The following is a 72,089-nucleotide window of genomic DNA, read 5'->3' as shown; positions in this document are numbered from 1 at the left end:
GGCCAGTATGACTTCTCACCAGCTGGGGACGATGAAGATGTGGGAAAACTTCACCAAGTGCCAAGTCAGGGACCCAGCAGGACAGCAGAGGTGACGTTTGTAGAGTATCAGTGAGTGCCAAGCCAGGGATCTAGCGTGTCAGTGGGGGTGAAGCTTGAAGAGTATCTGTGAGTACCAAGCCAGGAACCCAGTAGGGAAGCAGGGGTGACGCTTGAGGAAGATACTGCTGAGTGCTAACAGTGGAAGAGCTCAGGGGATCCAGTGGCTATTGGATCTGAAGTCTAGTGAGAGAGACTGGGAGCTCATTGAGTAAAGACCAACAGTGAGTGATTGTGGGGTAAGCTGAGGACCGTTCGTGTTGCAAATAGTTGTATACAATTACAGTTAGTAACTTTTACAAGACTGTTGCCATAGAAGACAGCGTCCTACCTATACAGAAGTGGTGTCCGGCTGGAGGACTTCTCCTGTATAGCTGTCTGCCTAGAGAAGTCTCGGAGTCTGCCAATTAACATTGCATTTACCTAAGGGTGTCCTGGCCCTAACCCTCTCTCCCACAGTTCCCAAATCTCTTTGCACACAAAAATGTCTGGTGCCCACCGTTTCATCTTGCATTACACCCACCATGCCTTGTAACCCGCTCTATACGGAAGGATGTCAGCTGTCCTTGACTTTGGAGGTCACCATTAGGCCTAAAGGGGCCTGGGACTTTGCTACATTTGGTGCCCAAGGTGGACAAAGGCATTATTCCTACAGCTGTCGCCCATAGCAACCGGCTACAGCTACATCTGGATTTCTTCTGGCTCTGTGGGAAAGGGGTAAGTAACAACTTTACTTTGTATAGACTGTGTTATTGTGCATTCTAACAATGTGGGGAACAACCAACACGTCTCATTGGTCATGGGAGAGTATCAGCCTGGTCTTTTGACACTTTACTCCAGTGCTGCAAGGGTTAAAATGGACCCCATTAAAGTTTTGGCGTGCTGCTGCGGGCGCTGAAGTTTCCAGAGAGTATCTGCACCAAACCTTAGGCAGGAGGAGGAGGAGCCCCCCGCTCTGCAGAGGAGGATAAGAAAGTTCTGCCACGTGTGCCTGGTTGTGGGAAGGAGAAGATGGCACAGTTTGGAAGTGCTATAGCAGATTGGAAGATGTATGCCAAAAAGAAAAATATTTATGGACTTTATTTTTTATGTAATAATTTTAAATCACTGTCAATAATCAATTTCAGCACTGTATTGTCAGGATTTATTAATTGTATATTATTAATTAGCACTATGCACTTTAAATTGTGTTTGTATAAGGAATGTCATAATTGAACACATATAGCGCCCCCTACCACTACACACCCCAAATTCTACAAAGACAGCACTTAAGCACTTTGAGTGGAGCCGCTTATTTTTCTAGGTTTCACTAATAAGCACAATTTGTTATTCCATAATGCAAGGTCTTTTTCATGTTTACATTAGGGATGAGCCCAATGTTCAAGTTGAACATAGGTTCGACTTGAACATCGGGTGTTCGCCCGTTCGCCAAATTTAGAGCATTATGGGGCGTTTGTGGGAAATTCAAGTGCCTGTGGAACGCCCCATAATGAACTGTGAGACCTACAACGCACTGCAAGATCGCAGTGGATTGACTTCTGCTGATTGGCCAAAGCATGCACCTGACCTGCATGCTTTGGCCAATCACAGCACACTCTGCTGTGAGAGCCATGATTGGCCAAAGGCAGGGTGCCTTTGGCCAATCATGGCTCAGGGGACTGAGTCCACGCCCCACACTATGTAAGGCTGCTTACATAGTGGCCGTACATAGTGTTATGAATGAGAGCAGCAAAATTACATTTCTAAATATGCATAAAAATCATTGAAAGAAATGGAGAGTTCCCCCCAAGTCCATTACCAGGCCCTTTACCCCATGCCAAAATTTAAAAAATAAATGGCGTGGGGATCCCCCCAATCCATACCAGGCCCTTCAGGTCCTTTTACCAGACCCTTATCAGAGCACCCAACCTGGCAGGCCACAGGAAAAGGGGGGGGCAAGAGAACGCCCCCCCCCGAATTGTTCCAGGCGACATGCCCTCAACATGGGGAGGGTGCTTTGTGGTCCCCCCCAAAACACCTTGTCCCCATGTTGATGGGGACAAGGGCCTCATCCCCACAACCCTTGCCCTGTGGGGGTCTGCGTGCGTGGGGCTTATCAAAATCTGGAAGCCCCTTTAACAAGGGGACCCCCAGATCCTGGCCCCCCCCTATGTAAATGAGTATCGGTACATTGTACCCCTACACATTCACCAAAAAAGTGTCAATAAAGTAAAAATGAGCACAGTTTGGGACAAGTCCTTTATTAAAAAAATTAATGAAAAACATGTCCTACGATGTACATTCATCTTTGATCACAGCGCCGATGGTCCAGAGAAAAAAAAAACACAGGAAACCTCAATGGGAGGTATCCCACGACTGCAGCCCTTTTGCGATTACAGCTATTATATAACTGAGGGCGAGGCCACCCGGTGCCGTAAACGACCCCGCCCCCTCTGATGTTAAGTGACGTCACATGATGTCTGAAGGGGCGGGGTCACCCACTTATGTCACCGGGTGACTCCGCCTTCAGCTATATAAGAGCTGTCAGTACAAAAAGGCTGCAGTCGCGGGACGCCTCCCATGGAGGCAGAGTTTTTACGGGTTTTGTTTTTTTCTCGGGATGTCTGCGCTGTGATCGAAGATGAATGGACATCACGGGACATTTTATTTTTTTATTTTTTAATAAAGTACTTGTCCCAAACTGTCTCCTGTCATTTTTACTTTTTTGAGTGAATGTGTAGGGGTACAATGTACCCGATACCCATTCACATAGGGGGGGCCAGGATCTGGGGGTCCCCTTGTTAAAGGGGGCTTCCAGATTCCCATAAGCCCCCGCCCACAGACCCCCACAACCACCGGGCTTGTGGGGATGAGGCCCTTGTCCCCATCAAATATTATATATTTTTTAAAGCAAAGGCCCTACAGATTAAAATGGTGGGTGTTTCATTTTTTTTTTTTTACACAGTATTTGCGCAGCGATTTTTCAAACGCATTTTTTGGGGAAAAAACACACTTTTTTAATTGTAATGCACTAAAACACACTATATTGCCCAAATGTTTGATGAAATTAAAAAAGATGATCTTAGGCCGAGTACATGGATACCAAACATGACATACTTTAAAATTGCGCACAAACGTGCACTGGCGACAAACTACATACATTTTTAAAATCCTTTAAAAGCCTTTACAGGTTACCACTTTAGATTTACAGAGGAAGTTTACTGCTAAAATTACTGCCCTCGATCTGACCTTCGCGGTGATACCTCACTTGCATGGTGCAATTGCTGTTTACATTTGACGCCAGACCAACGCTTGTGTTTGCCTTTGCACTAGAGCAGGGGGGGTCAGGGGTGTTTTTTTTTTTTTTTATTTATTTTTTTTTGCGTTTTTATCTTATTTTAAAACTGTTCCTTTCTTTTTTTTTTTTTTTTTTTTATCATTTTTACTGTTATGTCAGGGAATGTAAATATCCCCTATGATAGCAATAGATAGTGACAGGTACTCTTTTTTGAAAAAAACGGGGTCTATTAGACCCTAGATCTCTCCTCTGCCCTCAAAGCATCTGACTACACCAAGATCAGTGTGATAAAATGCTTTCCCAATTTCCCAATGGCGTTGTTTACATCCGGCGAAATCTAAGTCATGAAATGCTCGTAGCTTCCGGTTTCTTAGGCCATAGAGATGATTGGAGCCATTCTGGTCTCTGATCAGCTCTATGGTCAGCTGGCGGAATCACCACTACATTCTCAGGTTCCCTGTTGGGACAGGAGAGCCACAGAAAAACATGGAAGACAGTGGGGGGGGGGGCATTCCCTCCCACTGCTTGTCAATGCAGTCTAGAGGCTAATTAGCCGCTAGGATTGCTTTTACATGAAAGCCGACCGCTGGCTGAAAAGAATGATACCAAGATTATACCTAAACCTCCAGGCATCATTCTGGTATAACCACTCAAAGTCCACCACCCAAAGTGGTGGGTATGCCCACCATTAGAATACCTCCCTTCATCCACCCACTTCTAATGATGGGCATACATGCACCATTTATATATGCCGAAGCATGGGGGCATCCGCCCCAAAAGTTAGGAGCAAATCACTCCTCCGCCCCTGCTGCCCCCATGCTTCGGCATATATCACCTTCGCTGGAGTCACAGCTTTATATATCGTGGGAGCAAACAATGTTGCTGTCAAGATAAATAAATCCGCGCTGCAGCTGAATGGCGTACCTGAAAACAAAAAAATGGTTAACAATAAAACACAGTAAACAGTAAAGTATAAAAAATTGCATACTTGAAAAACAAACATGATAAAACATAATAACAATAAAACATTGCAGAATAGAATACAGTAAAAAAGAGCAGAACAATAGAGAGAGAGAATAGAGAGAGAGAGAACAAAAAAATGACAACTATTTTTGTTTTTTTTATTTTATATATATTTTTTTTTTTACACTTTTTTTGTAACTGTAACTTTTATAACTGTAACCGGTTCCAGATTCGAGTCTCTCAAAATGCAATGGCATCTTGGGAGACCCTGTGAAAGTGTGCCTAGTCTGTGCAATGCTGTACCCTACGCTAATACTCAACTAGTGTATGGTAGCGTTCAAAACATTCACCAATGCAAAGACCAGGATTGTCAGGACAGGAGGGACAATAATAGCGGGTGTCACGCCTATATCCACACTTGCTGCAGACACGACATCTTTTTTGGGGGGGGTTGTTGGGTAGGGGTACTCGGGAGGACATAAAGAAAATGCCTCTCATGCAGCCGACTGCATTTGGTTGGGGATGTGAATGGGGGAAGTATGGGTGCTGCAGAAGTGGTGGGTTCCCAATTAGGATTGGCGAATGCAGCAGGAAGGGCATTATGGGCACGATGGGCCTGTGTTTGTCTTCTTCTTGGTGGCAGCGGGACACTACTTGTGCTTGCCACCTCACCAGCTTGAAATGCACTTATGGGACTCGCCACGTCACCAAGTGTTACTGCAGTGCTGGTTTGACTACGACCGGGGTGTACTAGGCTGCTGGTGCTTGCCAGTTCACCAAAACGCTACCAAAAAAACTGTTAGCGATCGCAAGGATCAGGCCTGACTCTGCGAACGCTGCAGTTATGCGTTTAGTGTTTTGTAAGTGACAGTGATTGATCGATGCTGCACTTGGGTGGGCTGGGCTGGGCCAGGCGGAGGGGCAAAATGCAGGTGCTAGCAGGTATCTGGGCTGATCCCGCTAACACTGCGTTTTTGGGAACCCTAAACTGCTGGGGACGCTAGTATAAATCTGATCGGATCAGATATTGATCTGTTCAGATACTATACCACTAAGGGAGGTGTGTGGTGCGTGCGTGGGTGTTATCGCTACTGGCACTAACCTGACGCTGCCTGGGGCTGGTGCTTGCCAGTTCACCAAAACGTTACCAAAAAAAACTGTTAGCGATCGCAGGGATCAGGCCTGACTCTGCGAACGCTGCAGTTATGCGCTTAGTGTTTTGTAAGTGACAGTGATCGATTGATACTGCACTTGGGTGGGCTGGGCTGGGCTGGGCCGGGCGGAGGGGTAAAACGCAGGTGCTAGCAGGTATCTGGGCTGATCCTGCTAACACTGCGTTTTTGGGAACCCTAAACTGCTGGGGACGCTAGTATAGATCTGATCGGATCAGATATTGATCCGTTCAGATACTATACCACTAAGGGAGGTGTACGCTGCGTGCGTGGGTGTTAGCGCTACTGGCGCTAACCTGACGCTGCCTGGGGCGACGCAGACCCTATCTGACCCTAAAACCTAAGTCATATCACCGCCGGGCGATCAGGGAGCTAAACCTTTATTAGGTAATAAACGGCAGGTGCCCTGATACTATGAAAAATAAACTAACCAGCGTCACCCGTAACAGTTATATGGTGATCACTGGTGAAAGGGTTAACTAGGGGGCAATCAAGGGGTTAAAACCTTTATTAGGTAGTATATGGGGGTGCCTGACGCTATAAAAAGCTGACGGCGAACCTTTATATTTACCTCCCTAACTAGCGTCACCAGTGACACTAATACAGCGATCAGAAAAACGATCGCTTAGTGACACTGGCAACGGGGGGTGATCACGGGGTTAAAACTTTATTAGGGGGGGTTAGGAGGGTACCCTAGACCTAAAGGGGGCTACCACTAACTGCCCTACCACACTAACTGTCACAAACTGACACCAATGCAGTAATCAGAAAAAAAAAAAACTGCTTGGTGTCACTGTGACAGGGGAGGGGTGATTAGGGGGTGATCGGGGGGTGATGGGGGGTGAAATGTGTGCCTGGTGTGTTTTACTGTGTGTGTTGTGTTGGTACACTTACTCAGATGTCTTCTCTCCTCTGCGCCGGAATGGAAAATATCGAGTCGAGGAGAGATGACATCACTTCCTCTGCCGCTGTTTACTATACAGCAGCAGAGCAAGATTCTCATTCGTTGGGAGCGATCACGAGGGGGTGGCCACGAATGAGTGGTCTCCCCCTCAGCCTGGATCACTCCCCTAACGAAGCCGACTGCCTCGGGCACCCGGGGGGGGCGTGATGCGCCCCCCGCCCGCGGGAGGCAGATCACGTACCAGGTACGTGATTTTGCCTGCCCGTGCCATTCTGCCGCAGTATATCTGCGTTAGGGGGTCGGCAAGTGGTTAAAGGAATATTTAATTTTTATTTTTTCACTTTAAGCATTATTAAAATCACTGCTCCTGAAAAAACTTCAGTTGTACAAACTTTTTTTTTGCATTGATACATGTCCCCTGGGGCAGGACAAAGGTCCCCAAACACTTTTTATGGCAATAACATGCATATAAACCTTTAGAGCACCTTTTCATTATTTTTCATGTTCGTGACCCATAGACTTTAACAGTGTTCGCACTAATTTAGTTCTGGTTGAACCGAACTGGGGGGGGGGGGGGTGTTTGGCTCATTCCTAGTGGCCATTAAAGCCAGCTCTATGCGCGACTATCTCCCGGCTGAAGAATGCTCCACTATATCCAATTCGGACATCCCCTCTGACGGGATCTCTGAACTGTTTTCAGACAATTTGTCCTGGACTGGAAAGTGGAGTGACAGCGAATAGGAACAATTATGTGACTTGGAGGAGGATAAGATTCCTCCTGGGCCTACTGCAAGTGTTAAGATTGAACTGTCTGCTAAAGCTGCCCCAACTGTGTGTATTACGAAGTCTTTTGAGGAGGATCGGTGGGAAAATTGGGTCCCTAAAGTCATGCCAACCAAACCAGCCCCGTGACTAAGTTTGATTGCCAGCCCAATGTTATTGCAGGATACCCAGTCCAACGTGCAACAGATGCACGGGTCCTAACCAGGTATGGACACTTTAAGACACTCCCCAGGCTGTCAAAAATACAGCATATTATTAGTAAGAAAGTGGCTGAGGAATATGGATATCTGTACCCCTTTTTATACCGGCCCATCTAGAGGAAGAGATCCAGGACAGGGAAACACAACGGATAGATGAAGCTGTGCGGAGTTTTCTTCGGATCCCTTTGCTGGTGGACTTCCAAAAGTTGTCACCCGAAATAGCTGAAAAATATACTTCAGTATTGCAAAGCTGGGGCTATGATCGCAAAATTAACTCAGACAGTGTGATCATCCGCAGGCCTAACAAGAGAGACATTCAACATTACATTACTACTGTAAATGCCAAAGGAGAAACACTGAAGTTGCCAGATCCCAGATATTACTGGTGAATGCTTTTGAATTGTGCTCAATGACACCATGTGGATTACAAATGTGTGCTTTGTGGAATTGGGACGCTATGCTGGAAGCCACTCCAACTCTTGTACAAAAATTGTTGCTAGAGGGGAACATTCCTGGTGGCTGTATTGCTGCGACTGTGCTGGACTGTATGCTGCTGGCAGATACAGGGAGTGCCCACTTGAGTCATGCTGGGTAGTGTTCTGGGATCGCCAGGGTGCCTCCATCTGAAAAGTAACCTGTTGAAATGAGAAACTTCATTCAATTCCCAGCTGTCATGCGGACAGACTGAGATTATCACTGCAAGGGGACCTATGTCAAGATGTGTGGTCCCTTGCACCATGGCCTGGCTGCTTGTTGCTCGGTTGCAGCCATGAATTTGTTGGAAATTTTTGAAAAAAAGGGAAAGGTCTAGCCATTGGCGTGCCCACAGGGTGTGCCAGGTGTGCCCATGCACACCCTAATCATCCCTGTGCTCTGTCGGTGTTTCACACCTTTTGTTAGTGCTGACTGCCTGCAAAATGTCTGTCCTGTCCCTGTGTAACTCAGTCACCACCACTGGGGTTGGGTCCGGCCAGCAAAAACAGCTGTGCTGCGAGTGGGAGGTGATTGAGCAGGAAACTAGGACCATAGCCGCGGAGTAACCCAGCCGCATTTGCCGATGCAGCTTCTATAGTTCCGGCTGCAGGTGCCGCAGGCGCCGGTGGCGTGATCTACATCTGCACTCCGCCCCTCCTCTGGCCTCTCTCTCCCTTAGAAGCAGTGGACTAGCGGAGCCTGGAGAGCGGCAGACGGGTGGCTGCAGCCTGCTGGATCGAGGTGAGTTAGACAGCACTGAGCAGGGCACCTGGGCAGGCAATGGACAAATGATGCACCAAAAAAAAAAAAAAGAAAAAAAGCCAACCAATCCATATGAATCTTACCCTGGTAAATAGTACAAACCATATTTGCATTTATATTACTATTTTCTTTGGTATTACTTTCCTTCGTCTTGTTCCATTATGTCTATGCTGGTATTATATACCAGCATGCAGACATGAGTGATAGTAGAGACATTATATAAGTATATGTTCCAATTTCATTATTTAGGAACCACATCCGTGGTCATATAAGTGCACTCTATTAATTTATGGCTGTATTCTTGCCGTATTTATTGATTTTAACCTTGTTGTCTATTTTATGAATTATTTTTATAATTATTGTGACAGCAGGCAGGTAAAAACACCTGGTTGCATCCAGGATGGAAAATATGTATGCCCTAGATTCAGGCTTTATGCTGACTTATACCACTAGGGGGAGTGCTGGGAGTCCTGCAGGGGAAGAGTTAATGAGCCCAGCTGAAGTAAGTGGGCTCATTAAGACCTATAGAAAACACCCCAGCAGGCTTAGGGAGATGCTCCATCCTGGAACCAGTTCTGTGATTGTGTAGACTGGGGAGTGTGGTATCTGAGCTTTGCGGTGAGTTAACGCCTGTGTGGCAAAACTTCTCAAAGAGAGATAGGGTCTGGGGCAGCACAAGGCTGCACCCAGTTGTTAGTTAGGGAATCTACGTGTGTAGTAAGCGGTCAAGCTGACCAGGATTTCTTTTCATGTTTCTTTTTGTTTTTCTGTTATTTTTCAATGCATCTAGTCTGAATAAACCGCACCTTTGTTTTTGTTTCACCTACAAAGCTGTCTGCTGTGCCTGATTTTGTGTGGTGAACCCATCCAGGGGGTCACACACACCCGCTGCCGAGCTAACCCCCTCACATTATGTTTAGAAATAGTTTTAAATGTATAAGGTTCCATATTAGCATTTATATTATTCTTTTTAATGTTATCAATAGTTGCTGTACGCTGTCAGCCCTGCGGCTGTGATGACTTTTGATCTGTGTCTGTCTGCCTGCTAGTGCATTTAGTGCATGGCATGCGGGCAGACAGGGTTGGGGTCATTTTAATGGTTAACAGTCCGCGGGGCGGAGACATTGTTTTACATAAATGCCGGTGGTCACGTTATGAGATCACGCCCTAGACGAAGTCAGGAAGTGACGAAACGCGCCAGACTCATGATCTCCATGATAAACCGGAAGTAATGTGTGCATGTAACAAGTCGCCGAATATCCAGGAAGTAGATTGAATGGCTGATGTACACAGACATCTCTCCTCTACTACTACCAGGGACCGGGGATTACGCTTGCACAAGCACTTTATCTTTGCTTCAGATTATCTTGTTTTTAGTATGTATAACTTGTAAGGGGGTTTATGGGCTACATTAAAACTTATATGCAGTATTGTGGACAATTCGTTTTTTTCACATGATTATACTGGAGCCTTGCATAGTATGACTAAAGTTTGGTGGAAGTTCTGGTGGAGCGGTAGAGAATCAGTTTTGACTAAAGGCGCATTACATCCGTATATGTGGTGAGTGTACCCCCAAAGGGGAGATTCCCTCACGTGGTGAAGTGTCTGGTGGATGGTGTTTTGTTCATGATCAATCACAGCACAAGTCACAACTGACCTTTTTTGCACCATTGTCTCATATATGAACTTTATATAGAAGCTTGTCATTTCCCAAATATCTGACAACAGCACTGCTACAATATTATAAAGGACTCTTTTTAGTTCGGAGTGTTTTTAGTATTGTTTTTTACATTGCATTGATTTTCTAGCGGCTGCTTTTTATAATTTGATTTTACAATCAATGTTGTATTTTCATATACGTGTGACATCTTATATTACATAGAGACCTGAATTATTTAGATCCTGGGCGATGAGCGGTGCTTTTCTTATAGGTGGGCCGTTTCAAAGCATCTTTTTCAATATATATATATATACTTTTTTGCTGACAAGCTAGGGTTCGTATAGTTTTGAATTGCATTATATGTAATGCAATATTACATATAATACAATTCAAAACTATATGAACCCTGGTTTGTCAGCAAAAAAGTGCGTATATATATATATATATATATATATATATATATATATTACATGTCTTTGGTATAAAAAAATAAATCCCAAGTGTATATTAATCACTTCCCATATGCCCACAGCCCCAATATATGGCGGACAGGAAGCAGTGCCAAATGTGGGTTAACGTATCTGTACATCAGCCCACATTGGAGCAGTGGCGGCCGGTGCTCAAAATTCTTGGGGGGCGCAAACTAACTGAAAAAAAAACATCAATTGCAGCCACTGTGCCCATCAAACGCAGCCACTTACCCATAAATTGTCGCCACTGTGCCATCAAATGCAGCTACTGTGCCCATCAATTGCTTCCACTGTGCCCATCAATTGCTTCCACTGTGCCCATCAATTGCTGCCAGTGTGCTCATCAATTGCCGCTACTGTGCCCATCAATTGCTGCCAGTGTGCCTATCAATTGCTGACACTGTGCCCATCAATTTCTGCCAGTGTGCCCATCAATAAAAAAAATGTGCATTTCTTATTTTTTGTTGCAGAAGCCTGGAAAGCATTGCACCAGCGATCAGCAGATCACATGCAGGTCTCATGTACACTGTTGGTGTATCAGCTTACCAGTAAGGGTAAGACGATACTCCCTGACAGCCTACCATTAAAGTTCATGTGCGTGTAAAGGCAGGCGTCCCAATACTTTTAGTAATATAGTGTAAATATATATATACAAGCATGTGTGTTTGAGCTTTGGGGTGCACACCCTAATGCATAAGGCTGCGCACGCCTATGGATCTAGCTCTGTGTAAAGCAGAATGTATAGTTATTGCAGTGAACTGGTAACAAGGTCCTTTGGAACCCTGACCAGCATCATTTTGTATATTGTGTTCAAAATACAGTGTAAGTCTCTCACTAGAGGTCAGCAAGCATGGGTAAAAGATACCTTACAACATAGAAGTAAGCCAGCAAGGGATTTGAAGGGCCCTTTCCCAGTTCATTTGATTGCACAATCTTGCCTTGCAACTGGTAAAAGATTGGTATAATCTGGCCCAAACTGATCTATCACCACTGGTGTCATTGTTTTAGCTCTCAGTCCCACCCAAGGAAATCCATTGTGTCTATTGTAGCAATAGTAGATTTTATAGTGCTAGAAGGGACTTGCAGTACTGGCATTTATGTGTATGCACCTGTTAGCAGGGCCCTGACCATGCTGGCAAAGGGCCCATCTCATTGTCCTCCCATACAGGAGCGTGACAGGGTACACACACCTGTAACGCGTAGAAACTCCACTATCTTTGATCACTCACATCCTCCCGGGCCCAGGCTACGGAAATATGGAATGTCCACTCATTCAGCCTTTTAATGCTTTTTTACTGTAGCAGAGACATAGTGTACAGTCCTTGACCAAACACCCTTCACCTTCACCTCATTAATCTTAAAATAAATAACTCAGTGCACAGTGCAAGTTCAACATTAACACAGGATGGCTGCCCAACTCTTCCATTGTCCTCACCATAGGTCCCCATAGGTGGGTTCTCCAACAAAGCCTGTACTGAGTCTACTCTGAAGGATTCACTTCCTAAGACTACAAGCTTACATGGCAGTATACTCGGGGTAGCCTTTTCCCATAGCAGAATCATCCCAGAGATGTTCCTCCATCTCCTCTGTGGGAAACCATCCAAGCTGCTAACTGCAGTTCTGGGCTCCCCATAGAAATGTTAGATCCTGGGAACCACTGCGGGGGACGAAAGGGGGAGAGGTGGGTTCCCTCCCCAGCGATGTGAAATAAAAAAAAATACATTATTACAATTTACAATGTACAAAAAACTTGCCATAGCTACTGATCACAAAAGAACAGGTTTATAACGTAAAAAAGGGACAAAGCAGAACTGCAATAGTTCAGAGCAATGGCAGATTTTTACTCCCCCCCCCCCCCCCCCCCCCAGGCCAGTTATCTTGTGCCACCCCTCCAAAAACGACCTTTCCCGACATACATAAACACAAGAGGTATATAGTGTATACACCGTTCCACAGAAGTATCTGAAATCTTTACACATAATCTTTCATATAGTGGATTCAACATTTCTTAGGATGCATAGGATGCATTAAGGTGAAAAAACACGAGGGTTTACAACCCCTTTAACTTCCTGCCCCATAGAAAAACAGGAAGTGAGAGGACATCGCTGCAAATTAAGGGAATTTCTTGGGGACCCTTAGGTCACAAGAACTAGTGTCCCCTCTATTACTTTTCTTGGGACAACCTGAAATTTGGGATTTTCTTTTACTTTCACTTTCAATGATAATGTAAACAGGACAAATAGGGAGGGTGAATCTCCTACAGACAGCAATACAAATTGACAAGCATTCTAATCCCTCTCCACTCTATCCAAAACTAAAAAAAAAAGTTTTGTCTTTAGTTATACTTTGAGCTAATGAAAGCCCCTTGAACCTCCTTTAGGGAAAGGGAGCCTTTGACTTCTGGAAGCATAGCATCACTGTGGAGGTGAACCTAAAAGGGAAGTTAAGTGTCTCTCAGGAGATTCAGCTGTCAAGAGTTGCCCACCCTCCCGCCCATTGTAATATTTTGTCTCAGCTTTATGGCAGTTTTGACCTTGCCAGCCATTGATGTTTCTTTATGAGCTGTGCCCTCAAGTTAAATTCTGGGGTCAGTCTAATGCCTGTCTGGCACTGATGGTAAGGACAAGCCCCTTAGACTATGCAAATTTATGTTTTATGGGTACTCACAGTATAACTGTGACTGGCATTGTTATTTGGTACATTTGGAAAATTGTTACATTTGCAAACTTTAATAAAGCTGTGGCCTTGCCCTATTTCCAACTTAATCAGATTCCTTGTCTTTTTGGGGGGCAAGGTATTGATTTATTAGCTGGTCATAAATGAGCCTATGCTTCTCAGCATTCAAGTGTAGTGTAGCCAAGTACTGGACAATGAGAGGATCCGATGAAAGCAAAGACACTGCTCGGTATTAATTTCTCTCCTTCTTCAGAGTTTCTGGTGTTGTGCCACACAATCCTCCTCTGGTCAGCAGGGGGGGGGGGGCAAGAGAAAGCAAGCCCATAGACTTTTATGTGAGGCACCTGAATTCCTGGGAGGTGTAGTCAAAGTGACGACCATGTAATAAAAAACTGACTTTCTGAGCTACAAGTTTTGACAGACTGTAAGTGGTAGGAGGAGCCTTAGGGGGTTTTATATTCTTTTGCATGGGACAAGCCATCTCTCTTCACAGATCCACAGATCCAGACTGGTTGCTGGGAGCAGGAAATGGAGACAGCCCTGGAGAGCCAGTTCGCTGAGGATCCAGACGCCTTGTTATCCCTGATGACCCTCAGAATTCCCGCAGAGAGACCAGAGAGTTCCCCAGATTCCTTCCTCTTGCAGCTACACCAACACCGGAGCAAGCTTATCGCCACCTCTGGGAATCGATGAGAAGGCTGTCAGCCCACTTTGTTTTGTTGACAGTATTCAAGCTACTGAGAGCAGGACTTCCAGAGGACTCAGTCAGTACCCCTCTATTCTGTATCTCATTGCCGCCAGGTCTCTGACTCACTATTACCACCTCTGGGTTGCGACTATTGCATAATCACCATTTCTGGCCCGATTTTATCTCACCAGTCACTGACTGTATTGCACCTCTTGCCATCCAACTGCTTGCAGGTTTTAGGGTTTATCATAAGTGCACCAATGCTCAATTCAAAGGCCCCAATGTTAGCCAACAGAAGATCAACTTCAGAGACTGCTCCTAGCATCCATTTTAGATGTTTCCCTCATTCTCCTACATTGTTTATGCTGTTCAATTCTGACTGTGCCTACCTAAATGGTTTAGGCCTAGCATAGCCACCAATAATGCATATTGGCAGTTTAGCTTCGGCATTGTTAGATTAAGTTTGATTACTGCCCATTATTGCATTCTGGGCCACACTGCTACTATTTATGCTGGCTTGGGTGTCCTATGCCAATTATGTCTAGCCCCCACTGTTAGCCATTCTGTGTGCTGATCTGTGTCACCACAATTGTCACTTTGTTTGTACTTGCCTGGTTTTCAACTGTCCTAGTAATAATACATTAGGTGTACCCTTTGTGATTCCTTTGGTGCCTGCTTTCAAGACAACCTTAGAATGTGTTAACAGGAATTATGAATTATTTGCTGTGTTTCACTGTGTTTGCTTGTTTTCTCCCAACTTGGTGTGTCAGAGGCGCAGAGGCTTTTGAGAAGATTGAGACCAAGAACAGAGGACCCTTCTTAATTAGTGGCTCCTCCGGGGGTAACGCTACAGTAGGTATGCATATTTTTGCCTCGTTACACAGGCCCAGCTTGGACCAATGTAATTATGTATGTGCCATACCTATGGGGTCCTCATTGAAGCTGGAAATCACTATAGTAGACACTGCTATTGCAGTGATTGCTGCTAGCTTCTGTGTTCCATGCCGAGTGGCTGCCTTGCTACTTAGTGAACACAGGAAGTCTCTCGCTCTGCACAGGCATCATTCAGAGAAGTTTTGTGATGTCTCTGTGACGTATCTCCATCTCATCCAATCAGAGAATGCTTTGCATTCAAAGAGAGAATACAAAGTGCTCCCTGAATGACAAGCAACTTCCTGCGTACACTAAGCAGTAGGGCAGATGCTCAACATGAGATTTCCATGGATTTGCCAGGTATGGCACATGCATACTTACATTGGTCCAAGCTGGACCAAAGTAAATATGGAAAAATATCCATACCTAAACTTCAGCTTTAAGAAAAAAAATACTCAATATTTCAATTAAAAACGCAGTACAAAATCACTTAGAAATATGTCTGTGCAGACACAATTGGTACTATGATGACCCAACCAGGAACATGTCTATCCTGAATAGGACTGAACTGAACTGCCCTGGGTTTGGTTGAAGCAGGGTTTGGCAAACTCCAAAGAACCTCCGATGCCCAGCCCAAATCCCATTGAAACCAACGATCCAATCAAAAATGCTAATTTTCTGTCCTAATAAGCAAAGGGACCTGACACAAGGCACTTCACGCAAAACAATTTATGAAGTCACCCAGAAAATCCATACCAGACACTTAGGGTCTGGTACAAATTTTAAGGGAGCCGTCATGCAAAAAGAAAACAAAAAAAAATATGAGTTCCCCCTGAAAAGCCATACCATACCATACCATTGCAATCCAAGCATGCAGCCCAGCTAACCAGGAGAAGGGGGGGGGGGGAGACAAGTGTGTGCCTCCCCTCCTAAACCATACCAAGGCACATGCCCTCAACATGGGGGAGGGTGCCTTGCCAGAGGGAACACTCCCTTGCAGAACACCTTTCCCTATGTGGATATAGACAAGGGCCTCATTCCCACAACCCTGGCCAGGGTTTGTGGGGGTCTGAGTACCAGGGACTTTTCGGAATCTGGAAGAACCCTCCAATAAAAAGGGGGGCCCCAGATACTGCACTAACCCTACATGAATAAGTATGGGTTACCCTTATTCATTCACCAAAAAATCCCCCAAAAATGTCTCTTATTGTAAATTCATTGTCAATCATGATGCCCGCCGCCTGCCATTTTGCTGAAAAAAACAAAAACCTGACAACCCTGCACACAGGACTGATCCAGACACTAGCCAAATAACAGTTTCCCAAGCTGTCATTAGCTATATAAAAGAAGGGGCAAGGATGGTGGTGACATCATTGACCAAATATAGCCATGGTCCGAATGCCCGAACAGCCATTAGCTTGTCCCTAGGCATTAGCCTCCTCTAGTGGGTACATCCTCCGCTTGAAATTTTATCGACTAGACTTAGCCATAGGATTCAGGCCATACTCCATGACTAGAGCTGCTAGGAGTATAGCCCAACTGGGGGTAAGTAAGACCCTGGGTGGGGGAGGCTCTACCTTAGATTAGTTTACAGAGCTAGGCCACTGAAATATGTGGGGTGCAGTTGCTGAAATCTCATTTTGAAAATGCTAATGCTAACTGTAATGCCACGTACACACGATCGGATTTCCCGATAACAAATGTTAGACGTGAGCTTGTTGGTGCAAAGTCCGACCGTGTGTTTGCTCCATCGAACATTTGTTGGCGGACTTTCCACCAACAAATGTTGGCTAGCAGGTTCTCAAATTTTCTGCCAACAAATGTTTGTTGTCAGACTTTCCGATCGTGTGTACACAAGTCCGTCGGGCAAAAGTCCACACATGCTCGGAATCAAGTACCAGCCGGTCTTGTAACATTAGCGCTCGTAATGGAGATATCACGTACGTCTTGTACATCACTACATTCGTAATTGTTGGCCAACATTTGTGTGACCGAGTGTATACAAGACAAGTTGGAGCCAACATCCTTTGAACAAAAATCCACGGCTATGTTGTAGGAAATTCAGATCGTGTGTACAGGTTATAAGGCTTCATGCACACGGGACGTTTTGCAAACTCTCCTAAAAGCCTTTCCTCCTGGCAGCAGCATTTTGGCTGAAAAATGGCTGACGCTTGTAAAAGGGAGTAACACATTTAGGCGGGTTTAGGCGCGTTTACAGTCGTCATGCGCTTGTGTGTTAATTCACTTTCATTGGCCAGAATAATAATTAAATCTCAAGCGTTAGATGCACATATGTGTTTTTTCCTCCCAAAACTCTGCTGCTCCTGGATGTGCTGGAAGTGTAGATTTTTTTCATGCCTCTAAAAGCCCCTGCCACTGAACACTGCTAAAAGCCTATGTGTGCTTGGACACAAATGCTAACGTCCAGGGGAGTGGAGGGGCAGGGGAAAAAAAATGCCTAACGCCCCTAGAAGCAGCTGCAAAAATGTCCAGTGTGCATGAAGCCCAAGGATGATTCACTGACCTGAAACAAGTATGTAGGTGGAGTGCAGCTTGGTGTGGCAATAATAAATCACACAGTCAGGTGCAGTGAAGAACTTGTATTGAACTAGTACAGAAATAGTTTGTGAGGGCACCCAATTAAGCAGCCTTCCCACCGGGTTTGTTGTGGTTTCCAGTAATGTGAAAAAAGCAGGTATGAGCCAGACTGACAGCATCTGTTAAGAGAAAAGAATTCGGCCTGGCTGTCTTGTGCCCAAAGATGATCAAGTCCAAAGGAGATGTATTCCTATGCTTTCCCTCCTTGTCAGGAACCTTTTCCTTACTGCTAGTACTGTCCCTAACAGACAGGGTACCTGTCCCTGCTCTACCAACTTGCAAAAAAGCACGCCAAGCTTGAGAGCCATGGCCTTAAAAAGGCTCTGCCAGACCCAAGATGGCTGCTAGGGTCACGTGGGGTGACAGCGTCCAATAGGATAACTTCCTCAGTGACCCAGGAAACCATAGAGGAACCCTGTTCCTCTTCACTTCCTCTCCAACAACTGTTCCGTTGCGGAAGAGCGCCACCTGCAGTGGAGAAAGTAGAATGCATCTGCCTACCCCCCCCCCCCCTTTAACAGATGCTGTCTTCGGCATCACAACAGCATGTAAACAGTAATAACCCTGGTAATAGGAAAACCATTAGACTATAGTTAAGGCAGAGCAATAAACAATTTCAAACAACACTGTCAGAGTATCTTGCAAGGAGTTGCCTGTGGTTAGATCGCAAAGGGCGCTGGTTCTCTTGACTCTCGTTTGGGGTCATTTGGTAAAGATTTATCAGTAGGTGGTGATTCAGGGGCCACAGGTGGCAAGGGACCAGATATGTCTTTTACTTTCTCTTCACCTAAACCTGCGATTGAATCTTCAGACAAGTCAGTAGTCTGTGTTACTGAACAGGGTGGATGGGCCCAAAGTCGTCAAGTTCCAAGTTCTGGGAAGCTGGATACTCAAGAATGATTCAGAAGAGCGCCACCTACAGTGAAGAAAGTAGACTGCACCTGCCTACAAATATGCAGATCGGGAGTTTGGACTCCTCCTACTTCACTAAGGAAGTATTGAGGTCAGAGGCAGCCAGCCAAAAAAGCATTTTCAGAAGATCAGCCTGTGTATTTCTTTTAGCACAAGTTTCTATTAAAACCAGGTATTTTTGTAAGTCTACTGCATTGTATCCAAAGAAAATTGATGCGTTTGAAAATTCTTTGCTATCAGGATATGTAATATTCAGCTCTACATTTTCACAAATCAGTAGGGGATGTGCAGAAGTAAATGTATTTATGCAAATAATAGATGCAAAAGCCAGTTATACCAAGGGACTTACAGTATATAAAAAGCAGTGGTATCTCGCACTAGTGAAAAAAATAAAAATAAAGTATATCGAAGCTGGCAGATTGCAAAAGAATGGAAAAAAAGCTGGGAGGAGAGCCCAGTCATGTCAGGTGTTGAAGTCACATGACCCTCTCGCCTTCAATTTTTAATGACACCCTAAAGCCGGCCATAGATGAAGCTAATCTCAGGGACCAGCCTGAGATTTGATCAATCTATGGGCAGGCTGATTGTCCCCAAGTCGGTCCAACGATAAAACCAGCATGCCAGGTTTTTAGTATGCGATTATTGCCAGCAGCTATAGCCATTAGCAGGGCTGTCTTTAATATTGATTGGACCCTTGGCAAACATTTTATTGGGCCCACCCCCTAGCTAGATACAAAATGAGTTTACTGCAGATCAGGCAGCGATTGTGATTGGCTGCTAGAGGTTACAACACATCATTTCCGCTTGCTGATTGATTGCTAGAGGATACAAAACATCATTACTGCTCACTAATTGGTTTCTAGAGTTTACTGCAAATCATTATTGCTCCCTGATTGGTTGCTAGAGGTTACTGCACATCATAACCTCTGCATCAAATTGCAGGGGTGGCCAAACTGCACTAGCATTGAGGGGTGCGCTATGTACAGAGTGCAGGGTTGAGGGGTGTACTACATAAAGAGTGCATAGTTGAAAGGTGTGCTACATACAGGGTTGAAGGGTGTACTATGAACAGAATGCAGCATTCAGGGGTACGCTGGGTACAGAGTGCAGGGATGCGCTATTTACAGAGTGCAGGGTTGGGGGGGCGTGCTAGGTGCAGAATGCTGGGTTGAGGGGTGTGCTATGTGCAGAGTGCGGGGTTGAGGGGAACGCTATGTGCAGGGTTGAGGGGTGTGGTACGCACAGAGTGCAGGGTTCATAAGTGCGCTACATACAGAGTGCAGGTTTCAGGAGTGAGCTATGTACAGAGCGCAGGGTTAAGGGGTGCGCTACATGCAGGGGTACACTAGGTGCAGGGGTGCGTTAGGTGCAGGGGTGAGGTGGGTGCAGAGTGCAGGAGTGAGGTGAGTGCAGGAATGAGGTGGATGCAGAGTGCAGGAGTGAGGTGGGTGCAGAGTGCAGGAGTGAGGTGGGTGCAGAATGCAGGAGCTGAGGTGGGTGCAGAGTGCAGGGGTGAGGTGGGTGCAGAGTGCAGGAGTGAGGTGGGTGCAGGAGGTGAGGTGGGTGCAGAGTGCAGGGGGTAAGGTGGGTGCAGAGTGCAGGAGTGAGGTGAGCTCAGGGGCGAGGTGGGTGCAGAGTGCAGTAGCGAGGTGGGTGCAGAGTGCAGGAGATGAGGTGGATGCAGAGTGGAGGGGTGAGGTGGGTGCAGAGTGCAGGAGGTGAGGTGGGTGCAGAGTGGTGGGGTGAGGTGGGTGCAGAGTGCAGGAGGTGAGGTGGGTGCAGAGTGCAGGGGGTAAGGTGGGTGCAGAGTGCAGGAGTGAGGTGAGCTCAGGGGTGAGGTGGGTGCAGAGTGCAGTAGTGAGGTGGGTGCAGAGTGCAGAAGGTGAGGTGGATGCAGAGTGGAGGGGTGAGGTGGATGCAGAGTGGAGGGGTGAGGTGGGTGCATAGTGCAGGAGGTGAGGTGGGTGCAGAGTGGTGGGGTGAGGTGGGTGCAGAGTGCAGGGGGTGAGGTGGGTGCATAGTGCAGGAGTGAGATGGTTGCAGAGTGCAGGGGTGCATGGCTCTCCTCCCCCCCAGATTCCAGATATCCACACTCTACTCCCCCCAAGTACAAGGCAATAATCTACTCCCACAAAAGACAACCCCCCCCCCCCCATTCCATTACAGAGTTTTCCTCTGTCCCAAATGCTACTCACAGCATGTTGTCCTCCATAATCTGTGCAGCTTGCCAGTTCCAGAGGAAGCTTCCTCTGTGCAGATTCCCGACCCCTTCCTCCTCTGCTCCCAGAGATCGGTGTGTGTGTGTACCAGAGTGATCAGAGCGGCCGCCGGGACAGGGGCGCTGTGAGCAGCCAGCATGTGACCAGCACCAGAGGTGGCCGAATTCTGGTGGGCAGCGCGGGGCTCAAGGGACGGGCAGCACAGGGCCCCCCAATAATGACAGGGCCCTAGGCAGCTGCCCCTTTTGCCCCGCATTAAAGACGGCCCTGGCCATTAGCATTAATCACAGTGTTCTCCTGGCAGGGACAGCTCCCCCGCCCGCCGCCAGGAGTACACAATAGCTCCACAGGAGGATTCCTCCATCATCACTGACTGTTTTGATGGCAGTATTGAGTGATTTTCTTCCCTGCTAGCACTGGTTGAAAATCCTCTCTGTTTTTTCTGTTTTCCATTATCAGCAAGAAGAGTGAAAGTAAATCCCAAATTTTAGGTTGTCACCAGAACAGGAACAGAGTGGAAATCTTCCAATGGGGACACTAGTTCCGGTGACAACCAGGGATTTCCTCACAATGGAGGAATTTCCTCTCACTTCCTGGCTAGCGGACAGGAAATGAAAGGGAACCTCTCCAATGAGACATAAACAAAACATAACAGGCTAACAGGGGTTATACTCCCCCACTTTTTTTACTGTATCCAAAATGAAAACTAAAACATTTTGCCTTTATTTTAAAAGACAATTGTCTCCCCATAACAGGAAGTTCATTAATAGGGATCTTCATGGTGGGATCACCAGTTATTTTTACAGTGTTAATGTAATTTCAAACATTTTCAATCTTTTTTAATCTGCAGCCTTCATTAACCACATCCTGCCCGTCTTATAACAAAATGACAGCTGGGCGGTGGCTCTTCCGTTCAGAACAATCTGCTCGTGTGAGCCCCCGGGGGCGCACAGGGTGGCGATCGGTAGTGCGGTGTGTCGTTCTTACACACCGCATCTCCGATCACGGTAAAGAGCCTATGACGTAGGCTATTTACCATGTGATCAGCTGTGTCCAATCACAGCTGATCACATCGTAACTAGTAAGTGACAGTTATCGGCATTCCTCTATTCACACTGACAGGGTGTGAATAAAGGAGAGCCGATAAGTGGCTCTCCTGACAGGGGGGATCTGCACTCATAATCAGTGCAGTGATTATCAGTGCAGCCCCATCAGTGATGCCTGTCAGTGCCTCTTCATCAGCGCCACCTATTAGTGCCACCCATCAGTGCCGCCTAACAGTGCACATCAGTCCTGCCTATCAGTGCCCATCATTGCCGCCTATCAGTGCCCATAAAGGCTGCCCATCAGTGCCACCAAGCAATGTCCATCAGTGTCGCCTATCAGTGCTGCATATCAGTGCCACCTATCAGTGTCTATCAGTGCTGCATATTAGTGCCTTCTCATCAGTGCCGCCTTATCAGTGCATATCAGTGTAGCCTCATCAATGCACATCAGTGAAGGAGAAATCTTACTTATTTACAAAATTTGATAACAGAAATGAAGGAAAACTTTTTTTTTTCAAAATTGTACGTCTTTTTTCATTTGTTTAGCAAAAAAGAAAAATCTATCTGTCTCAAAAAAATTAAAAAAAAATAGTTTGGGTACAGCGTTTGCGCTGAAAGCTGAAAATTGGCCTGGGCAGGAAGGGGTTGAAAGTGCCCATTATTGAAGTTGTCAAAATATTACCCAATCATCCTGCCATTAAGGTCCTTATTCAGGTGCTTCGCATGACAGGAGAGTGTGACTGACTCTCAATGGAGCTGGTTCACATATCTCTGGGACGGCTGCAGTCTGCATTGGAAGAGGGTCCTGTGCTTCTTTCAGTCCGATTCAGGTGAAATTCAGCCAAATATTCAGACCTAATTCACATCTGAAATGGTGAAAGGGGGATGCACCAGGCCCCTGCTGTGCCCCACGCCGCACATAGTGTGAACCCGGCCTCAGTGTTCTTTGTAGTTGCTGCTCCCCCCCCTCCTTCAGCGCTGCCATTATGGCTCATGTGCAGAAGTGCCACAGGGCTTTACCTGGCCATTGGGTCCTGGCAGAGCCCTTCGGCACATCTTGCCACACGCAGGCGATTCTCGTGCATGCACAAAGGCGCTTGGAGCTTCCCTAACAGCCATCCTCAGGAAACCCTTTACATGTGCAGATATTTGGGGAAACCCACACGTGTGCATATATTTGTCACAGGGCTCACTCTGGACACGAGGGCCAGGAAGAGCCCTTTGGCACATCTGAGGCTGGGCAGGGGACAAAAACATAATCCTTGGCAAGAAATGCGGAAGTGCTGCTTTGCAATTATATTGCAATGTCCAATCATAAGAGAGCGAGGAGGGAGGGGGCAGGGCAACATGACCTATACCTTAGTGTGAAAGTTGACTTTAAAAGGATTGTAAACCCTTGTGTTTTTCACCTTAATGCATCCTATGCATTAAAGCTGAGTTCGTTGTACCCCCCCCCCCCCCCCCCCCCCCCCTCCAGTGCCACATTTGGTATTTGATATTTGGTATCTGTCTTTCACAGGTATCCTGTTCCCACTTCTGGGAGCCTCAGCTGCGGATATTGATGTCACCATCTGGGCTCCCTCCTCCATCCTCGGGCCAGTGGGAGAGAGGAGCGGAGCCTCGTGCATGCGCAGTAGGGTTCCCGGCGTGAAGCCGTAACAAATAGGAGCCCCGCACAGTTGCCTTAAAGGCGTCCTATGTGTGGCCTGTGGATGATGATGGTGTATACTGTGCATTGGAGAAAGATATATCGGCCCTTAGGATCCAAAACAATCCAGTCACATGAAAAGGGGAGACCTTTCCGTATTAAAATGGACACTCCCCAAGCATAATTGGAATAGGTGGAGTGGTACCCATGCATTACCCAATGTTTTTTGAGGGCGAGGACCTTGGACCCCATTAGATGCGTTTCCTGCAGGCACAGTATATGCGGTTTATGTGCCTTAAGGAAGTCAAATAGGGAGGCCCTTTTAAATTTGGAATTTAATCCCCGCACATTCCAGGAGATACACGTGACTTGAGACATGATAGAATATAAAAGTTAAACCAATTAAAAGAAAGGTACAGGTAATCAGCTCCTTGAGCTGTCTATAGCACTCTGCATGGCTGCAAACCCAGAGAGAGGAGGAGGCACGATAAAAAACAGGCACACACATACACACAACATTCATACAAACCATTATTAAAGTCATATTAAGAATATTTGTAGTAGAAACCACAACCAAAATGTAACCCCTGCCCTGCTCCAGAAATAAGGAGCGGGCTTAGACCCAGAACAGCAAGCATATGCAGGGAACATGGCCAATACAGCCCTAGTCAATGAACAAACGTTGGATCAGTCAGTGATCCAAGATTAAACTAGCAGTAGCAGCATAGTCTCCCAGATGGGGATCTTTATCCTCATGACAAGGCAAACAAATTGTAGATATCTGCCCCAGTAGTGATTCCAGAAGCTGGGATAGAAAAGGGAAAACATTATACCAGAGGGAGAGCAGGTTTCAGGTGTCCGGTCTGACAAACGACCAGGCTGTTGCAAGGATTCAAGCCAGGAGAGAGCATTTGCAGGGGTTTGGAAGAAATGCACCTGGCCTGGGTAGACAACCCTCAATGTGGCAGGAAATAACATGGAATATTGGATGGTCTTCTCCCTCAATTTTTGCTTGACATGTTGGTACTTGGCCCTCGAGGTGCAGACAGCTGGGGAGTAGTCAGGAAAGAGGGACACCATCGCGTTGTTGATCTTTAGGCTCCCCTTCAGGCAAGCAGAGCGCAGAATGGAGTCCCTGTCCGGGTAGTTGAGGAGACAAATCACTATGATGCAGAGAGGGCTACCTACGGGGAGCGGTCTGCCAGAGACTCTGTGGGCCCTTTCCAGGACAAAACAGGGAGATAGACTGTCCTTACCGAATTCCTGGGTGAACCAGCTCTCCAGAAAGGATACCGGATCAGAGCCCTCAACCCGCTCCTGCAGGTCCTGCGCAGACGGTTTTCAAAATCGTCGACCTGGTCCTCCAATGATTTGATTTTGGTGCCACAGGTTTTTATAACAGGAAGGACAGGGTTAACGGTGTCCTCCAAATCACTGAAGTCACTGAAGTGGCGTTCCGTGTCGTAAACCCGGTCCTGTATCTTATGCATGTCCTGGCGCATTATAGTTATGTCCAGCTTGAGCTCCGCCACCTTGCCCATAATATCAATGTGATTTACCTTAATGAGCTTAAGGACATTCAGCAAGATGGGCTCCGCTCCTCATCATCTTCCAGGCCGTCATTACTAGGAGAAGTTGGGGACAGCAGCGCCGGAAGAGCAGAGACCCCAGGAGAGGGATCGGGTTCCTAACAGTTCTGGTGTGGATGCCAGGAACAGGTGTGGAGCAGTGGAGCGGCGGCCATCTTGGCAGGTGCGCGTGGTAATACTCATCTTGGCCAGGGGCTGTTTCTTCTTATGATTTCCCATCCACCAAAGTCCCAGGAGATGTCCCAGGGTCTTCCCCAAGTAGCCAGGAGATAAATCAGCCAGATTGGATAGGCAGGTAAGAAGGATTACACAGGATTTTGCTGAGGGATCCCGGAGCTGCTAAGAAAGACGTCTGATCACATGCTGCGTTACAAGGAACTGCTGAACGAATATTCTTAAAGCGAACACATTTTGAACAATGTGTAGCTTACCGCTTCAGCCCCGGAAGAATTTACCCCCTTCCTGACCAGAGCACTTTTTGCGCATCGCTTTAACTGACAATTGCGCGGGCGTTCGACGTGGCTCCCAAACAAAATTGACGTCCTTTTTTTCCCACAAATAGAGCTTTCTTTTGGTGGTATTTGATCACCTCTGCGGTTTTTATTTTTTGCGCTATAAACAAAAATAGAGTGACAATTTTGAAAAAAACGCATTATTTTTTACTTTTTGCTATAATAAATATCCCCCAAAAATATATAAAAAAACAATTTTTTTTCCTCAGTTTAGGCCGATACGTATTCTTCTACATATTTTTGGTAAAAAAAAATCGCAATAAGCAATTATTGATCAGTTTGCGCAAAAGTTATAGCGTTTACAAAATCGGGGATAGTTTTATGGTATTTTTAGTAATATTTTTTTTTTTTAAATGGCGACGATCAGCGATTTTTATTGTGACTGCGACATTATAGCGGACACATCGGACATTTTTGGGACCATTGTCATTTATACAGCAATCAGTGCTATAAAAATGCACTGATTCCTGTATAAATGACACTGGCAGTGAAGGGGTTAACCCGCGACCCGACTCACGGAGCTTGCCGCGGGCGCGCCCGCTGACCGCCTCTTAAAGGGCAACGTAGAGGTACGTGGTTTTGCCTGTACGAGCCCTTCTGCCGCAGTATATCTGCATGAGGTGGTCGGCAAGCGGTTAAAGTGTTACTAAACCCACAACAGCAAAATCAGTCTGTAAATGTAGTAAAGTGTGCTTGTTATACGCACTGTGGAACCCAAAGGGTTAATCCTCTGCATTGTGTAAAAAGGCTGTTTGATCCTGTCTTCTCTGATCCTCCCCTTCTTTTACGTTCCCCAATTCATCTCTCTATAGAACACAGGCTAGGGGACAAGCTGCACATGCTCAGTTTGGGGTGTATTGCTAGAAAGTTTTATTTTTTTTGCTTGGGAGAGTGCATGTGATCAGCACAGGGCCAATCAGCACTGTCCAGACAGAGGGTCAGGGGTTCTGCAGCCTCATAGGACACTCAGAGTAGAATGAAAACTCCAAGCTTTAACCAGACACTGATAGAAGTCACAAGACTGCTATATACTACTGATGAGAAATGGTATTAAGCATTTTATATTTACTAAAATAATGGCATCTGTGTACTGTGGGAAACCAGATATAGTGAATGCAGGGTCCTAGGTTTAGTAACACTTTAGGGCCCCTTTCAGACAGGCTTTCCGTTCAGGTCCGCCTGTCCGTTTTTCAGGCAGCTTTGACCGGACCCCCTCCATCCACTCCTATAGAGCAGCGGATGTCAGCGGTGACATATCCGCTGACACCCGCTGCTATCCAATCTGATCCTGTCCATGAAATCCAGACGGATGGTGACCCTTATTTCCATCCATCTAGCGGATCAGATAGGATGGGATCGGATGAAAACGGACAGGCGATCTCCCCATAGAGGAGATCGGGGCTCTGACAGGTCCATCTCAGCACAGTGAGCAGAGACGGACCTGTCACCTTCCTGCTCAGCGGGGATCAGTGGAGCGATTCCCCACTGAGCAAAGCAGAGTCCATCGGGAGGACCACACTTGTGAAAGGACCCTAAGTGCCGGTTCACACAGGGGCGACTTGTCAGGCGACCTAGCCGCCTGACAAGTCGCCTCCCGTTCTGTACAATGGAACCGTTCTAATAGGAGCGACGCAAGTCGCTCCGACTTAGAAAAAAGGTTCCTGTACTACTTTGGGGGCGACTTGGGGTGACTTGCATAGACTTCTATACAGAAGTCGTTTTGCAAGTCGCCGTGGCAGTCGTGTGCAGGTCGCCTCGGTGAGGCGACCTGCAAGTCGCGCCGCCCCTGTGTGAACCGGGGCTAAGGCTATTGTATCCTAACAGCAGGAACCACTGTCAAAATACAGTGAACAGAACATCTGATTGGATACAGTCACTTTTTGGCCCAAGAATTTCCACCTGGCCGCTTCGATTTTTCAACTGATGGGGCCATGGGAACCAGCTAAAATGTTTACAGTGCATAGCCAGCTTAACATTGCACAAGCATGGTCCACTGTCTAGATGAGATGCTAGAATGAAGAAAGTGGCTGATAAGGGCTGGAGAAGATCAGCAGCATTGGGATGAAAATAAGAAAGAAAAAAGGGATAAAACAGTATTTTACAAATTAAAAAACATGCCAATTGCTTATGATACACAGTGCTTTAGCAAACTATGGCATCATAGCAGGGCCCAGCTAGTCTTCAGGATGTCAGGATGTACACACCTGTCATTGCACAGGTAATGAATGTGAAACCCAGGTAGACTGAGCACACAGCAGCAGGGGGAAGGAGGATATTAACACATATAAAAGGGAATTCATTATGTTAATGTGCCAGTGAAGGAGAGGGAACCAGCAGCAGATATAGCGGGAGATAACAGGCTGTCTGTCCTTTATACAATGCCTTTGCTGGGGGCTACTTGGTCAGGGTCTTTTGAAGTGTACTTTTAGAGAGAAAAATGCAAAATTTGAGCCAAGCCGCCCTTCTAAGGAACTGTCTCTTGCTTGCCTGGAATAATCTGAAAGGTCAATGTTAAATCCAGTATTTTCTGAAAAAGGGGAAAAAAAATCCCTCATTAATGAATACAGTAACCACGTATTTCTGTATGCATAGAGGAATGTTAACCCGTTTTCCTGACACCCCTGCCCAGCCTTTGGTGAAATCGGTGGGACTGAATGGGTAAACTGCTCGCAGCTCCTTATTATGCTAATAGGTGGCATGTCTTTGGCACCCAGCCAACAAGCTCTACCCTCCGCCTCCCCTAGTATTTTGGGGGATCTTTTCAGGTCCCACATTTTGTCTATGGGAAAAAACCCCAATGAATGGGCCCCTTGCTCTTCCACGGTACAGAGGGGACAGGGCTGTCACTAAGAGAAGAGGGGAGGCGGGCACTGCGCCTGCCAGGCAGAATAGAGGCCAAAGACTGCATTAGCCCAATTGTTTTCTGGGGCACAATCTCTGCCCCCTCTTTACTCTTCCTCCATCCTGTGCATGAAGATCAGTGTCTTCCCATCGCACTATTCCTACACTTCCCTCAATACAGCAAGGAAAGCAGCAATCTACCAAAAATTAGCTCTATATTACATAGTATTGCTAAGTTACATCTCCTGAGCACAACTTTCAGGCAAATAGACTGTTATCTTTGCAAGGGAAGTTGCACTTTGCAAAGGAATGTTCCACAAAAATGAGTGAATGTGGTAAAGCTCTGCAGACTTCTATCATCCAATCACGTGCAAGCAAAAATGTTTTTTTGTTTTTTTTCCCTTTTGCCTGTGATTGGACATTCTTTGCAAAATGAAATGTCACCACATTCACTAAGCTCTGAGGCATATTTCCTTGTAGAGTGAACATCCTATTTGCCTTTGGTAAATCAACCCCATCACATGTGTTTCTAATTAGAACTTATGGTGGCCATACACACTTCAATTTTTTTATCCAATCTGCAAAGAATCTGAATCTGCAAACAATCAAATAACTATAACTTCCCCTCAGATCGATTCTAAGTCAATCTTGATTGGATTTGATCAAATTGATTATATTGGCCAGGACAGAATATTATTGACCGTTTTGCAGCAACTGGCAGTACTGTGATACTTTGTTTATGAATATAATCATATTTTGATCAATCAGGTTATGAGATCACATGGTGGATCCACTTCCCTGTGCGGTATATCAATCGAATAGGTTGTCAACTATAGATCAATTATTCCTATTGAAAGAGATTGATCAGAAAGGTTCCTTCACCTTTACCAAAAAAGGGGTAAGGGGCGTCTGTAGATAAAAAGAAATTGCGCAGCTTTGACCAATATGGAATAATGCCCTTGCTATAGATGTAGGCTATTTACATACCTCATAAAGTCTTAGTGAAAAACTTCTAGGAAAGTGTTAAAATAATACTAAAGTCTCGTTTTTTTTCCCATTAAAAATAAGAAACATGTTATACTTAACTCCTCTGCGCAGTGGTTTTGCACAGAGACGCCCAGATCCTCCTCTTCTTGGGTCCCTCTTTGACTCTCCTGGCCCTTCCCTCCTGTTGAGTGCCCCCACAGCAAGCAGCTTGCTATGGGGGCACCCGATCCCTGCTTGAGCTCCATGTGTCCATTCAGGCACGGAGCCGCAGCCCGCCCCCTTTCTCTCTTTATTGGCTCACTGACTTTGATTGACAGCAGTGGGAGCCAATGGCACCATGCTGCTGTCTCAGCCAATGAGAATTATGTTTTTTTTATTATCTATTAGGAGAAAAAGAGCTCACTCCTGTGATAGTGAAGGTAAGCAGTAACACTAGGCGTCACTTAGCAATGCACTAGAAACTTTCCAGTCAGGCTTCATGAGTTACGTAAAAGGCCTACACAAAAGTCATAATTCAACTTTAGTCAAAGCTGCTACAGACTCCCCATATCTGCATTGGCAGTTTTTTTTTTTTTTTGGTAAAGGTGAATTTGTCTCTAAGGCCTTACATTAGCACTATATGACAAATCCTATGAATGCAGTCAGGGATTCGGCAAGTACCCCTGTGCATGGCTGTTTGGTGATGGCCATTACACATGGAGCATGGCTTCATTTGGATTTAAGATATTGGTTCCCTTTATCAGGGAATATGTGCAGAAAGCCTTGTAGGTGTACCCTGACTTTCCTAAAATGTATACTTGTTTTAGGTAAGTGATTATGAAAGTTATTTAAAGGGTAACTAAACCCATTGATTTACTAGTTTTCCAAAACAATTACATTCAAGGCATGCCATGAGTGATAACTGACTATCACACTTGCTTATGCTCTCAACTGAACTGTCAAGCCATCGAATGGCTGGTGATATAACTGACCACATGTGCAGAACCATGGACACTGCAGATCAAACCGAGGCTATGTTGGCAGCTTCCTTTGCTGTAGAGGAATTGAAGTGCAGAATTTTTTGAATACCCATGGACCCCAAAATGGTCTGGAGCCCTAGATAGCTGCCCATTCTGTATTGGCCATACTAACAGAACATACTTTCTCTATGTATGTCTGCATTTGGAATTAAGCAGGGTTATCCTTTTGACAACCTCTTGCAATCTATGAACATACTACATAAAGGACACCTGTCAACTCCAGGGTCGGATGGTTTTTACTGTAGCATGTATGTACACACATTTTATTACCCTAAGTACCAAAGTAACTCTAAGTAACACCCCTCTGTATGGTCCACAAATTACAGCACCTTGTTCTCCTGGTTCTACCCTGATCTAAAAATATTTAAGATGACTATTCCTATAGATGATGAAAAAAATATGTGTGGCCAATAATTTTAGAGGAGAAAGCCACCTCTTTGCCTCTGCTGTTTAGGCATGTGTACACTGTGCCTAATGTTAAATCCAGGCCTGGTCATCAGAGAAACACAGATGAAACCATTGCAGACCTCTCCCCTGCTTCTGCAAATAAAGGAAACTTCAAGGCCTGCTTTAAACCAAAAAAGCATGCATTGCATTACAGTCAGTGGCAAAGCAGGAAGAACACACTAAAAACACAATGTTAATTTTAATTTTTTGTTTTTCAAGTCACGTGTACATATTTCCCATGTACCCGCAGGAACATAATGCATGTAAAAGACACGCAAAAACTGGCTTGTGTTGTATTACATTTTACTGACGTGCGTTAAAGTTCCATTTACACCTGAGTGAAGCTCCAAGCTACAAAATGCTCCACATTACAAATCCTATTGTTCTAAATAAGACATTCTCAACCAAGGTTCTTCGGAACTCTGGGGTTCCTCCAAAGGTGTCTAGGGGTTCCTTGGGCTGCGGCTGATTGACTTCCCATTTGATGGCACCTACAATAGTTCTGGGGCCAACATCGCTTGGCAGAGTCGTGGAGTGACAACAATTTTTTTTGGTTATCTGTAAGGGTGACATTCCGGCCAACACTGTAAGAAGGGCGTTCTTCCCACTGACCCTCAATATAAGGGGCATATTACCCATTGCACCAAACACCCTGGATGAATTGGTTTTAGCAGGATTCCCTGAGACCTGAAAATTAGAGAAAGGCTGTTGTAAACTGCGCCTGTTCACACCCGAGTGCCCAGGTGCCTGCCGCTTGAAAAAACAGCTTCACAGATTATAATGGTGACAATTTTCTCTGTGTTCTTGGGGTGGTGCGATCATGCATCTTGGAACAGTTACAGTGTACTGGTGTGAACGCTCCCTGAATCCTACACCATGGACCAAGCATCCTCAACATGGATCATACATGTTCACCAAATACACACATGATATTTTGTTATACACGTGTGTGATCAGAGCTCAGGATATAATATTATACACAAGTGTGTGATGATAGTACATGACATTTTAATATACACGTGTGTGTGTGTAAATAGAGATCAGGATATTTCATTATATATATATGTGTGTGTGTGAACAGAGCTCAGGATATAATATTATACACAGGTGTGTGATCAGAGTACATGACATTTTACTATACACACGTGTGTGATTAGAGATCATGATATTTTATTATATACGTGTGTGATCAGAGATCATGATATTTTATTATACATATGTGTGATCAGACTCAGAGCTCAGGATATAATATTATACACAAGATTATGAACAGAGTAGATGGCATTTTATTATACACATGTGTGTGATCAGAGATTGGGATATTTCATTATATATATATATATATATATATATATATATATATATATATATATATATATATATATGATCAGAGAAAAGGATATTTCACTATACACATGTGTGTGATCAGAGATCAGGATATTGTATTATACACGCTGCACTCTGATCACACTCATGTCTACAATACAATATCCTTATCTCTGATCACACATGTGTGAAATAATGAATCCTGATCTCTGATCACACACATGTGTATAGTACAATATCCTGCACTCTGATCACATGCCTGTGTATAATACAATATCCTGATATCTGATCACACACATGTGATGTGTGTGATCAGAGTGCAGAGTATTGTATTATACACATGTGTGTGATCAGAGATTAAGATATTGTATTATACACATGTATGTGATCAGAGTGCCGGATACATTATTATACACCTACTTGTGATCAGAGATCAGGATATTGTATTATACACATGCATGTGATCAAAGTTCAGAATATTTTATTACACACGTGTGTGATCAGAGATCGGGTTATTACTATTATTGTACACATGTGTGTGTGATCGTACCAGAGTTCATCCTCTAGGTAGGATGTCGGGCACAGCGCTGATTATTGCGGTTCTGAACACCATACTGTAACCTGCTCCAGCCACAGGAGGCGTGGCCGAATGACTGAGCTCTCCATGGGAACCCATCCACCAATCGGAGCTCCAAAAGCTGTTTACTAGGGCGGAGCGTTACCATGGCGCCCCGAGAAGCCTTTCAGAGCCGCTGGTACTTAATGCCTGGCAGCGGAGATAGGAGAGAAAAAAAGCTGGCAGGGCTATAACTCATCCGGGGCTCCCAGGATCTGAGCTGACTGATTCTGGAAGGTTCTACTCTGCACCCAACGATCCTCATCGTCCAGGTAAAGAGAAGCTCTTTATCTCCCCTCTGATTCCATCTTCCTCCTCTTCTAGTGGGGGCTTTGTTTGGTTGTAGGTAGGAAATAGGTTTCTGATGTGACAGGACTTAGGGGGCCCATACACCATACAATGTGATTTGGATCTCCCATTCTCTTTGTAGTGCATTATTGGATAGAGTTTGAATGGATTGTGTAGGTATAGAATGGATGGTAACTCTCTAGGAGATTGTACAAGCAGATTGTATGGTGTACAGTCTGTGTGGTGTCAGTATGTGAGTGATGGGGGATTGGCTGTGCTGGGGGGTTCTGCACAGACCTATGTGCAGAGATTATAAAGGGATGACTGCTGGATGTGGATGATCCATACACAATACATTGGTTGGCTCAGGTTGTTGAACTGGAGCTCTGACTGGCATTGCCAGGCATTCCCTTCCTCCGCCTGTATGTGTCCTGGATCGTGTTGCACCCTGTTGACAGTGCCCTCCCTTTTTCCTGAATGAGTGGCGTTCCCTTGGTTCTTATTTTGTATTAGGAAATATAAGTAATAGAATTTGGCAAAGCAAGGATTAAAGTGCAGGTCAGTGATAAATGTTGGGGTGCACATGGTTCTGTGACTTCCCCTTCCACCTCCTGGGTCTGTCGTGGATCACTTGCACCTTCTTTGTCAGCATTGACCTGTTATAGTCATTCCACACCCCACTGACACAGAAAATACCCACCTGAACGAGTTTCATCTGTTGCTATCTATTCTTTTGATTCTTATTTTGTATTAAGGAAAAGGAGCAACAGAATTTGGAAAGATGAGGGGGCACAGTGCATGGCACTGAGAAATGTTGGGGTGCATGCATTTGAATGTAATATTGTGACTCTCCCTTCCACCTCCTGTATCTGTCCTGGATCACTTGCACCCTGTTATTAGCATTCACCTTGTATAGTCATTCAGCACCCCACCAGGACTGAAAGTCTCACTTATTTTCTGAATGTGTCTTCTGGTGATATCACCATGGGACAGCCCATGGCGTTCTCTTGAATTCTATTTCAAATTAGGAAAAAAGAGAAATGGAATTCGGTAAGATGAGGGTACAGAGTGCAGACCACTAAGAAATGTCAAGGTGTATGTGTTTGGGGAGTCAATAAACATGGGACATATTTCCTTAATGAGTCTGTCACCTATGCTATCTTCATTGGACAGCTCATGGCATTCTCTATATTCCTATGTTGTATAAATAAATAGGGAAAATGGAATCTGGCACGATAAGATGACATAGAATTCGGGCCGCTGGGAAATGTCAGGGTACATTGTTATAATGGTGGTCATATGATGTGTATTGAAGTTTTAGCTGTATAAAACAATCAAATAATAAGATAATACAGTATATGCTCTAGTTGTTGTGTTCTAAGAATATTGCAGACTGAACATCTTGGATATTTGTTAAGCTTGCTGTTATTTCTTTAATTAATGGAGTCCAGCTGGTGATTTATCAAGTGAAGTGAAGCAAATTGTGAGCAGAAGTTTCTAGATTTCTTGTCCTGCTGCACTGGATTGGACATTTAAAGTGAACACAAGCTCACTTAAGTCAATCAGCCCCTACAAACTCCACCATTGCAGTTTGGATACTATATAAAGATGTTTAGAAGCACAATGGAAAATATTAAAATCAACTTAGTTGAAGAGTTAACAGACTTTACAATATAACAAACATTCATCCTGTATTTATTCACCAAGATTTTTGTTTGTGATGCAGTATATATTTGTATGGTCGGGCCAGATCTTATATATAGTGAATTTGGAATATTTAATTAGAACAAGGTATACTGATTACATCAGAAGTATTTTTAGGTTCTTATTCTTTGCTAGGCCAATAATGCATTCATGTATACCCATAGTGCAAGAATGTTAGTGTGTTACATTGTGACTCCCAATTGGTTTTCCAAAGTTTCAATGGATAATTCTAGAGGAATTTTATTACCACTGCATTGCCTGTCATCATAGCTGAGTGTTTGTGCCATTGCCATCTAGTGGGTGTGAGACTTGCTCCCTGGGAGGCCTTAAAAGGGGAGTAAGCTAATATTCCTACCATCTCTTCTCGACACTATTCAGCATGTCCTGTTGGTTCCTTTCCCATGAAGATAACAGTGTTTTCCATGTTTTTTTTGCTAAAGAGTGGTTGACATTTTCAATATTTAATGGGCTGGGGATTACAAGAGTAATGTTTTACTATGGAACATAGAGAATTCAATCACTATTAATAATGTTTAATGCCAGAATAAATTGTGTGCCTTTGTTTTAAAATCTGTTTTGTGCCATCCAGTGTAATCCAATCCCTTTAAATTTTTACAATCCTTTTTTAACTATTACAAAGTACATCCTGTCAAATGGGACATTTGAAATAAAACCTACTTTTCTGTGTTTTAGGAAACGTCTATAGACCCCTGAGGTTTCTTGAATGTTTGATCTGCCAGCTGCAGCCCTCAGAGACATGGCAGACAACTGGCTGGCCTACCAGACAGAGGGGGAAATGAGTAACGAGGAAATTTCTGGGTCGATCAACTTAGATGACAGTTTAACCAGTCTTCAGTGGCTGCAAGAATTCTCAATCATCAATGCCAATGAGGGAAAGACCCCATCATCCGGAGATCCTCATGGCTATCGACAGTTGCCAGGCTCAGCTGCTCCCTGCTCTCCCTTAGCTGCTGATCCAGCCTGCTTAGGAATGCCACACACTCCAGGCAAACCCACGTCTTCATCTACCTCAAGGGCAGCCCTTCAGGGACTTCAGCCCATGGAGGAGATTGACTATAAGACCAACCCTCATGTTAAGCCCCCTTATTCCTATGCCACCCTCATATGCATGGCAATGCAAGCAAGCAAGAAGACCAAGATCACACTCTCTGCAATCTACAAGTGGATCACCGATAATTTTTGCTACTTCAGGCATGCTGATCCTACCTGGCAGGTAAGGCAGACATCATCCTAATTTAACCAACAAAAACCTGTGATTAAAAAAAAATATATATATACAATCCTATATTATATTGCATTCCCAAAACTGCCATTGATGCTGCACTTGCAGTTGTAAAGCAACATGGCATGCAGTCGATATTGCTTTGCTTCTCTCTTTTGTCCCTTGTGTGTAATTACTCTCAGGTTCCTTGACTCCTGAGTTACTATTTTGTACATCCTGCATCCCAGAGCATCACTATTGTTACATTAACCCACAAATGCTTTAGGCATGTAGTCATGTAACTATTCAGAAACAAATTACAGCACAAGGGTTAATGCATGCATAACAGTGGTAGGTCACTGCAGGTTCTTATACAGGGTCAGTAACTACACTGCCATATATCAGTGTACTGTTAGACTGTGAATGCCAAACCCCCTCCCGCCCCCTGTTCTGTAGACTCTGTGTGGCCCTGACATGCCATTGTCTGATCGTAATGGATGGTCCTTGGGGGGGACCAGACGAGCCTAGTTTATAGGGGAAATCTTGTACCGTCATCTGGGTTGGGGGTAATACTACCAGAAAAGGAGGCTAACAAGGCATCCAATTTCTGTGTATCTTGTAATATATCTCTGGGTGATCATCTGTCTATCTATGTATGTGTGTGCATAGAGGTGGGTTTACCCACACAACACTTTTCTAGTGGTAGGAAATGAAAAAAATCCTCCCCCTACTAGACTTGGACTTTACTGGTTTAATTAAACATTGATGGTGGGGGGGGGGGGCATCCTGAAAACACACAGGTGGCATGGATGGAGACTGCTGAGCCAAGAATGATAAATATGTTTAACTGGCCAAGCAATAAGCATCCCGAGTACAAGCAGGGAAAGCGATGAATAGAAAAGGGAGGTGGGGGCTGCGTAGTTTGCTCTCCCCCTTGTTAAATTTCATTAAACAGTAAATAGCGGATCAGTAAGATCCGGGAATCCTGTGGCTCGGGGAAAAAAAGGAGGGGGTTGCAGGGGTAAAAAAAAAAAAACTATTTCTGTCTGACTTGTAAAGTATTTCAGAATGTACTTCTTGCCCTCCTCTTAAGAAGGAAAGGGGTGAACTAAGACTGTGCCAGTCAAAATGTTGTTGGGCTCTTTCCAAGTCTCCTACACACATTAGCCTATTATTTATACCCGCTTTTTATCTTGCTTCTGTAAGGTAGACTTTGAAAGGGTTAGTGGCCTCTTCTGTTCCTAGCAGAATAATGGGAAGCTGATTTGCATTTTTATTGGGCTACATCAACACTATGCCCATTACTATACTCACTATATCGCTAAAAAATATATAGATATAAAAAAAATTATGGGCAGGGGAATTTTCAGTCATACTAAGGAAATGGTCAGATTTAACTTTCAAAAAAATTAAAGATTTGAATAGGTCCCATAGGTAGCACTGCCTCTTTGCACTTGTTTTCACAAGTAAGCCCCTATATAGATTATAGCTTGTCAAACTTTCACCTGTAATAGTATTTAATATTTTGGAAAATTACATTATGATTCATTCATGTATAAAATACATTTTTACATATGATTTGCACTAAATATATAATGCTAAATTGTGCTAACCCTTATCTATTTTACTTATGTTTTAGAATTCCATAAGGCACAACCTTTCTTTAAACAAATGCTTCATAAAAGTCCCTCGAGAGAAAGATGAGCCAGGAAAAGGTGGATTCTGGAAGATTGACCCACAATATGCTGACCGTCTCATGAATGGCGCCATTAAGAAGCGACGGCTGCCACCTGTCCAGATCCACCCAGCTTTTGCTGGTGCGCACTCTAATCCTTGCTCAGATGGCAATATAGGCTCTGGTTGGCCATTGAGTGTCAACTCAGAGTCTCATCAACTGCTAAAGGAGTTTGAACAGGCCACAGGTGAACAAAGTTGGAATGCTTGGAATGTGGCAGATGTCAAAGGTCACAAGCGCAAACAGCCATTACCAAAAAGGATGTACAAGATACCCCGACTATCCAGCTCCCCATTGTTATCACAAGATGAACAGTCTGAGCTAGAATACTTGAAAGGTGATTTTGACTGGGAAGTCATCTTTGATTCCACCATTAATGAAGCCAACTTTGCTTCCTTTGAGGATCTAGAAGGAACACCTCCATTAAGTCCAGTCACCAGCTCTGTTGACCTGACAGTCCACGGGAAGCACATAGGTTGTCCTCAACAGTGGTACCCCATGAGGCCAGAGCAAGCAGCAGTCCAAAACAATTTGGATTTTGATGAGACATTCTTGGCCACTTCGTTCCTCCAGCACCCTTGGGATGAAACCCGAAATGATTTCCTATCTAACTCTGCCAATCTAGATCAACTCTTTGACCTCAGTGAGGAATTCCCTCCAGGACTCAACGACTGGGCCTCCATGGGCTCCTATTTATAACAATAATGGTGCCATCTAGAACTCTTAGAGACACATAGATGTTTGTATTATAGTTCATATATAAATATATATATATAAGTTTATCTTAAAAAGAATTTGTAAAAAAAAAACTTTAACTCAACTATGGAGCAGGAGTTTAATTCAAAGTTTACACGGCTGGTAAAAGGAAAACCCAGCACTAGCTACACAATATCATTCTGCCTTACAGAAATTGTTCAAAACTGTTAACTCTGGACTTCAAAATGCCACATATGTTTCCTCTTGTCCTAATGCAAGAACAGTGCTTGTTAAAAAAAACAAAAAAAAAAAACTTTTGTACTTATTTTTCTACATACTAAAGCAAAAAAAATTTGCTTAATGTTATATGTTTTTTTCTTAAATGTATAGTCTTTTATGGAGAGCCCAAGTATAATATGTGATCTCAAAAAAGTTCAATGAACGATTCTGATTTATAAAAAAAACTGAAGCAATGAAATGAAAAGGTTTGTACTAAGGCAACAAATCCTCTTTTGAGTACAGTTTTCATAGCACAGGTTAGAATGTGAAAGCTGATACATGATTGGTTGATATGGACACTAGTCCTCTTTTTCTGCTTCAGTTTTTGTAAATCAGCACATTCTCACCTAGTTCATACTGATTTCCAGTATACTGCTAACCTTGGGCACTATGGACTTTGTGTGCCCATGGCAGAATAAAGGGCTATTTTTTTGTTTCACCGATAATGTATATTTTGTTCATTTTGCCTGTTTAATATATTTTTTTAAGTTAGATTCAGTTTGTTTGAAAAAAAAAAATCAAAACATTTTACATGTATTTCTTTTTCATGGCAGATTGCCTTGCAAACCCTTTTTTTTTGAGCTATGAGAATATGATTTGGTGGCAGGTAGGATGTTGGGATAAATTATAAACGGTTGCTGCTAGCAATTTTGAAGAATTTTTAAAAGATACAAGTTTTCTGGAATCAGTTTGATATATACAAAAATGTAAAGCCTTTGCTGCCAGAGTCCATAATGTTTTTCCCGCTCTTCTGGTGTTAAGAGTTAAGTAGGTGGCCTTCCTTGAATTCCAATACATGGGAGAGGAACAAATAGGTTTGTGTGCCGTATGTGTGCGTCTGTGAACAGAATTGGCATCAGTGAACAATAAGGAGTTTATGACTGTTCAACGCTTGTTTGAATGACTTAAACATTGTTATGCAATTTCAACTGGGGTGGAAATTAGGGTTGAATGCTGGGAAGATGTGAATACATAAGAAACAACAGCACACTTGTATGGGCTTTGAAGGTGCATTGAGTTTTTTTGCAGTTTCTACTGTTCTGTAGAAATAAATAAATCTCAGAAAGAAAAAAATGCATTTTTTGTGTTTTCTTTTGTTTGTTGGGTGGTCTGACAGTTTATTGTCAATTCCAAACGTAAGTGTCATCTTCTACATCTGGGAAGTTGCAGTCGAATGCTGGATTACAGTGATAGACTCAGAACCTTAATAACTCAGGAAAATAGTAATAAACTTGGTGATGCAAAACACACACATTGGGTGAATTATACATCCACTATCCATTTCAAAATATGAATTGCATTTAAGAACAAAAATGTAAAATGATGCAGCTTACCATTCACTAAATGTGCTGGCTGCATTCTTTTTTTTTTCAAGCTAAGTAGATCTTTTGCAACTACTGGAAAATACCAGTTTATCTTGCCCAAAATGTGGCCTCCCTGTAACTTCCTGTGCACTGAACTGATATCTCTAACAATGTTATCGGCTTTCTCTGCTATCTTCTGTGAACTACAAATCAATGTCCCTCTATGTAATGTATATGAAGAGAGGAGGATGTGTTTGTTGTCCAAATAAAAAAAGCAGCCTAGGGAAACAACGCTGCCTCCCAATAGATACAGTACAGTGAGTGAGCGTTGTCACCCTAGGACAGGAAATGTGTTATTGGCAAGATCACCAGGTGAAAAGAACAAATGCAGCCACTACATCTAAGGACTGATAAACTGTAATCTATTATTATTTCAAATATTAGAGAAAGTGATAAAAAGAACATCAGACAGTCGTCTTAAAGAGTCCTCTCTCAAGACAACCATCTGGTTTCTTAAGATGACCAGTTGATGCTCTTTTTGGCTATTTCTCTTGGATTGTACAGTGGACTCAATTGCCTATTTTTGGGAAGGCACCACTGTGTGGTATAGCTGCCAAGGCTTAATCATCAAGCCCAGCTAATGCCACCTGACTGATGGGCAGGAGACCTAAGTCCAATGCCTCATATCAATAGTTTTCTTAAAATGTTGTCCATGGTTCAGATTTTGGGCTATTCATAAAAAAATAAAAAAAGAAGAAATGTGAACAATTGTAAGCTATGTTAACTGAACTTTAGTAAATATGATGAAGCTAGGTTCATTTCAAATTGGCTAACCATATGCTTGAAAACTTTTTCTCTTTTTTTTTTTTTTTTTTTTTTTTTATTCTATTGCACAGGATCGGGTATTTAAAGTGAACACAGGTTCACCTTGTTTATTAACATTCACTTTGTATGTGAACAGCCTCTATTCCTGACTCCCACTGAATGCTGATTGTGATGTTTTAAACAATTCTGGGCTATATGGCCCATTTATTTCCTTTGGCAGCAATCAGAAATCACAGTTACAGTCCACAATTTTGGTTTGAGATCATAGCAATTGGTTATTTTTTGTTTATTCCCCTTAATAGTCAAATAGTAAATGGCTAAGCCTATCAGCAGATGGTTAATTGAAGTGTTACTAAACCCAGAACCCTGCATTCACTATAGCTGATCTCCCACAGTACACAGAACATGGAAATGCAATTATTTTAGTAAATATAAACAGCTAAATAGATTTTCTCATCAGCAGTATATAGCAGTCTTGTGACTTCTATCAGTGTCCGGTTAAAGCTTGTAGGAGGAGTTTTCATTCTCCTCTGACTGTCCTATGAGGCTGCAGGATCCCCGACCCTCTGTCTGGACAGTGCTGATTGGCCCTGTGCCAATCACATGCACCTTCCCAAAAATAAAAAATAAAATCTCTAGCAATACACACCAAACTGAGCATGTGCAGAGTGCTCCCAAAGCTCTGTACTATCAGAAGATGGACTGGGGACAGTGAAAGAAGGGGAGGATAGGAAAGACAGGATCAAACAGCCTTTTTACACAATGCAGAGGATTAACCCTTAGGTTCCATAGTGAGTATACCAAACATTTTACTGTTGTGGGTTTAGTAACATTTTAAATTAAAGCCGTGCACAAATAAAAAATCCTAATGTGTTAAACTCTGCCAATATAATTGACTATACATAATATGAACACCATTAGATTGGCCAGTTTTAGACCAAATATTGGCTACAGCAGACCATACAGGGCCCAAAATTCAAGCTGTGGATGACCCTCTCAGTACCACCCAGCTCAACATAAGTTGATTTAAAAATCGACTAAGCCATGTGGAAAATTATCGGCCAAGGACTGTGTCCTATCAGATGCAATCACTATTTGGGTATTTAGGTAGCCGCAGCACACCATAGCTGGTGGTGAAGATTCCTCCGTTCAAGCTGTTAGTGTAAGTGGAGAAATCTCCTGATATTTTCTTGTTTAACCACTTGTCGACCATTTGCCGTGGTTATACGGCGGCAGGTCGGCTCTCCTGCACAAATCTCCGTAGCTGTACGGCAGCTCATGCTCGCCTAGTACAGAGGAAGAACGGGGATCTGCCTGTGTAAACAAGCAGCTGCCCGTTCTGACAGAGGACATGTCAGGGATCTACTGTTCCCAGTGATCAGGAACAGTGATCTCTGTCATGTCCCTGGTAGCCCATCCCCCCTACAATTAAAACACAGTGAGGGAACACAGTTAACCCCTTGATCGCCCCCTAGTGTTAACCCCTTCCATACCAGTGTCATTTTTACATTGATCGGTGCATTTTTATAGCTCTGATCAAAGTAAAAATGTTACTGGCCCCCAAAAAGTGATATTTGGGGTCAGATTTGTCCACCGCAATGTCGCAGTCCTGCTAAAAATCACAGATCGCCGTCATTACAAGTAAAAACAATAAAAAAAAAGGTCCCTAAGTCTATACCATAGTTTTTAGACGCGATAAGTTTTGCGTAAACCAATCAATATACGCCTATTGTGATTTTTTTTTTTTTACTAAAAATATGTAGAAGAATACATATCGGCCTAAAATGATGAATAAATGTGTTTTTTTATATTTTTTTTTGGGATATGTATTACAGCAAAAAGAAAAAAAATTTTTTTTCAAAATTGTCGCTCTTTGTTTATAGCGCAAAAAATAAAAACCGCAGAGGTGATCAAACACCACCAAAAGAAAGCTGTATTTGTGGGGAAAAAAAGGACGTCAATTTTGTTTGGGTACAACATCGCACGACCGCGCAATTGTCAGTTAAAGCGATGCAGTGCCGTATCGCAAAAAATGGCCTGGTCATTAAGGGGGCAAACCCTTCCGGGGCTGAAATGGTTAACCAGTGGGCCAAACAAGAAAAAACTAAAAATGTTTCAGATTATCTTAAAATTCATCTGTATGAGGTAAAAACAAAAACCTTTAGTCTAAACTTTTAAGAAACACGTGTCCCCCTAGGCTGCGCTCCTGATTTGGACTACAGAACACCTCTACCTATACTCTTCTCCATAAAATAGGGTGGAGGTGTTCTGTAAATAAGAGAGAAAATTGGGAAGGCTGATAATGCTGAGATTTCTAGTACAGTGGAACCTTGGATTACGAGCATAATCCGTTCCAGGAGAATGCTTGTAATCCAAAGCACTCGCATATCAATGCAAGTTTCCCCATAGTAGTCAATGGAAACTAAGATAATTCATTCCACATTGACTTCTATTGCATGCAATACCGCATGTGGCCAGAGGTGGGGGGCGCCAGAGAGACTCGGAAATACTCAAGAGACCGCTCGGCTGCACTTGGAAACCCTCGGAAAGACTCGGGAAACACTCGGGAACGGTGTATTTCCTAGTATTTCTGAGCAGCTCCGAACGGCTCCGAGTGCCACTGGTGCCCCCGCAGCTCTGGCCAAATGCAGTACTGCACACCGCAGAGGCTTGAACCCTGCTCATTTTGCGAGACAACACTCGCAAACCGAGTCAGGATTTTTAAAAATAATAGCTCACATTGCAAAACGCTCATTAACTGCGTTACTTGCAATCCAAGGTTCCACTGTATTTCTAGATTTCTAGTATTTCTAGAGTGTCCTGTATTTCTGGAAGAATTCAACAGCTTGTAGGTAAAATGTATCTAATCCCAAAACCAAACAAGTAATATATTGCAGTTTACTAGTCATTAGTGTGGCAGCTGCGATCATTTTCTTTTTTTCAAAATGTTTGCTTTATTTTCGCCTGGTAATCCAACACACTTCCTGTCCCTGGATGGCTACGTCACTCCTCCACTGTATATATAAAGGAAGCCATGGCTGTCACCCTAGTCTGCTCTCCTGATTTGAACTACAAACATGCGCATATCTCTTCGTCTCCATTACATGGGGGGGTAGGGCAAGTACCGAGGTTCATCCAGCGCCCTAGGGCAAGGAATGCGGAAATGAGCCCCTTCCCCTGATCCAATGCATGCCATAGAATGGGTGTACTGCCCCGAGCCTATTCTCTGCCCCCTTGCTCCAGCGCCCAAGGTTAGCATGGAGTGTGCACTGCCAATGTGTGGCCAATAGCTTGCTTTCTAGCAGATAGAAGGTTGTTGCGCATGCATGGTGGTTTTTTTTCTGTGAGCAGATGGAATGGAGAGTGGGCATGCTGTAACAGCAGCAGCTGTCAGAGCAGACTTGAAGCCATGACCTGCTGGTTGCTAGACACTGATTTGAAGTGTGCAAGCAGTGAGGGGGTGTCCCCCTTACTGCTGCACTCAGGGCGGCTGCCCCTACTGCCCAACCCTGGTCCCAGCCCTGGGCAGGGCAATTGGCAGTCTACAAAAGCTAGTAAAGAAGACATTCCTCAGTGCAACTCACCAGAAGTGACAAGGACATGGCATTTCTGGGAGGATCAACAGCTATTTTCTGCACTTGTAGAACAATGTTCAGCAAGTGTAGGCACAGTACAGCCGTAGCCAAAAGTATTGAAAATTACACAAATATTAATTTTCACAAAGTCTGCTGCTTCAGTGTTTTTAGATCTTTTTGTTAGATGTTACTATGGTATACTGAAGCATAATTACAAGCATTTCATAAGTATCAAAGGCTTTTATTGACAATTACATTAAGTTTATGCAAAGAGTCAGTATTTGCAGTGTTGTCCATTTTTTTTCAAGACCTCTGCAATTCGCCTTGGCATGCTGTCAATCAACTTCTGGGCCACATCCTAACTAATGGCCAACCCCATTCTTGCATAATCAATGCTTGGAGTTTGTCAGAATTTGTGGGGGGTTTTTTTGTTCACCCACCTCTTGAGGATTGACCACAAGTTCTCAATGGGATTAAGGTCTGGGGAGTTTCCTAGTCATGGATCCAAAATTTCGATGTTTTGTTCCCCAAGCCACTTAGTTATCACTTTTTCTTATGGCAAGGTAAGGTGCTCCATCATGCTGGAAAAAAGACATTGTTCATCACCAAACTGTTCTTGGATGGTTGGGAGACGTTGCTCTCAGAGGATGTTTTTGTACCATTCTTTATTCACGACTCTGTTCTTAGGAAAAATTGTGAGTGAGCCCACTCCCTTAGCTGAGAAGCAACCCCACACATGAATGATTCTCAGGATGCTTTACTGTTGGCATGACACAGGACTGATGGTAGCGCTCACCTTTTCTTCTCCGGACAAGGTTTTTTCCAGATGCCCCAAACAAGCGGAAAGAGGGTTCATCAGAGAAAATTATTTTACCCCAGTTCTAAGCAGTCCAATCCCTGTACCTTTTGCAGAATATCAGTCTGTTCCTGATGTTTTTCCTGGAGAGAAGTGGCTTCTTTGCTACCCTTCTTGATACCAGGCCAGCCTCCAAAAGTCTTCACCTCACTGTGCGTGCAGATCTACTCACACCTGCCTGCTGCCATTCCTGAGCAAGCTCTGCACTGGTGGTGCCCCAATCCAGCAGCTGAATCAACTGTAGGAGATGGTCCTGGTGCTTGCTGGGCTTTCTTGGGTGTCCTGAAGCCTTCTTCAGAAATTCAGTGGAAATGTTTTTTATGAGATTTAGTTATTTTTTATGGCATAGAGGGACAATTAATTGCAATTCATCTGATCACTCTTCATAACATTCTCTCGAGTATATGCAAATCGCCATCATAAAAACTGAGGCAACAGACTTTCTCAAAATTAATATTTGTGTCATTCTCAAAACTTTACAAATGGAAATTTGTTCCTCTTGCAGGACTTTAAAGGGAGAACCTACTCGGGAGTAATAAGGAGTATAAATTAGAAATGAAATTAGGTATTTATTAAGGTCTGACCTAAACAGATCTACAGTACACAGGGTAAATGTACAGGGAATACAAAGGGATACAGGATGTGTGATACAGACAAAAAAATTGCAATACAGTATGCAAAGATACACAACATAGAACAATCATGAACATATGGAACACACATACGGGGAGTACCCTTATGTGTACACCATAGGGTACTCCCCGTATTTGTGTTCCATATGTACCGGAGTTCTATGATTGTGTATCTTTGCATACTTTATTGCAATTTTTTTGTCTGTATCACGCATCCTGTATCCCTTTGTATTCCCCGTACATTTACCCTGTGTACTGTAGATCTGTTTAGGTTTATACCTTAATAAATACCTAATTTCATTTCAAATTTATACTCCTTATACTCCTTATTACTCCCGAGTAGGTTCTCCCTTTAAAGTCCCACAAGAGGAACAAATTTCCATTTGCCTAGACACACTGGGGATGTGGGTTTACCCTACTCTCTAGACCAACTCAGCACCAGCCCTTCCTATTCTCAAAACTTTAGGCTACAGCTATATGTATGTTCTTAGCCTGAAAAAAAAAAAGAAAGAATGCAGCCATCACATCTAAGGACTTTAAACTGCAATGTATTACATTTTTTGCTCTTGGATTCAGTTATCCTTTAATAGTGGGTACACCAAAAATAGTTTTTGTATAAGATTAAATATGATTGATGCATATGTGGTTATATTTAGAGAAACATGCAGCCATCATGCAAGTAATTTCTGAGCATCTTACAAGGTTTCTCAATGGCTTCTCAATAGTTTTGCCTAAATAAAACTTTTGTCTATGGGTTTCTGGCCTCAATACGTTTCTTGTAGAGCATGGTCTATTTGCTACTCTGAGCTCACTGGCTCGTAACAGATTGCCGGGTTCAATGTGGTGATGTTAAATGGGGGCAAAGAGTGAGTTCACACAGACGGTTGCCAAAGAAATGTGGGAAATCAGTTTAAAACTGGGATTTAAATCCCACCACAGAGCAAAGGCACTAAGAATCGTAGTCTGCCTGACCTCAGAGGAGATGAGGGCTGGAGGTCAGTGAGGTAAAAGAAGCCATAACTGACTTTGATGCCCATATACAAAGGTCATAAGAACACTGAGAGATCCATTTATGACATGAAACAACAAAGGTAGACATAAAACTATCAAACCAAAAGACCCGGGAACAGCAATCAATAAGCTATGCCTTATACATTTTATAATGCATAAGTACAAGTATAGGTTTAATTAAACATAAGCGATGTGTAGGTCATTCTTTCAGATTTTCACAGTGGCAGCATTATATTTATTGTCAAATCCACACAAAGTGAGTCTGTAGGGGGTTGACATAAGATCTGCAGATCTTATTACTAAAAGCACATTAGCCGCATAGGGCATTATCAAACGAATGGCAACATTTTATCTGAAATGGCAGTGCTAAGCTCAATGAAGTAATCAGAGTGCTTATAAGCTATGTCAGGTCCAAGTAAATGATCAGACATTCCAATTAAAAAAACAAAAACCCAACAGTATGCTATAATTTGTTTTTTGCTTGAAATATTCGTATATGGTAATAGATGGCTCAGCTCATAATTACATAATCATGACATGTTTACATTGAAAATCCTCTACAATCACATGGGTAATTCCCTATGCCTGATGATTTTTTAGACTGTCTATGAACTAAAATAAGGGTGCAGCACAAAACATTTTTTTAAAACACCTTTTTTTTGCAGAATTTCTGTTTTAAGGTTAAAGTGGGACTAAACCTGAAATGTAAGGCTTTGTGCACATGACACAGTGCAGGGGCTGAACAACCTGCAGAACCATGACAGAGTATTGACATTCCTGGGACCTGCTGCCACAGCATACAGTTACCCATTGAGATACGTTATAAGAGGAGGCTGTACACGGTGCACCAGGAGTTGTGTAAAGCATGCACAGTAATGTATACCTTGGTAGTCTAGGTTGGAATATAAAACAAGTGCCTAAGCCATAGACATCAATTTGCTTGTTTTATTCTCCAACTAAGAAAAATTCCTATTAACTTTAACTAATTGCAGTATATTTTTATACCCCTCTAGGTCAGGAGCCATACCCAGCGGGGATTCTGCAAGCACCCTTGGAGGCATTAGCAAAGATTCTGTAAGTGCCCTTGAAAGTACTGGCAGGGATCCTGGAAATTCCATGCTGCGATAACTATTGGAAGTATTAGTAGAGACTCTGAAAGTTCTGTCAGAAGTCATGTGGACCAGAGATAGAAGGTGTAGGAGCATGTCCTAGAAATGCGGAGGAGCGGTGAGATACACTCCTAACAACAGAGGAGCATATGCTTCACTTATATTCCTCTTACCATATGTGACAAGGCTGGTGCTTGATAACAGACCCAAAAGCTGTCCTCAGCCTTGTGTATACTCCAACTTGAGTGACTCACAGCTTACACAAGGTTTCTTCTACACCTTTAGAGTATGAACAGAGTTGGGGATCAAAAGTAAGGTGAGTGGGATCACTACACTTAGAACTGCATGCTTAGGCTCTAAAAAGGAGAAGGGATAGGTGAGAATCAGGTTCACTGCCATGAACCAAATACTACCTGTAATGCCTTAGTGGGGAGAAACTTGCACTTAACAAATCTAAACATGTGTATGGCATAAAATCTTTGTGCCTTAAGTCATCAAGCTTCAGGCTGAGTATGGTAGGATTCTATCAAAGTCATGTGTAACCCTGTCCGGAGGCACCATTAGGAAGAGCAAACTGCACAGCCAGAGCATTATTGCTGCATAACAGTTTGATATTTCTCTGCTGGTGATGGATAGGCCTATGTGAGGCAGCAAAGAGACTGGAGGATTATGATGGACTGTATTGGAGGCTGCACCTAGGCCCACTCACAGAAGAGGAACGGGAGGACAGACAGAGTGCCCAGAACCAGTACACAGAATCAGGCCTCGACCCCTGCAACCCTGGCAAACAGATGACACCAGAAATCTTAAAAAACATAGCCACTGCCAAGCAGACCTATTTTTAAAAAAATCTTTTTATTGTGAATAAAACATATAACATATACAGACAGACAAAACAGAACACTGACCTGATACAGCAGTAGAACAAGACCCACGCAGGGGTCAGCTCCAGATGGCACAATGTAATGCATCACCCATAAATGCCGAAAAACTGTGGCATGGTAAAACCTTATAGCTAAGTTGGCTCTTGCTCAAGGATAAGAACAGAAAAATCTTGACTTTCAAACAATACATGGCATCAAGATTAAACCAGGGGTTCCCCCATCAGGAGGTGGACAATTTTTACTGAAAGACTATTCAATCAGATGTTGCGGTGGAGGGTTCAGCCAGCCATTTGGCCCATACTCTATCATATTTTTTTGGGCAGCCTCTATTTTGATAGGTGTCTTTATAGAGAGATAGTACTTTATTGACATGTATTTTCCACAGAAGGAGGGGAGGCGGGGACTGTTTCTTCCGACAAAGAGTAATATTTTTCCTGGCATAAAAGAGTAGAAGTCTGATCAGGGTTCTCTCCACCACCCTGGGGGCTAATTCTTCCACCAATCCCCATAAACATATCTGCGGGGTTGGGGCTATATCTATACCCACTATGTCTTGTACTACAGAGACTATTTGAGACCAGTAGACACTAATTGCACGACATGACCAGAAAACGTGTATAAAATCACCCGGGATCTGGGTACATCTCCAGCACTCCGAGGACAGGGAGGTTTTCAGTTTATGCAATCTGTACGGGGAGATGAATGCCGATGGACTATTTTGTATTGTATGAGACAATCTCGCAGCGAGACAAGAAATTTGAATGGGAAGTCCCATATGTCCTCCCAGTCCTCAGAGTCCGGCCCCGGAATATCATGCGTCCAACGCTGACGAAGCATTGTAGGTTCCGGGGAGGAAACCCAGAGGAGATGTGCGTATAGGATAGAGGTCGTTTTCTTTGTGCACTCATAGCGTACGACCCTCTCTAAATCGGGTTGTACCACTTGTGTGTCATTGGAGCATATATTGGCTTCTGAAAGCATGGGACAACTGCAAATACTGGAATAGGTATAAGGGTGGGACATTATTATGAGACACTAGATGGTTAAATGTGTATATGGAGGTATCGTGGTAAGATCGGAAATTAATTTGATGCTGACTTTGGCCCATATTTTGGGGTCAGGCAATCCGTAGAAGTGAGGTAGGGTGGGGTTGTTTCACAGTGGACCATTCGGAGAGACCGCAGACCATGGGTATTTTTCAAGACCCAGTCTTGCTTTCCAGGCCCGTCGGGTCGTGAGCATGGAGGGGGTTAAATCGTATAGAACTTTGGGTCCCTGAAGGGGTAGGTGTGTCAGGGCCTCAACAGAGTGGACCACCGCAGCCTCCAGGACCGTGCGGGATTGGACGCATCAGGTACCAGCCACCAAACTGCTGTGACTAGCTGAGCTGCCAGAAATTATTTCTGACAGTCCAGAAACGGTAATCCCCCTTGCGACACCGGATGCATCAGGGTGGCTAGTTTAAATTGATGCAGACTTGGGCCCCAAAGGAAAGAAGAGAATATTCTATTTAGTCTTGTGAAAAAGGAACATGGAACCCATTGTGGGGAATTACGAAACAGGTACATAAATTTTGGGATTATTTTCATTTTAATAAGATTTATACGCCTAAAAGGGATAGAGTGAGGTTCTCCCATGCTTTCAACTTGGCCTTAACTCTGTGAAGCGCTGGGTCCAAATTAAATGGGATAAAGCTAGCTGCGTCTCTCGAAACTCGTACCCCCAAGTACACAAATTCATCCACCCATTTGAGTTGCAGATCTGGCGGGACCAACTGTTTGGCATCTGGATCAATAGCAAGCAGCTAAGACTTGGACCAGTTCACTCGTAGTCCCGTTACTCTTTAGAACTCAGTCAGAACCTGCAATGCTCCATGAAGGGAGGTGTCCGCATTGTTCAGAAAGAGTAAGAGGTCATCTGCATACAGAGCCACCCTCTCCTCCAGCCATGCCAGTTTAAGTCCTTTAATAAGTGGCGAGACGCGAAGTGCCTCTGCCACTGGTTCCATGGCTATAGCAAAAAGTGCCAGGGAGAGGGGGCAGCCCTGCCTGGTACCCCTAGATAATAGGAAAGAGGAGGACACATGACCCCCTAATCTAATGGCAGCCACGGTGACCTATGTAGGGTTCGCAGCCACTTGATAAAAACCAGAGGAAATCCCATCCCCTGGAGAATTTCCCAAAGGAAAGGCCATTCAATCGATTCAAATGCCTTCTCGATATCAAAAAAGGCGACCACTCTAGTGCCTAGATTCTCATGTTTGGCATATAAATTAGTAAAAAGCCTACAAAGGTTAATGTCTGTGGACTTATGGGCCATAAACCCAGTCAGATCCCAGTCTATAATGGAGGGTCAAAGGGGGTTGAGTCTAAGGGTGATAAATTTAGATAAAATTTGAAATCAATGTTAAGGAGTGCTATGGGCCTATAGGAGGCACATCATTTGGGATATTTATTGGGCTTAAGGATTAGAATGACATGTGCATCTGCCATAGAGGGTGGAAGTGCGCCACCCTCCAGGCATTGGGTATATAGAGAGGCCAGAAGGGGAGCCAGGAGGTAGGCATGTGTTTTGTAAAATTCAACAGGTATACCATCAGGACCCGGGGCCTTCCCGCTAGCTAGTGAATTAATTATAGCATGAACCTCCTCAGCAGTGATAGATCTGACTAGATGAGATCTATCCGAGTTTGAGAGCCACCCAAGGGCCAGTGGGTCCAAGAGAGATGCCATCTCATCAGGGTCCATATCTGGTGGCAACGTGGTACTGTATAATGCCTGATAGAAACCCTGAAACTCTTTTAATATATCTTCCGGGGAAGAGATAGATTCACCCGTGGAAGATGTAAGTTCAGGGATCAAGGTGAGAGGGGTATCATGATGGGACATCATTGCCAACAGTCTGCCGTTCCTATCCCCCGTTCAAAGAATCTTTTCTTGGTGTGATATAGATCCAAGCGTGTGACCTCTGTGAGATGCAAGTGGAGATCCCTCCTAGAGACCTGTAACAATTCAAAGTTGGAGACCGAGGAGTCAGTCCCATATCTGTCAGAAGACAACTCAATTTCCTTTTCCAACCGCACTGTATTAGCTTTTTGATGGATTTTTACCACCTTAATTTCTGAGATATAGTATCCCGATAGTGAACGCCTTAAAGGCGCCCCAAACCATAGAAGAAGAGGAGGACCCCGTGTTAGCCTCCTAAAAATTGCGTAAAGTTTGTGGAGTTTGCTCTAAAATTTCTTCATAAGAGATCCAGTGAACAACCAGGCGCCACATGGAGCCACTACGCAAGATGTGGGTCCTCGCTGTAATCATTTGGGGGCTGTGGTCGGAAAGCACGCTAGGTAGGTACATTGCGTCTACAATGTCATTCAACATAGAGGGATTACGCAAAGCCCTAATGAACCCTTGAGGAAGTTTTATATGAGGTAGAGAAACAGGAATAAGCTCTAGTGGAGGGTTGCTTCCACCTCCACACTTCAGTAACTCCCGCTGAGAGGGCCCAACCTGGTAAATCTTCAGCAGAAGACTGAGGTAGAGTAGGCCTGTCTAGATCCGGGGGAAAGGATACTATTAAAAATCCCTAGCAGCAGCAATTTGGCTGGACAGTATGGGGTAATCCTCTCCAGATTGGTATACAAAATCTCAGTTTGAAAGGTGGCGGGATATATATTCCTGCAATAACATAGCGTTGCTGCCAAACCGTTAACACCAACACCACATATCTGCCATGGGGGTCAGCGTGAACTGCCTCAACATTACAGGGAAGAGGTTTATTAATCAGTATCGAAAGCCCTTTAGCATACGTAGAGTATAAGGCATGGAAGGCTTTCTGCACCCAGGGCTTTTTCAGTGCTAGCAGCTGCCCATCAAATGAGTCTTCTGTAGAATTAAAATTTGAGGGCTATACGTCTTAATATACTGGAACAGCAGTGCCTGTTTGAATTTAGAGTTGAGGCCCCTCACATTCCAGGATATTACCGACATTATTTCCTGATCATGTGATGCCATGATCAAGAAGGTAAGGTATTGAGAACAGGAGGTCTGAGTCCTGGGCGGACTCCATTAGATGGGTAGTAGTAGAGCACGAGCCAGCCCACGTAGGGGATGCAGCAACTAACACACATAAAACATTATCACAACTTCCCAAGCACTGTGTGCTTATCCTACCAGTACCTGGCGCCCCCCAAAAACAAAGGGTGTGGGCCGGGAATCGGTCTGTACCCAAAACTGAACTAAACATTGTTCATTAACTAAACCTGAGAACACTGAATTCTGTGAACTTCAACAGTTGTTAGTTCATCCACCACGAGTCTGCAAACAAGCAGACAGTCTTGCAGTGCTGGGTAAACCAGTGGGGTAAGAGAAAAACCAAAATTCGGTCTCCAGTTCTCTTGTGGGGAATAGGGAGTAACCTAGTCAGAGAGCCCACTACTGTATTGGGAGGGTGGCAGGTAGTCACAAAACTGATTCACCCGGTGTCTACTCTGCCTGGCTCCATATCAGCAGGATCCTTCCCATGGTAAGGCTGGAAGTTCTGAGCAGGATAAATGCTGAGCAAAATGGGTATGTTTAGGCAGATGTCAGAGATGGGGATATAGCACACTGACTTGTATCCTAAATGAGAGTCAAGGTCTACCTGAGCGATAATAAAAAGAAAAAAAACATGGGGAAAAATGGGATAAAATATATAACAAAAAAAACAGAAATCATGAGGACTTAGGCTCAAATACTTGCAGATTTACGATATCCAAAGCATGCCTCCAACAGGGGATCTGTCAGTGGCAAGATCAGCGACTATCCAGCCAGGAGCCTGCCGCCTCAGGGGTTTCAAAGAACTTTGTGCGATCTGCATCCACCACACGGAGTTTGCTGGGATAAAGGAGGCTATACTTTAGGCCTTGTTCCCGGAGCCGCTTGCGGATCTCAGTGTAGGAACGGCGTCGCTGTTGGACCTCCGGCGAATATTCTGGGAAAAGAAGAATTTTTGCACCCTCATATCTCAGATCTTGCTTCTGCCATGCAGCCGCCAGCACTCAATCCCTGTCCCTGTAGCTGAGCAGCCTGAGAAGAAAAGGCAGCGGGGGTGCCCCCAGTACAGGAGGAGTGAAGGGGACCCTATGGGCCCTCTCCACCACATAGGTAGGCGGCATGGCGGGAAAATCCAGCAACTTGGTAAGAAATTACTCTGCAAACTCCACAGGCCTGGGGCCTCTCTGGCAGGCCTAGGATGCGGACGTTATTGCGCCTAATGCCCCGTACACGATCGGACATTGATCGGACATTCCGAAAACAAAATTCATGGATTTTTTCCGACGGATGTTGGCTCAAACTTGTTTTGCGTACACACGGTCGCACGAAGTTGTCGGAATTTCCGATCACCAAGAACGCGGCGATATACACCACGTACGACGAGACTAGAAAAGGCCAGTTCAGAACCAAGCGCGGCCCCCTTTGGGCTCCTTTTGCTAATCTCATGTTAGTAAAAGTTTGGTGAGAGACGATTCGCGCTTTTTCAGACTTGTGGTTTTCAGATCGTTTTCTGCTGTTCAGTTTGTGCTTGCGGGTTTGTATCTGCTCTTCAGTGCGTGCAGTGAGTACCATTGACTCTTGTCATTGTGTTCTTGTTCGTTCGTTACTGTTTTTCAGGTTTTCAGGTCGCTCTTCACAGGCCTTGCTGTTCTTCAGTGCGTTCTGTTACCTTGTTCTGAGCAGCCGACCGTTTTCTAGCCATGTTGCGCATACGTACTCCTCGTAGAGTTCGTGCTGTTCGGGGGCTTGGTGTTGGGGTCCTGACCTTGACACAAGTCCAGTCCAGGGTGGGGAGGAGTTCATGGACCAAGAATTGGTTGCTTCAGCGTGACCAGTTCTGTCATATGCCTTTGCTCTGTGAGATTCGTGAGAATAATCCTGATGATTTCAGGAACTTTCTCCGGATGACGGACCCCGTATTTCACCGTTTGTTGGCTTCGCTGACCCGTTATATTAGCAGGAAGGATACCTGCATGAGGCAAGCCATCACTCCGGAGCAGAGGCTCGTCGCCACCCTGCGGTACCTGGTGATGGGGAGAAGCCTGCAGGACTTGAAGTTCTTGAAGTTATCAGCTCCATAGTAGTGCTTTACCCCAAACACACCCTAAAATGTTTTTAAATGTGATTTGTTTTTTAAATTCAGGCAGAGTGCCAGAGGCTTTTTTTGGGGATCCCCAAATGGGGGTCACCAAATCATTTGGAACCCTCCTTCCCCCCAGCTGCTAACAATTCTCTATCTATCCTCAATCATCTATCTGCTGACTTTGCCAAACCCATACACACTATACCCATCTCTTTTGTGCTCAGATGTATGGATGAATTCCCCAAAGCATGTAGTGCAAGGGCCTGCCTGTATACTTTCAAAGGGTACTGTTTAAAGTTTTTGTATCCTTGGACTTGCCACCTCCAGAAGACAGCGTGGAAGGACTCCCATTCGTCTTCATTGCGGATGAAGCGTTTGTGCTGGGGTACCATCTTATGCGGCCATTCCCGATGAGGACCCTCACCCCAGACCAGAGGGTTTTTAATTACCGGCTGGCCAGAGTACAAACTGAATCATATCATCCTGGCGTGCTGTGTTCTACACAACTTTTTACGGCAACATTCTGCCAACTATGCTGGCTCAGTTGGGCCTGAGGCCGGAATTCTAAATGAAACAACCCTGACGGCGCTTGAAAGTGGCCGTCCTGGCTTGCCCCCCCTGAGTGCCCGTGATGTCCGGCTAAGATACCTTGAATACTTTGCAGGTAGGGGGGCTATCAATATGCCAGACAATGTCTGAAACCTTTTTCAAATAAAAAAAACTTTAACTACTAAAATCTTTGGTGACATTTACTGCTTGTGTTTCTTTTAGCTGACCCTGACAGAAATGTGGCGAGTCCTGAAAATGGCGTGATTGTGTAACATTACAAAGCATTGTTGGGTGTTATTTACTAAAGGCAAAGACACTTTGCACTACAAGTGCACTTGAAACTGCACTTGTAGTGCAAAGTGTATTTTCCCTTAGGAAATAACCCCCATTGTCACTGAAAACACCAATTAGAGCACAACAAAAGTGTTGGAGCGTTGAAACAATAATCCACACATTCTTGATTAACAATCTTTTTAATACCAGCACAATCACATGTGCATTTAGAAAAGGTTTTTAAAACAAACCAACATGTTTGTTGTATAACAATTTTTGGGGTCACATTAGAAAAAGTAGAAATGTCCATTTAAGATAAAACAGGCATGTTTAAAACCAACAAGAAAGACACAAATCTTGAACTTACACACTTACTTCACATTTTGTAGAACTTGAAGGCAATATCAGACATGAGTATTTACAAACTGTGTTTGATATTGCGTTCAGATGGGGTGAAGTCACCCCTAGCAAAGCCAAATTTTGAAGATGCACACCAATTGCCGAATGTCAACATGTGCTAGCTGTCATCATGGGGGATCAAGGGACGTGTTATTGGGGTTCAACCACTTCCTCACAGCTACTTTATTATTGAGGAAGGGGTTGCACCCCCAAAACGCGTCCATTGATCTCCCGTGATGGCAGATAGCACATATTGACACACTGTGTGCCTCTTCAAAATTTGGCTTTTCGCAAATATGTCAAAAAATGGTAAAAATTTTTAGCTCACAAAAAGTACAAAAAAAAAAAAAAGGGATTTGGAGGGGTTTTAAACTCTCCCTAAAACATCAATGATGTTCTTCATTTTTTGTTGAACATCATTGATGTTTTTAAGGATGTTTTCCAAGTCCCTATTACACCCCATGATCTCCCCCCCGATCAGGATCTGTGCACTTTCCGAGGTGAAATGCCCTGGATCCACAACATCACGATCACCTAAAAAGATAGAAACAAAAACACACCATGTATTATAAATATGCCGGCATCCATCTCTTACCAGAGCCTGTGGTCGCAGACACTCACCTGTTGTGGTGCCAATTTCCACCATGTCTTCCTCCTCCTGCTCTGCTTGGCTTGGGTGGATTTCCCCTTCTTCCAGAGGTGGGGGGTCTATGGTCTCCTCGGATGAGGGGTGTCCTCCGAGTCTTTTCTCCCCTATGTAAAAAAAAAATAAGTATACTTAGCACACAGATATTTGATGGCAGAAATAGGAATATGAAACATTGCTTGGAAGTGGGGTACAATTGTCTATTTTGGCAGAGTTCCAAGATGTAGAATTTTTAGTGTCCTTTGTCAAGCATCAATACTTTACCTGTTTTGTACAAGCTTCACAGATGGAGACACCCCTATAGTATACACTGGAGCACCTGTGTGGGCCCGCTAATAAAAAGGGGTGTTCATGTGTCCCACACTAGTGCTCCAGCGTCCAGATGTGAAAACTGTTGCTGAGTGTCCTCTCCTTACACAGAATCTAGTTTTCATTTCATTCTAGTTACAAACCCATCTACCCAACCAAATTATTTTCAGACAAGTAGGCCATAAAAAATGTGGGCAAATGCATATGGCCAAAACAATGGTGTTTTCTAGGCTGAACGAACAATGTTTTATACGAACGAATAATATGCCCATGAACATGAAAGTTGCCATTTTAAACTGGATAACAGTTAAAGGGGTTGTAAAGGTAAAAATTTTTTCACCTTAATGCATTCTATGCATTAAGGTGAAAAAACTTTTGACAGTACCGCCGCCCCCAGGCCCCCCGTTTTACTTACCTGACGCCTCGAATCTTCGCTCCTCGTCCTCGTCAGCTTCACTGCAGCTCAGCCTGGTCGCTGATTGGCTGCAGTGGATGGATTGAAAGCAGCGCAGCCATTGGCTCGCGCTGCTGTCAATCACATCCGATGACGCGGCGCGCCAGGGGGCGGGGCCAAGTGATACAGCGAGCGGCTATAGCCGCCGGCTGTATCACGGGAGCGCGCCCGCAAGCACTCACCACCGTGCGAGGGAGCTCGCATGAAGGTGGTAAATGCTTGCAGGGAGGAGCTGAAACAGCCGCCGAGGGACCCCAGAAGACCAGGTTCGGGGCCACTCTGTGCAGAACGAGCTGCACAGTGAAGGTAAGTATAACATGTTTGTTATTTTTAAAAAAAAAAAATAATAACTTTACAACCCCTTTAAGAAAAGCACATGGAGCAGCACGAACGTAATAAACATAAAGAATAGGAATACAGGACAACTACTTATTTTTTTGCAGCACTCTCTGGATCTTTCTGTACTGCTCATGCTCTCTTAATTTGAGGTCTGACCACCGCTTCCTGAGCTGATCTTTGGATCTTCGTACCCCAAAATTCCAGTGCAGACTCTTGACCACTTTCGCCATGATCTTGGCCTTTCTGACATTGGGGTTGGGGTAAGGTCCATACTTCCCATCATAGTCGGCCCTCTTCAGGATGTCGACCATCTCCAACATCTTCCCAAAGGACATATTTGAGGCCTTAAATCGTCTCCTTCTGGATTGGGACGTTTCTGGCTCCGGGCTTTCCTCCCCCTCCTCCTCGTTGCTGTAATTAGCACGCACCTGCTGTGTCTCCGCCATGTGCTCTTCCCCCACTGTGCCGAAAGAGAAGGGGCGGGGAATAGAATAGAAAGAACGCCAGGGGCGGGCGGAGTTTCACGCATGCGCAGTTTGTATAAAGCGCAACACGCGTGCGTAGTACGTACAATCTGTGAGCGGAGGAAGGAGTATCGGAGGCACCGATCGTGATAACGAAGGTAAGATCTAAACTTGGGCCTATACTGCTTCTACATTGAAGCCTATATTGTAACAAGATTAGGAGAGTTTCGCCTGACATTAGGGTTTGTCTTGTGTTGTGTCTTGCAGAGAAAATGGATGGCTTCAATGACCACAACTTCCTCCCCCTGTTCATAGACAAGTACAGGGAGCTGCCCTGTCTGTGGCAGGTGAAACATCCACATTATAATCATAAACAAAAGAGGCAGACAGCGCTGGAGAAACTGCTGGAGTTGGTGAAGCTGGTGGTCCCCACAGCAACCATCCCCTATTTAAAAGCCAAAATTGGTGGCCTGAGGAGCACTTTTCTAAGGGAGCGCAAGAAGGTCACAGATTCCCAGAGAGCTGCAGCAGATGATGTTTATATCCCCAGGCTGTGGTACTATGAGAGACTTCATTTTCTGTCAGACCAGACTGGAGTCAGGGAATCCCTCTCAACCCTTCCTTCCACTCTTCCTTCCACCCGAGCTGAGGCTTCCGATGTCCAACCTGGGACTTCCAGCCAGGAAGAAGTGGAGGAGCCCAGCTTGAGCCAGGTATAGCATTGTTCTACAGATTTCTGGTCAATAAATACATGATGTTTACTAGATGTTATTATTGATCACTAATTGCTGATTTAATAAAGTCTTTTACATATCAATAGACAGTAGTGGGCAAAAATAATTGGGACAAGAATGAAAAATGCTGGGCTTAGAATGATAGTCTTTTATATTTGTTAACATTCAATTTGCAACAGTCATGAGATGAAAATTGTGTGTGATTGATGAAGTAAAAACTAAAACTATGTCCCTTTTTCATACACAGGAAGACCTCAGCCAGGACGAGGCTGTGGAATGTGGCAGCCAGGAGGAGGCTGTGGAATGTGGCAGCCAGGAGGAGGCGGGGGTAAGTGGCAGCCAGGAGGAGGCGGGGCTAAGTGGCAGCCAGGAGAAGCCTGCGACCAGTAGGAGCCTGACAGAATCGCAGGTTCCTCCCCTCCGCCTTCCAAACAAAAGGCCCAGGAAGGGGAGTCACGTGCAGGATTCAGCACTCAGGCTCATTCAGGAGGCTTCTGCGTCCCTCAGAGCCACCCCCACTCCTGAAGAGGCCTTTGCCTGCATGGCTACCACCAAACTGCAGGGCATTCAGGAGGGCCAACGCCAGCTGTGTGAGGACCTTCTTTATATAGTCTTAACTAAGGGAGTGAGGGGCGAAATCACACCCAATACCCACGTGATTGAGTTGGAACATCCTCCTCCTCCTCCTCCTGCCACATCTACACCACCACAGCCACAGTGTGGAAGGAAGCGTGGAAGGAAAACCAGAGAGTGATGACCCTGGGTTCAGTCTGGTCTGGCAAAAGATGCAGTCTCTTGTATGACCACAGCCTGGTGACACAGATGTCATCTGCTGCTTTCATGATCTCTGGGACTTCTGGACCAGACTGCATTCCCTTAGATATGGACTCCTCAGGCCACCAATTTTGCAGTAAAATAATTGATGTCTGCCCTGGGGGTCCAAGGCTTCACTAATTTCTGCTGTTTCTCCAGCGTTGCCTCCCTCTTTGTTTGGTTATGAGCCCTTAATACAGGTTTTTTGGTTTCAATTAGACTCGCCCATGTGTGTTTTCCTTCAAAAAGGACAGTTTGTTTGTGAGGATTCAGGTACATTTCAAAAATACAATGTGAAATTAACAAGAGACACCAACACCAAGCAACCTCCTTGAGATTAAATAATACAAGATAATAATAGTGTTGTGGTAGCTTGACACACAAAACACACACAAAAATATTCTGGATGTTAAATAACTAAAAAAAAAAAAAAAAGATCAGCCTTGAAAAAAATACAAACCAAAAAAAAAGAAAAAAAATCACATCAGGCTTTAAAAAAAACAAAACAAAACACAAAAGACAATGATATAGATTTTTGGTCAGATGTGACAAATCATAATATATTGAGGGAATCACGATAAATAAGAAAGAAAGAAAGAAGTTTGTGAGAATATCAGCAGCAAAACGACTTCGTTCTTCCTGCATTATAAAGAAGAAGAGAATGCGCTGTATTAAACAATTTTAAAGATTGTATCGTGACGAAAGTGCTCTATCCATTCCGAACGCTAATTTTACCAGGCCGAGCTGTTCCGTCTCGGAATTTCTTCTGAGCATGCATGACACTTTGTGTGTCGGAATTGTCCACACATGGTCGGAATTGACGCGATCGGATTTTGTTGTCGGAAAATTTTATAGCCTGCTCTCAAACTTTGTGTGTCGGAAAATCCGATGGAAAAAGTCCGATGGAGCCCACACACGGTCGGAATTTCTGACAACCCGCTCCGATTGCACATTTTCCGTCGGAAAATCCGACCGTGTTTACGGGGCATAAGTCTATTTTCTGTGTCAATAGCCTTGTCTTGGAGTGCTTTCACCTGTAGTTGTAGGGCATGCATTTCTCTGGATTCTGCTCTGGTGGAATCCTCCAGCTGTGAAATGCGTTCTTCTGCATCAGACACCCTGGACCTAAACTTGTCCAAATCATAGCATATCAGACTGATGTCTGTGGCCAGATAATAGATTTTCGCAGTGAGAGTGTCTTTGCACGTTTTGATGGCATCATTACAGGATTTAAAGCGGGAGTCCGGCGACCAATCTTTTTTTTTTTTTTTTAGGTCATTGAGACACTTTGCTGACCCCAAAATAATACTCACAGTTTGGGTGTAATATTTCCACCTCTGTCTGTCTTGTACTGAAGAATAACTTAAAAAATGTGATGCTGGCTGTTTCCATCTTGCTTGTGGGCATGTGAAGCCCACAAGCATTGATTTCCTGGATGCGGTGAATGCTGTTCATTCACAGTTTGTTAACACGCATGATCATTGTTTCCGCACTGAATCTTGGGAAGCCTGACACTAAGCTCCCAGTAGACAGTGCGGCGCCAGGGAAAGGCAATAAACACGCCTACTCCCATGGGAGGAGAGACAGGAAGTGCCGCAATAAAGTACAATATAAAGGTAATTACAGCAATAAAAAAAAATTTCGTGCGGCATTTGAACATCTATGCAATTAACTGAAGGGGGTAAGATTAAGTTAAAAATTTGAGAGGAACCCCGCTTTAATAGCTGCTAGTATGTCAGCGGAGGTAGGGCCCGCCGTTACCTGTTGTCCCGGAGGTGTCCGCGCTGCTGCTGACATGGTGGACACAGGATGCCTTGTGGACAAGATGGCCGCCGTAGGAGAGGAGAAGCGCTGCTGGTCAGTGTATTTTTTAGAGGAATGTAGCTCTCCCGGAGAAAGCAGAGGAGCCTGCGGGGTGCCCTGTGCCTTCCTGAAACCCAGGGTGTCAGAAGGTGTGTTGCGGAATGGAGGAAAGGAGCCCAGATAGCTTGCAGGATTCAGTCAGGAGCAGAGCTCAGGCAGTATACGTCTTCTCTGTTTCACATCCCGGCCATGCCCCCACAAACCTATTTTACCACTCTCATTAACACCTTCTCATCCAGTCCCCATCAAGTCTTCTCTACCTTCAACTCTCTACTTAGTGCTCCACTGCTTCCCCCCACTAACTCCCTCACTGCCTAGGAGATAGCTAATAACTTCAAAAATAGGATTGATACAATTTGTGATGAAACCTCCACTCTACAGGTATCTCCCCAGTTAACACCCCATGTCAACAGGTACAATTGACACTCCCCTTATTCATAGTTACATAGTAGGTAGGGTTGAAAAAAGACACAAGTCCATCAAGTCCAACCTATGTGTGTGATTATATGTCAGTATTACATTGTATATCCCTGTATGTTGTGGTCGTTCAGGTGCTTATCTAATAGTTTTTTGAAGCTATCAATGCTCTCCTCTGAGACCACCGCTTGCGGAAGGGAATTCCATATCCTTGCTGCTCCTACAGTAAAGAACCCTCTACGTAAGTTAAACCTCTTTTCTTCTAATTTTAATGAGTGGCCACGTGTCTTGTTAAACTCCCTTCAGCGAAAATGTTTTATCCCTATTGTGGGGTCACCAGTACTGTATTTATAAATTGAAATCATATCGTCTCTCAAGCATCTCTTCTCCAGAGAGAATAAGTTCAGTGCTCACAACCTTTCCTCATAACTAATATCCTCCAGACCCTGTATTAGCTTTGTTGCCCTTCTTTGTACTCGCTCCATTTCCAGTACATCCTTTCTGAGAACTGGTGCTCAGAACTGGACAGCATACTCTAGGTGTGGCCAGACCAGAGTCTTGTAGAGCAGGAGAATTATCGTTTTATCTCTGGAGTTGATCCCCTTTTTAATGCATGCCAATATTCTGTTTGCTTTGTTAGCAGCAGCTTGGCATTGCATGCTATTGCTGAGCCTATCATCTGCTAGGACCCCCATGTCCTTTTCCATCCTAGATTATCCCAGAGGTTCTCCCCCCAGTGTATAGATTGCATTCATATTTTTGCCACCCAAATGCATTATTTTACATTTTTCTACATTAAACCTTATTTGCCATGTAGTTGCCCACCCCATTAATTTGTTCAGATCTTTTTTCAAGGTTTCCACATCCTGCGGAAAAGTTATCGCCCTGCTTAGCTTAGTATCCTCTGCAAATTCAGAGATTGAACTGTTTACCTCATCCTCCAGGTCGTTTATGAACAAAATAAATAGGATTGGTCCCAGCACAGAACTTTGGGGAACCCCAATACCCACCCCTGACCATTCCGAGTACTCCCCATTTATCACCACCCTCTGAACTCGGCCTTGTGGCCAGTTTTCAATGCATGTTCTCACCCTATTGTCCATGCCAACGGACCTGATTTTGTACAGTAAACGTTTATGGGGAACTGTGTCAAATGCTTTTGCAAAATCCAGCTACACCACAGCCTTCCTTTATCTAGATGGCAACTCACCTCCTCACAGAAGGTTAATAGATTGGTTTGACAAGAACGATTCTTCATGAATCCATGCTGATTACTGCTAATGATACCATTCTCACTTCTACTTCACCGTGACCAACTTATAAAGAATAGCCTTCTTGATCCCCTTCAGTCTGGATTTCGCCCTCAGCACTCCACAGAAACTGCTCTTCTAAAACACACAAATGACTTATTAACCACAAAAACCAACAGACACTCCTACTTCTGGACCTTTTCAGTTGCCTTTGATATGGTTGACCACCCCCTCCACCTCAAAAAATGTTACTCCCTCGATCCCCGTGGCTGCGCTCTTCGGTGGCTTTCATCCTACCTATCCCAACGCACCTTCAGTGTCACCTACAATTCTTCTTCATCCTCTCCTCTTCACTTCTCCGTCGGGGACCCACAAGGTTCTTTTCTTGGACCTCTCTTATTTTCAATCTACACCTCTTACCTGGGTCAGCCTCACGCGGCTTTCAATTTAATTTGTATGCTGACGATACCCAAATCTTTCTCTCCACCCCTGAACTCACTCCATTAGTCTCCTCACGCATCACTAACTTACTAACAGACATATCTCTGGATGTTACACTACTTCCTCAAACTCAACTTGTCCAAAACCAAGCTCATAATATTTCCTCCCCCACGTACCTCTTCCCCTGACTTCTCTGTCAAGAGCAATGGCACAACCATCCACCCATCCCCACATGCCAGGGTGCTCGGTGTTATCCTGGACTCTGAACTCTCCTTTTGGCCCCACATCCAATCCCTTTCCAAAGCTTACCGCCTCAACCTCCGCAACATCTCCAAACTACATCTCTTTCTAACCAATGAAACTACAAAGCTCCCGATTCACTCCCTGGTTATCTCTCGCCTTGACTACTCCAACTTCCTCCTCATTGGCTTACCTTTAAATAGACTATACCCTCTTCAGTCCATCATGAATGCTGCTGCCAGACTCAGCCACCTTACAAACTGCTCAGCGTCTGCTACCCCTCTCTGCCAATCCTTCCATTGGCTGCCACTTGCCCAACAAATTCAATTCAAAATACTAACAATAAGTTACAAAGCCATCCACAACTCTGCCCCCAGCTACATCACTAGCCTAGTCTCAAAATACCAACCTAATCGTCCTCTTCATTTCTCCCATGACCTCCTGCTCTCTAGGTCTCTCATCACCTCCTCCCATATTTGCTTCCAGCACTTCTCCAGAGCCTCTCCCATCCTCTGGAATACCATACCCCAATCTGTCAGACTATCTCCAAATCTACCTACTTTTAGGCAATCCCTGAAAACTTTTCTCTTCGGAGAAGCCTACCCTGCCTCCACCTAACAACTGCACTTTTATTTTCTTCATCAGCTCATCCCCCATATTTATTACCCTTTTGTATCACTTGACCCTCCCTCCTATATTGTAAGCTCTAACGAGCAGGGCCCTCTGATTCCTCCTGTGTTGAACTGTATTGTAATTGTACTGTCTTCCCTAATGTTGGAAAGCGCTGCGCAAACTGCCGGTGCTATATAAATCCTGTATAATAATAATACACAGGGATGCCTGAAAGGAAGATGAATTCGAGAGAAGGGGGCCCCAGTTTACTGAGCTACTTTTCTTCTAACCACTGGAAGACTTGCCAACAATACAGAGGCATCTAAGAATAAAGTGGTTTATCTTGCAGTCATTGATATCCACCTTGAGGATATAGCGGTGTGTGCTGCATCCATCTCCCTCCAACCTGCTGAGGTGATTTTGTAGACCACAAACTGCTGTCAAGTGGACATGTGACAGGCATCTAAATGATGAGAGGCCTTTGGTCAACCTTGTGTGTCTTGAACCTGCTTATTAATGTGGGAACCTTGTTGCTCTCAGTGGGACTTTTTTTAATGGAGAACTCTTCATCCCATCATTTTCAACTTAGGATACTTTGTAAGCATTTCTCCACCCTTGGATTGCTAATACTTTCATTTAATGGTCGAGCTTTTCCATTCCAAGACAAAGGGCTTCACCGCCGCCAGACTTTGCATTTATTATCCCACTGGCGAGTGGCTAAGCAGGGCCTAGACACAGTATTTAGATCACTTTAGGGGAACCCATGTAATTCAGGAGCTCCTTAGGGGGTCATTGCTACACATGTGTAAATAGACTTGTAAATGATCCAGTGGCATGACTGTGCAACTTCAACCCTCTGTCCTATTTGATCTCCAGCAACTGACAATCCTAAAGTGGTGATAAACATAAGAATGTTTTTAGATGTGTTGGAATATATTCAGAATACTAAAAGTGTCAGGCAGTGATCACAGGACTTGTAGCACTATCTGTCTTCTAAATCTGTTAGGGTAGAAAAAAAGTTTTTTCAGCAGAACTGTTACCTAACATCTGCTCTCTTATGTCTATGGTCAGCTCATCTTGGCATTGGCTGGGAGAACAAGACTGTCAGGATCCAGATCTGAACCTGGGACTTCTGCGGTGTCTGGCTGTGGCCCTTCTTGCTGCCACCTGAGATGCTGGACAACCCCTGGCTGATTCCTTGGAAAACCTTACTTGGTATCTTTTTTCTGGTGAACCTTGAACTATTTACTTCTCTTATGAACTCCCTATTTAGGCAATGTCTCTGCAATTGCTGTTTGCCAGATTATTAGGCTCCCTCCAGCCAATATTGTGCTCCTTTGCATACCTGCTGCTGTCCCTATCTTTGCTACCATCGTTATTAACCCTTGACTTGTTCATTGACTACACATCTGCCTGATCCCATCCAGTTACTACTTTTTACTAACCTTTTGGCTTGTTCATCAACAATTCTGCTTGCTTCTTATCTGCTTTCTCTGCTACCTGACCCCTGCTTGCTCTCTTCCTACTGGGGCAAACCAAACGGACGCAACCTGGCATTAGAAAACAGCAAAACCCACCTTCTCTATCAAGAGCTCTGGTGAAGATCAACTAGTACTCGGATGAGCCTGCATCATTCGCAAAGGGGTTCTGCTTGTGTATTCATCCAGCTGACCACCACATGAACCTCTTTACTGCTACAGCCACTGGCCTCTGAGCCTAATCCCAGACCATGACAAAGAGTCTTCTAACAAAGGTTTCCCAATCAAACAGTGAAGCATCATCACAGAAGGCCATGCTAGTGCTGGTTCCTTTCCAGCAGCTGATGATGACACACTTCCCAATGCACAGGATGTGCGCTTCTCCCTTGCCAATTAAAAGCATGGGTGTCCACACTCAGGTGCTGTTCTATTCTGGGCTCTTATTGCCGAACGAGGCTGACATCAGGGTGGCATTGGGTCAGTGAATACTACAGGCTGCAGCAGTGGAGAACATATTGCTGCAGGACCTAGTCTGTGTTAAGCTGGCAAGCCTATTAAATTTCCCCTCTATGGAGCAAGGTGGGGAGCCATCAAAGAGAAACTAAGCCTCCTGGGCAGGATAGATTGGGGTCTACTTTCAGAGCTGCACTTCCTAAGAAAAGTCCATACAAAGTGCCTTGTGATTATTGCTTTAGGTTACTGGGATTTTAGCAAGTTACTCATTATATTTTTTTCTAGGTAGTCTAGCCCAGTGTTTCTCAACTTTTTTCAGTCAAGGCACCCTTTAAAATAATGCACCCCATTCTAAAATGTAAAACACAAAACTAATAGTTTGATATAATGCAGCAACTTCCACACACATAGGGCACTCAATGTTAGAGGTGATTTATTCTTACATAGCTAATATACCTTTGCACATTTATTTAAAACCAGAACAGAAATTTGGGACTTTAAATGAGGTTTGGTAGGGGGCGTTCAGATCCCCTCCTCCATCCCGGTTCAATATATACGAAAAAAGAGAGCAAACTGCGGGACTTTAAATGAGGCACATGGGGGCAAATACAAAAATTAGGTAAAAAGCGGGTTTTATTGTATTCAAAAATGGTCATATATTCACATCATTTTATTGCACCTAGCTACTGTTATTACTCTATATTTCATCAAAGTTTACATTCCAACAAGGACTTATGTTACACTTACATGAACAGTTAAATAGCTAAAAATCACAAATAAGAGATATATGACACATTCAAGTGTCAAATGGAAGAGGTTACAGAAAGGGAACACAAATGAAATTGGAACGTTCATACATGATTATTAGTGGGGTACACCTATGGGTAGTTGTAATCTCTACGCGTTTCGGGACCTTATAGCCACTCGTCAGGAGCAAAACCAAGGGTTACCTAGGGATATGGAAAACAGCCGTATTTAAAAGGGGAAAAATTAAGGGAAAATGTAGAGTATGTCCCCCACATAATACACTTAACCCATCAAACTTACACACATATACTTGTGCACAAGCGGCGGGGCCCCGCTGGTCAGACCAGTCAATGATACCACGCCCCGGAGCTGAGGGGGCCCAACTGGGTGACACACCACCAGCCCAGGCACCACCCCAGATGGGTCACAGAGGGGAATGGCAATGGTGAGTGGTGAGATGAAAAAAAGAGACGAGTGGGGCGGTTGTCCCCAGGGAGAAGGGAGCCTGTGAAAAATAAGTGACATGTATGTTAAACTGATAATAAAAGAGCGTGAGGTAAGTGAAATAAAGTGAAAGGAAAGGGAAGGAAAGAGAAAAAGGGAGAGTAAGAAATAACCAGAGAAAAGAGAGAAACTGGGGGAAAAAAGAAAGAAAAAGAAAAAGAGATACTGAGGATGGTGAAAAGAAAATTTACCTGCTGCAAGGTGAGTGGAGGCGAGAATGCCATGATACATATGAGTGCCAAAGAGGAAGGTGACCAGAAGAAACCAAAGTGGGGGACCCAGATCAGGGGGAGGCTCAGGTGGGACGCGCCGCCACAAGCGAGCTCCCAACGTCATGCACCAGCGGAAAATGGGGGCGAGGGAGGCGCAATGGTGAAGATGGCCGGATCAACCAAGTCACTTAACCAGAAGCGTCATGACAAGCCCCCCAAGCGCTGGAGGTGTTAAGCTGACCGGCCAGCTTAAGTAACGCCACGAGCACGCCAAGCCGCCGGCACGGGTGGCATGACTTCGACGCGCAGTGGAGGAAACCCCTCCCCCCGCGTCACATCAGGGGGGAGGGGAAGCCCCCAGCGTGCGTCGCAGCTCCGGGATGTGAAACGAAGGCACGGCCAGGACAAACGACGGCCCAACCAACCATGCGCACATACATTGTGCATAGTTAAATCAAGAGCAATGGGAAGATAGGGCATCAAGCTAATAATATAGGGGCAAATTTGCAAAGGAAAAGTTGAATAAATAAACAAATATAGGGGAATCAAGAATTGAAATAAAAGAACATAATGATTGTTAGTGCCACCGTGTGCCTCCATCCCTAATTACTTGATTAAAAACAGAACAGAAATTTGGGACTTTAAATGAGGTTTGGTAGGGGGCGTTCAGATCCCCTCCTCCATTCCCGGTATCATTGGCTGGCCTGACCAGCGGGGCCCCGCCGCCTGTGCGCAAGTATATGTGTGTAAGTTTGATGGGTTAAGTGTATTATGTGGGGGACATACTCTACATTTACCCACCATTTTCCCTTAATTTTTCCCCTTTTAAATACGACTGTTTTCCATATCCCTAGGTAACCCTTGGTTTTGCTCCTGACGAGTGGCTATAAAGTCCCGAAACGTGTAGAGATTACAACTACCCATAGGTGTACCCCACTAATAATCATGTATGAACGTTCCAATTTCATTTGTGTTCCCTTTCTGTAACCTCTTCCATTTGACACTTGAATGTGTCATATATCTCTTATTTGTGATTTTTAGCTATTTAACTGTTCATGTAAGTGTAACATAAGTCCTTGTTGGAATGTAAACTTTGATGAAATATAGAGTAATAACAGTAGCTATGTGCAATAAAATTATGTGAAAAAATGACCATTTTGAATACAATAAAACCTGCTTTTTACCTAATTTTTGTATTTGCCCCCGTGTGCCTCATTTAAAGTCCCGCCCTTTACTCTCTTTTTTCATACCTTTGCACATGCTTACTGACTAGTGCTCCAATGTTTCTCTTGTCTCTCAATTGCTCTCTTTCACTCAGCTAATGTGACTCCAGTGCTGACAGTGAGGGGCAAGGGAGGGGCAAATAAGGATGCTGTGCATGTGCCCAAGGTCCTCCTTAACAAGTGATGATGTCATTGGTTGTGTGCACGTCGGCGGCTAGAAGGTTGTAATGGTGCACAATGAAAATCTGTGACTTTGTGTAACTAAAAGGCAGGCTTGATCTACCCGCTGGCTTACATACAGTTTTGGGAAATTTTTAGACAATTTCATAAGGTATCCCTGAAGAAACCTGAAGGCACCCTGGTTTAAAAAGGCTGGTCTAGTCCTTTAGGAATGCGGAGGTTGTAAATTTAGGCTTTCTGATTTATATCTCAAGCTTTGTATGAGAAATGTATCCTGTTTAGAACAGGATTAGAATCTTATGTTTGCATAGGGGTTTTTAAGATGTATATGTGTGGTGGATTCATTTGTGATGGCAAGAGTTTGTAGAGTCATGGCTGATTGACCCCTCTATGTCCATCCATGTATCCACCAACCTAGTGTTCTTTCCCAAAAACTACCATGGACACTGTCACTCAAGCCCCATCCACAATTTAACATTTATCAACATACCTACCTACCTTGTTCCTATTTCACCAGTGAGACGAGCACCTCCTTTTGGGTCATGCATGCCTTGCCATTTCTCTCTGTGTCCACAAATGTTTTATGAAACAAAACAGCATGGTAAACTCTTTTAATTGTTTTCAGTTGTACCTAATCTAATCTCATCTAATTACAAATTAAGCCAGTAATAGGTGGTTCAAATCTTGGCTGGTTTAGCAGGGACCAGCCAAGATTTGAACCATCTATGTGCAGGCTGATCCAAGTATATCCATCCTGCAACCAAAGAAAATCGCATAATCTATGGCTTGCCTTAGCTTTCACCTGCACCGGCACTAGACTGAAAATCCCAGGGATTGTAAGATTTGTAGTTTCTTCACCAGAGGTGTCAGTCTTTATCCTACAGACAGAGGTCATGCATCAATCTGTACAGTGCCATGCAGCATGCCTTATGTTTCAAAGAAACAGAAATATCTGACAATGGAAAGTAAAGATACAGTATATTCTACTATAGACTGTACAGACCAGCAAATGACACATGGTCATTGTACATCTTAGAAAATAAAAAATATATACTGCGCTGTGAAAAGAAAATACAAAAATAGCAGCCAGCACAGCTGTAGACAAAGCAGCAATGTATGTATATATGAAAAAGTGCAGCACTAATTGTGTATATAAGTGACATTGTTAAATGACGACTTGTTAATTGAAACGCGTCGGGTAGACCTACCTACAAGCATCGCTCATTTACCTGTACCTATATACGAAAAGCTTACTTATGACCGTCTAAATGTGAGTGTTCATTTTCAAACGTCTTTTTAATAAATACTACTTCTAAACGGTATCACGCTATGCAAGTTTTTTTCATTGTATTATGCATGTCAAGTGGTTACCGAACTTCTCTCCTCTACATGAATTTACGGTATACATCTTCTGCATTCCATTGAGGCCTTGGCTCTTTGATGTTGACTAACCGTTTTGGATCCAGGACCAGCTTTACTCATCGGGTTTATAGATTAACAAGCCTTTTTTGACTTGGGGGCATAAGCCTCTTCAAGTCAACGATTTCTGGTAAGCCTCCTCCTATCAATGGTGGTGTTGTTTTTGGCTATCTTTCCATTCTAAAGGGTCACACCGGTGGTTGAATTCTTCTGTTCTGTTTTTTTGGACTACACTTTTATGTTTTGGACTTTTTAATTAGCTGTCTAAAATCACGGTTATTATTAACACTTGTGATTGATGTAGATATAGAACCAACACAGCGCGATTTACTGTATTCACATATGGTGGAAGGAATATAACTGTTTTGAACAACCAGTTTTAGTATTTATGTATCGTGTAAATGCAGTTATTTAATCATTTAACAATTTCACTTATATACACAATTAGTGCTGCACTTTTCCATATATACATTGTACATCTTAGGTGAAATCCAGGTAGGTAAATTTATAATGCCTTAAAGTGCGGTATGTTTTCTCCAAATATCTTTGCTATCAGGAAGATCATTCAGGGCCAAGCAGAAGTAATTTTGATAGCCCCTGGGTCTCGGCCCTCAAGTCTCTATCAGTCAGTTCTCCGTGGATTATACGGAATTGTCCAGATTTATTATCACAGAGACTGGTGTTCCATCTAAATTCTTGGTTCTTTTGCCTGATGGCCTGGAGGCTGAGAGGAGGTTTCCTGAGAAAAGAAGATGTTCAGAAAGGGGGATTACCACCCTTCTACTTAGCCGTAAAGAGAATATCAGAAAACTATATCCTATAATTTGGAAGATGTTTTTGTTCCTGGCAAAAAAAAATTGGCATACATTCATATTCAATTTCAACAGTTCCAGATTTAGTAAGAGTTAAAAAGGGTTTGTTGCCCAATACCCTCAAGCTGGGTTCACACTAGTGCGAACTGGATGCGATTTCCTGCATCCAATTCGCATAGCAGGAGATTGTGACTGGCTCTCTACGGAGCCAGTTCACATATCTCCGCAGCGGCTCCGGTGCGATTTGCACAGGAGCGTCTT

At 44.1% G+C, this 72,089-nt stretch overlaps 1 protein-coding gene across 1 annotated transcript; it reads left to right on the top strand.

The window, feature by feature from the left end:
* The first annotated feature begins 32,895 nt into the window (after positions 1-32,895).
* FOXJ1 (forkhead box J1) lies at positions 32,896-39,758 on the top strand. Its single transcript, XM_073606157.1, has 3 exons — positions 32,896-33,032; positions 35,446-35,986; positions 37,614-39,758. Exons 2-3 carry the CDS (start codon positions 35,477-35,479, stop codon positions 38,406-38,408), a joined length of 1,305 nt encoding a protein of 434 aa, XP_073462258.1. The 5' UTR covers positions 32,896-33,032; positions 35,446-35,476; the 3' UTR covers positions 38,409-39,758.
* The last annotated feature ends 32,331 nt before the right edge of the window (positions 39,759-72,089 follow it).

The sequence above is a fragment of the Aquarana catesbeiana genome, linkage group LG12, assembly GCF_042186555.1.
Source record: "Aquarana catesbeiana isolate 2022-GZ linkage group LG12, ASM4218655v1, whole genome shotgun sequence".
NCBI classification, from domain to species: domain Eukaryota; kingdom Metazoa; phylum Chordata; class Amphibia; order Anura; family Ranidae; genus Aquarana; species Aquarana catesbeiana.
Note: the sequence above shows the minus strand (reverse complement) of the source record. Positions and strands in the feature narration are given on the sequence as shown.

Bases quoted from the DNA above. Each gene is read 5' to 3' on its own strand.
- FOXJ1 (XM_073606157.1), top strand. From the start codon at position 35,477: ATGTTTGATCTGCCAGCTGCAGCCCTCAGAGACATGGCAGACAACTGG. The intron at 35,987-37,613 runs GTAAGGCAGACA...CTTATGTTTTAG, and splicing joins ATGCTGATCCTACCTGGCAG to AATTCCATAAGGCACAACCT.